Source organism: Aphis gossypii, chromosome X, assembly GCF_020184175.1.
Source record: "Aphis gossypii isolate Hap1 chromosome X, ASM2018417v2, whole genome shotgun sequence".
In the NCBI taxonomy this organism is placed as follows: Eukaryota; Metazoa; Arthropoda; class Insecta; order Hemiptera; family Aphididae; genus Aphis; species Aphis gossypii.
Window position 1 is genome coordinate 16,203,258 of NC_065533.1, and position 72,089 is coordinate 16,275,346.

Below are 72,089 nucleotides of genomic sequence, written 5' to 3' on the forward strand. Positions count from 1 at the left end.
CATTGTTCCTATGTCCGTACACATCTATACCAATCACCTCATCGCACCCTGCCGCGTAGACGAGAAAAATAACTCCTATACCCTTCTCCCACACGAAATCCACAAATGAACTGTATGCGCGCGCGTCACACTGCACACGTCCGATTTAGACCCGAGTTAATGCGAAACGCCTCTGGGGACTTGGTCTATCTAAAAACTCGAGTACTGACAGGTTTATTTTCCGCACTGTCACCCGTCGATGTCACCGCCGACGCTCCGCAAAGGGTGAGCGTACTCCCCCAACATGAGAATAAGTATATATAGAGTATGTATAACAATTCGTACACACATTTATAATGTATATACTTGCGACGAGAGCAGTAGAAATATATATATATATATACTATGGAGACTGTACTGTGGTAAAGTGTATGGGTGGTAAGCGATCGATACGAGATTCTAAATCGTCCAATTTCACGCGGTAAAATATGTTAATGACACCGTCGACCGAACATGTCAAACCAACAAGATACACATCACCCAGCCACCAACATGTGTATATAATCATAGTATATATGTGTCATCGCACCATGATGTGTAGTCGGAGTCACACGTAATCGTGTTTAAGTACCTAAATTTGTGTTCGTTTAAGACTCTACAATTTATTTTGAACATATTTACTGTCGAACTTTCAATACCAAAAAACTTTATACTAAATAAATTTTGATGTAAACAAATACTTACATAAAAATTTAAACTTATTACATTAAATACTCTAATCATGATATGAATTACAAATTACAACACTTTTAATGTATAATATTACGTTAGGACTAAATTTTATTTATGGTTTTAAAATTTGTAAAACAACGAAATATATTCTTTACCTTTTGTCTTAACGCTTTTCCGTAACGGTTTTCGAATCTGTGTGCCAAAGCAAAGACATAAAATGTCAAAATGTCAAAAGATACAATTTTTATATAAAGAATATACGGATTAATCAGAATGCATCTGGAATATCTTGAAAATTATTCATTGAAATTAAATTTGAAAACGTAAAACATCATAAAATATTCTATACCTAGATTAGGTCAAATAAACGTTTAAAATCTGCAATAATATATTCATGACAGGTACCATGTCCCCGTGATATAAATACCTATTGTTGTAGGTACCATAATCAAAATTATACGCATTTATTTTGAATAACTAGGTTTTAATACATTTTTTAAAATAATTTAACATTGTCTACAACCATCATTGTTGTTATTATACAATATTATTATTATAGGGCTAATTTCTTCTTCAAAGACTCTGGCATTTCTGGTGGTGGTGGTCTAGGTAATCTGAAGAAGACCTTAACCGCATCATAGATAAACCACTGAGCGGCTGTCAATGTTCCTACCATTACAATCCTTGGTCCTAATCCTTGCCATAATCCTAAACAGTAAAATATATCATTGATAATATTTCGAAACAAATAATATAAATAATATAATTTCATATTATAATACCATTAAAACAATACAACAAATATATGTAAGTAAGTTCCTAAAATATTAGTGGTTCACAAACTATTGGTCATTTTATAAAATTATATTTATAATATTAACTTCTTATAGTTTGAGTAAATTGTTTGTATTTTTCATGAATTGCAAGTACTTAATTAAAATTAACTACACTTACCCATAAATCCAATTTTCTTAACAATGTCTCCAGCAGAGGCACCCTTAGCCTGGTTCAATTTAGACACTAACGTGTCAGCAGGATGAGAAACAATAGCACAGAATACACCAGCAATGTAACCAGCTCCGAATGTCACAATTAATTGTTCTCCCTTAGAGCATTCTGCCCTAGGTTTAGGCACTACATATCTAAAAACAAAAATATATTGCACTATAAATACTAAATTTCTTACAACATAAATATATAATAAATTATTACGATTCATTAATATATACAAAATAATTAGCCACCTTATACATCTACTTGAAAGCCATTGTCATAACATATTAAATAATATACCTAATTAGTGTTTCATTTCATTTCAAACAAATAAAAAGTAGAAAATCAAATAATCGTATACCATTTAACTAACAAGGAGTTTTCAATGAATAAATTGAATAAAATCAGAAAAAATACTGTTATTTAATCTAGTGTCCATTTAATTAAAATTATGAAACTATTAAATAAAAAATGATTACCTAGTAAAACTAGTTCATGGCAAATTAATTTGATTTTTCTAACTTAGGTAGTTTAGTAATTTCCAAATATATTTATTTTTCTTATATATGTCCATAAATTATTATACAATTCTAAAAAAATAATTACATACTTGTACAACAATTCAATCGTCTTTTCAAAACACGCGAACTTCATCATGGTGTAAGGGATTTGTCTCATCCATAGTGGCACTAAACTTTTGTAAAATCCGTTCATTCCTTCAGATTGATGAATTTTTGGTAAAGCTTCTCTCAAAGTGTTAGCAAATCCTGGTTGAGTTTGGATACGGACCTATAGCCAAAAACATAAACAAAGAAATATTCTTCTATTAAATACACATTATAATGAGAAACATTTAGTTTGCATAATATAGTTTGTTATTATATTAAATATAAAAATGTTTTATTGCTATAAAAAAAAAAACAAGACACAATATATTTTTAATGGAAATATGCTGTTACACAAACAATGTGTGTCAAATGAACTTCATGTTTATTAAAATGTTTATTGATTGATGATCTATATTATCCAACTTTTAGTATGCCACAAACAAGAAAAACAATTTATTTTGAAATACAACCAGTATATTGACATTAATATTTACAGTCCGTTTTCATTTATATTTGTTGTGATGTAATATGTACCTACCACGAGTTAAGATTTTATAAAATGTATTATCTTAAATCGTGGTACCTACGTAAAAATATGACTATGGAGTCTCTCTGGTGTAAAAGAAATTTCAAGAGTGGGTATCTATTTATCTATTGTCTTTTCATTGAGTATAATATAATTAAATGTAATGAATATGTTTAATTCTTAGGTAGCTTAAAATTTATTTAGCTATTAGCTACACGGTTTCGTTTATTAAAACTAATTTTTGTAGAAAACATAGTAAATATTATATGAATTACTTATTATAATCATTACATCAAAAAGTTTTGCCATTAACTTATAAATGGAGCAGCAAATAATAAGTGAATCAATATGGTGACATTACTATTCCAACATGTCTTAGTATGGAGTGAAGGATTGTGGTACAAAACAGCATAACATTAATTACAAATGTCGTTGTGTATGTTGATGATAATAATCAATAAAAGTTATGGTAGAATGTTTAAAGGTTCTTCAGTTAATATTTTTAAAAATATAACATATATTAAAAAAACCGTTTGTGAAGTAAATATCCTTATTGTTGTGATTTACGTCCAATTTCGTAAAAATTTAACTTAAAACTGTTAAAAAAAATATATCTATACCTACGTTTAATTGTTCTTTTCTTTATTTATTCAAGTACCTAACATAAGAAAAATTTAAGGAATTTCATTGAAATTTGAAGCCTTATGTGTTCAAATTAAAAATTATATTAGTTTTAAAAATAATTTACAATTTATTTGATTTTGACAAATGTTGATAATATTTTAAAACAAGTATGTGATATTTTTTTATTTCTGTAAAAACTACTTGTGTTAAACTTTGTATTCAAGCTTGAACACATTGCAGGCACTTATTGATTTCTTCAAATAGCACAAACAGATCTAAAATATATTATATCTGAAATATGCTAATTTAATTAATATTTAAAATGTCTACATTTATTTAAAAATTAAATAATTTGATGATACACTGTATTAAGAAAAAAATCATATTCTTGTACAACATTAAACACGTGTTATTATAACATTGTAATATATTAATACATCATCATATTAAAACATTATATTAAAAACAATCGTGTCACGCAGATACGCAGATTTTCCACTACATCAATATTCAATACAATAACAGTTCTTTGGAGTAGAATGAGTATATGAGCATGTATATAGAAATTAGAAACTACATACATCGGTAAAACTTTAAGTAACTAATTGATGTTTCTTAGAATTTCACATGCGTTTATCGAGAATATGTAATTTGCTTGACGTTAACTATTTAGTAGACGACTCATAATTGTGTATAGGTATAAAATATGTATAATATACCTACAAAATATGTCGTCTGAGTAGAAAATTGTATTAGAGACTAAAGTTTATGAAGCACTCACGGTGTCATTGTTTGTGTTTCTGTGTTAGAAATTGTTTCGGACACATTAAAATCGTATGCTTACAAAGATACATTCATCAGTCATATATTTTAATATACGTAAAAAATGATTATTTTAACAGCGAATACCCGTCATTTTGAAAAAGTATTAAATTTCTTCACAATATTCTTTTTGGAAAAGTTTAAAATAAACCCAATTTTAAAAATGGTAATTGCTATTTATTTTTATTTTTTAACCTTTTTATTAAATTAATATTCATGTTTATAAAGGTTTGTTACACTGTGAGTTAAAAATAAATAATAAAGAATGCTTTTAAACATCTAATAAAAACAATTAAGATAGCTATAAATAACAAAATAACTTTATCAAAGCATCTAAGAACAATTTTAGAGACCCATTATTTATTTTCACGGAAGAAGAGATGTGTTTGTTTTGAAACACAAATAATGATGCTGGTAAAATTCGACACAAGCAGTGTTAGAAAAATGGTGGCAGTACGATAAGCCTACTATTGATACAACACACGTGTTATATTTTCTCATGAAGTAAAATAAACATATTTTAAAAGGGATTCTTTCGAAACATTGACACAGAGTATATAATATATCCGATATGAGTAAAATGAAAACAAGAATTGTATTTTTAAACTTTTACAATACTGTTCAGAAAAACAATAAGTAGAACTGTAGTAGGTAAACATTTGTCATCATAATGTAAAAATGTATTTAAAAAATATATATATATGTATAATGTATATTATATATAGAATTCAGTACCATGCCTACTATATGACCAACCCCTCTGCACTTTTAATCCCTTAAAAAATATAAATTGTATTATGTCATCCATTTTTATAAACATTTATAACATAATTATCACAATAAACAGACAAATGCATTAATTATGAGTAAGTAACAATACAAAAAGTATATATTTTTTTAATCTATAATGAAATTTAATTTGAATGTTTTAATTTTGAGTATGTAATCTAATATAAAATTAATATAGTAAATTAATTAATAAATTAAATAAAAAAAAAATAAATTTATATAGTAATTAACAATAGTAAAAATAACTAGGTATATCAACATAAAAAAATCAATATGTTAGCTTATACATAGCTACCATATTTTGTTATATCAATAATTGTATGATAATTTTTTGACCTGTGTTATGAGTTTATTCTATTTATACCTATGTTATTAGTTTCAATAAAAATAATAAGGAAAAATGCTGATAAATAATGAAATAGGTTTTCATTTATTTATTATTGCCATTAATCAGTACCTAGGTTAGGTAAATAAATTTCGTTTTAAAATTAAAATTTTAAAGAAATTTGCTAACATTTTGAAATTTTGCAAATATTTTTGTAGTCAAAAATTCATAAAATACTCTCATACATCACCAAAAAAAAAAAAAATTAGTGAACTATTTTATCATCCAACTATATTATTGACCTTATGTTTCTGTTTAACTACATTTTAATTTAATTAATATTACGTAGCTTACTTTGGCAGATTCCATTGGGCTGAGTGCGATATCAGCGAAAAACTCAGCAGATGCCGATGCAGCTAAGTACAATGCTGTTCTGTACACGTATGCGTTCTCTTCGCCAATCATTTCTGAATAATGCACTTTGAAAACTTCATACAAACCAAATTTGCACATACCCTAATGAGAAGCATCACCAGTTATAGTCATTTTATATAAGCACGAGAAATTATTTCGAATTTGCCTTACTTGAGCGGCATATCCTAAGAAAGTGGGGGCCCATCCTTTGGCCAACCCTTTAAAACCGTCTTCCTTCAATGTTACCTATGCACACAAAGTCATTAAAAGATTTTTTTTCGTATTTTTTCTTTGCAACATAAAATTATATAACTTTTTACTTACCTTGAAACCGTGAACAACATTCTTGTATTTGGCTTGGTCGACTTGTAAGCGACATTTCACCAAGTCCAGGGGTGTGACCATTGCGTGAGTTATTCCACACGACAAAAAACCGCCGAGCCCGCAAAGCAAAAAGTATTTTGTCGATCCAAACGCACAACTGTCTTTAAATAAATAAAATTCATTCTATTATAACAATGTCCCAAAAATAAAATGCAAAAAAAAAAAGAATTGTTCTTAATAGGTTCTCAACAGGTTTTCTAAAGACATTTTTAAAAACCCTAAAATCTAGCCATGAAATAATAACATAACTTGTAAATACTAAATTTTAAAATACTTGGATTTTGTAAAGTATTATATTTAGTGTTGCAAATGCAAAGACGGTAAACACATAAAAGCAACTGTCAAAAAATAAGTAAATGGATTCCAATCTGTATAATATTTATTGAAATTTAAAACTATATAAAACATATATATATATATATATATATATGATATATAGCATTCAAACATATTCTGAGTGTATTTTACTCACACTCATGTGTGTGAAAATTATAAGCCGACGCTTGTGTTATTGTTATGTAATATTATAATATTATATTGAAATAGGTAGTAATTTCCATATAATTTTTTTTTATTTACTTATTTGTCTTTCAATAATGAATAAAATTAGGTAAGTAAATCATTATTTCATTATTACGTTAAGGGGCCCGGTGCCAGTTTTTCAAATTGTCCGCAATTTTATAAAATTTGAAAATTAAATTTTGTATTTTAGCTACTACCTTTATTATAATACATTTCCACTAATTTACTACCCGATACTTATTTAAGGAGGGTTGATAGGGTGTATTATATCGAAAAAAATTACTCCACGGGAATAATTCTCAGGCCTTGTAGAATTGTCGGATTTTGATAAATATATTTTTGTTTGAAAGAATAAGACTTCCTACAGGTCGCATCGACTCCGATTTTTATTTTATTCAAAATAAAAGTAAAATATAATTCATAGAAAATTGCTTAGAATTGTATTATTTTAGAGGCAGATTATTAAGTTTGATATTAAATTATTGTAAAACGGAGATAGGTAGAATAATCGTAGAATATTATCCTCTATTAGTTAAAAAAAAAAAAAAATTATCAAACAGGATCCCTTTTCCCGTAGAGCGTATTTTTGTGTACCAAATCGCATTGGCACCGGGTGCCTTAAATAATTAAATGTTTAAAATTAAGAATGTAAAATTAGGTATCTATTAACAAGAAAAAAGTGAAAAAAGTGATTAATTTGTTCCATGTTTTTCCGTTGTTAATTTGTTTTTCTAATATGAACGATAAACCCCCAAACATTTAAAATATTTTTTTATCTGTACAAATAATAAATTATTGTAATTAAGAAAAATATCGTAAGTGTTATTTATACTGTTATATGTATTGTGAGTACATAATAATTGAAAGAAATTAGATACTTAAACAAAAAAATAACAATTTTAATTATTTTGTTGTAGTTCTAAATTATTAGTAGATAATTACATTTTACTTTAATATATTTTACTATATACAATGACATTTTTGAAGTAATTAGATTAATTTGAAGTTATTACCAATTATTATTATTTCTATTTACATAATTTTACGATAAGTTAGTATTCACTTAAAAGTGAATAAAAATAATAAATTATGTAAATATATAGTATAATATTCGCATTAAATAATAATTAATAAAATAAAAAATAAATTCTATAGTAATAATATAAAAATATAAGAAAATAAATTTAGCAATGTAAGCTAATCTGTCTTCACTCAAATCATTTTTTATATGCAAATATAACGTAATATAGGTATTAAAGTGACCTACCTACTCAATGAAAGTACCTACACAGGATACATTTAACCTAGCTGTACAGCGTTACCTACAGCCCAATTTTCTATATTAACTTAAATCAACGAGTTTAAAAAAATAGTTTAATTCTCAACCTTGAAAATATTAATACATATCGATTTATGATCGTAAGAAAAACAAATCATATGTAAATTGTAATTTATACTTTTAAATAAAGTTTACCAATTGACATGCCAAAATATACTTACACATAATCCTTTCATCATCTGTACACAAAGGTTAATCAATATTATTACAAACCGAAATAGTTTAATATGATTTTACCTTGATAATTTATTTTCAATGTTTTTACAGAGTTTTTACAAGGTTTGTTAAAAATATATTTTTAAAAATAAATTGATATATGCTAATAATTTAATAGGGTTCTAAGTTAAATTTAACTGTCAGTAATCTAATTTAAAAAAAACCAAAGATGATTGAACATTAAGATTTAAACAAGATATTAATAGATAACAATTGAATTTAAAATGTATTCTATCAGATTCCGATTACTCTTAACATTTTTAATTTTAACCAGCGTAGTTTTTTAAATATAATTTATACCAATCATACTTAAAATAGTTTACTCAGCTTTTTCGACAAATTTCTATCAAATATTATCGATAATTACTACTACTTATTCATAAATATATTTCTTTGACATTCTTACATAGAACTATAAATAATCATTACAATATATCATGTTAATTAGAATTAGAAACCTAATTTAAAGCATTCTATCAAATATTTTAATTAAAACTTAGTTTGAGAGAGGTTCTACATTTTAAAAATAAATTCACTCAAAAACCATACATAATCTTGAAACTACATTTTGTAAGTAATTACGAATTGCATAATAGGTACCTATACCTAATGCAAAGTACCCACCTAACTGAATAATGGTTTTGAGTTACGTGAAAGTAGGTAACATGTCATTATAACAAAAATAATTTTTAGAAGTACCATGTTGAATATAGGTATAATTTCTAAACGAGTATAATAAGAGCATTACTAAAGTATATACTGTATAATCATATATTAAGGTTAAGATTTTAGGGTTAAGATTTGGTAGGAACTTTGTAGTATTCCATGGATTAATATAATATTTTGTATATATAATAAGTTTAATTTTTAACCCAATGAAAAGAAATTTCCCTCTAACAGGATCTATTTTAATTAGTTATCTAACATCAATCACAATAATAGTTATATTTTGATTACATTTGAGTAGGTAGGTAGTTGAAAAAACATAGATTTCATTAATATATCTATCTAATAAATTTGTTCATGTTTTTATATTGAATACAATGTTAAAGTAGGTAACTAAAACGCACCTACACGGTAATCACATAAATATATTTAAATAACAATACACGTTGATTGATAAGTGATAACATTAGTATAAAATTACTTTGGTGCAATAATTGGTACTTATAGTTTTTAATAAATAAAAATATTATTCAATTTGATTAATTAATATTTCGACACAAGTAAGTACCTACTAAAATATAATTAAAAATGATTATACAGAGCTATTGATTTAGTATAACAAACATAAATATAATCGCTTAAAGCAAAAATGTATATATTTGAAAGTCACCAATAGATTCAAATATCTTGAAAAATTACTGCCACTTTTTTCAATAATTATTGTAAATAAAATCATATATAAAAATTAAACTTCTAAAATGTTTAACATGAAAATTACTTTTGTGTATTATTATTATTAATACTAGGAATATTATTATATTTGTCAACATTTTCAGAACCATGCTATTATTAACAGTTAATTGCGATTGTTAATTTTGGTATGTATTAATTTTTCCAATTTTATTAAGATCGGAAAAAAAATGATTTGTTGTAAAAAAAATAAAAAAAATATGGTTTTCTAAATTCAAAATTGTTTATGTAATATATAGTATATACCGACATGATATCTTGTAAGATAATTAATAAATAATTAATAATTAATAGTGAAAACCACATAAATTATAATTAAAAATTATAAATTAATTTCTTTTAAGCACGTTGATGCAAAGCCGGGCAAAATTATCAGCGAAACGAAATCCGGGCTTGCACGACCACTGCTATTTCTACTAAAATATCAATAGGCACCTTTACTGGGCATTATCCAAAAGTGACCGCATAGTAAATTGTCTATTAAAATAGATTAAGTGTTATTTGAGTCGTCTACATTGTGTTAAGACGAAACTTTTAAGCTTTTCTATAGGCACCTGAGAAATTGGCAGCTATGTTGAAATTAACTTACGAATAGTGATTATCACAAATTTAGGGTGTGTTCATATGGTAATATACATTAAAATACTTTTAATGAAGTATAATATTAATTTTATAATTGTATATTTATTTAAAAAAATAGTTTTTTTTTTTTTTAGGGGGAAGCACATTCAACGAAAAATGCTAACCTTGATAAAGAACCAATATGCAGTGATATAGCCACTGTAATAAGCCACGGGATCATTCCGTTTTAGGCGTTTAATTTTTTTTTGATGTACAGTTTTTGGACTGAATTTAAACGGACGTTATAAAAATATGTATCTAATATTTTTATAGAAAAAGTAGATACCCACAAAGCCTTACTAGAAATAATTAAACAGAATGTCGTAGGCGGGGGGGGGCATTAAATATTCGCTAACTGAGAAAAGAGTACCTCACCCGACGGATTCTGTTCGTGCAAATCGAATTATACGAGTACATTATGTTTGTGTATAATACCTTCGGCTACAGCAGCGGCCATGGAGCCGTTGGAACTAAAATCCGGTGACGGGAACACTTGCCGTCCCGCTTGGACGATTTCCTGTGATGACCGCATGACGGTTTGATCGGACGACGTCTTATTGGTAAAATGTAATATAATTTACTCGCAGACGGAGCGGCGGCGGCGGTTACTGTGCGGACTGCGCGACACACACACACTGGCGACGGCAACGATCGGATCGTCGATCTTGTAGAGCCGCGTGTGTCGTAATACGGCAGAAATCGCTGACCCAAATAATTCTAATGTCAATGCCAATTGTCACAACAATACAAGAAAAGAACAAAAAAAAAAAAAAAATTGCAAAGTAAAGTACAGTAATAGAAAATCACTGGCACCGGCGCTTTTCCTACTTAGCGGGCGGCGGGGGCCGTTTCGCAAAGACGCGTAACGATAGAAGTATTATTATTAGCACCGCGGAGGTCTGTCGTAACCTTCGCAGAGTCGGCCGTTCTGTACACTTGTACGCTTGCCAATATGTAAGTACGCGTGGGGCAGTCAGCGCTTAGAATTTTCGCGCACCCCCCCCCCCACCGACCCACGAACCGTTGAATCTAAAATCCGGGCACTTTTGATTTCTGGACGTGACTACCACCAACTGAGCAATATCGCCGATGAGTAGGCATAGACCGTTTCTACGTAGCCGCAAATCTAAATATCAGCTTATCGATGCCGAAGAACACTGTACCTATATAAATTATACAATATTATGAGGACTCTACTGAGTCTACTGAACAATGTCCGACACGTCAAATACCACATTTTTCGGCCAAAATGTACCCTTTCCTTTTCGGCCAACACAGTTTTCTTTAAAATTTACAATTTTAACAACTGAACATATTATTTCATTTGTTAAATTAAAAATTAATTTTTGTAGTACTCATAAAAATATGTAATTTGAAATATGACTATGTACACACTTTTGAATTATTGTTTTTAGACACACATGAAGTATCAGAATGTTTTATAAATTATTTTATGTCAGACTGTCCTGATAAAGAAAGATTAAAAAAATAATGTGATTAGGTACTTAACTGACAATTTCATAAATGAAGAAATCATATTTCTACCTCAATATTGGGCTGCTGCGTTGGCGAGTTTGGCTAGAACTATTAATGCTTGCGAGTGCGAGTGGTTCTACTCTTTTTTTTATTCCACCCATAATGAGCTGGTTAGCTGTAGCTACTTATAAATGAAATCCAAACAAATATATACATAAAAATTAAAAGTATAAACATTTAAAAACACCTAGTGATACAAAAAACGGGAACGGCAACGACGAAATAAATCTTACATTGAAGACTATAAAAATAATAAAATATGTCGTAACAAATTTGTCAAACAATTATCATATAATTATAAAAAATAAAACTTAATCTGAATTCATATTTTATAATTATTTGACTAATCTCGTATTATATTATAACATTTTATTGTACATATTACCAATTATTTTATTTTAATTTTTTTTCACAAGTATTAGGTAATAATTTTTTTTTTTAACACATTTTTGGATACAATCATAACTTATAAGTTGTTATAATTGTAAATTTTAAAGAAAACTGTGCTGACCGAATAGTTGACAAGGTATCGTCGATAACAATTTTATCAAAGTTAGACCTCAATAAGTATTACTGAATTAGTAATCAATTAGTACGTCCAGAACTAAACAAATAACAAATACTATAATTGTTAATACTACATTTTGACCATTTTGTACATTTTAATTATTGTTAATACTTTTTTAGATTCTGAACGGAGTGAAGAATGTATTGATTTTACAATGATGTATTTTTTTTTTTTGTTTTTTTTTTTTTGTGTCTGTGTACAGCATAACTAGTTGAAATAATGCTCAAATTTCAAACTATGGGGGTGGTTTCAGATGTAAAATTGAATATCCTTGATGCATTATAAAGGTAAAAAGTTAACATTTTCCAACAGTTTTCAAAAAAATCGAGAAAAACAAAAAAAAAATGATGGAAAAACGGCAATTTTTAGGCAAACCCGGTTTTCGACCAAATCGATTTTTTTTTTTTTATGGTTGTAATTCAAAAACTAATAACTGAAAATACTTGAAATTTTCACCAAATATTAATGTCAGTGGTATCTGTATATAGTTAAATTTTCAAAAAATTTTGACTTTTTTTGAGTTATTTATAGACTACTGAAATTTTCGATTTTTTTGAGAAATTTTTTTTAAAGTGTCAATAAAAAATTTTTGGATGACCAAAAAATTTTGAAAATTTAATACAAGGTTCCTTATGAGTTATTTTTATTGTAGCTAAAAAAAATTAAAAATCGTTAGTCACATTTTTTTTTTTTTATAAGCGTTTTTAGTTCAAATTTTTACGAAATCTGTCGAAAACGCGAAAATTTGCAAGTAATTTTGAAGTTGAAAAATCATAAAATTTTTTTCTTTTATAACTAAGTTTTGAAAATTTGGTACAAGGTTTTCCATAAATTTTTCTTCAAATATCTGTAAAAAAAACTCTACCGGATTCAGACAAAAAATTTTTATGAGTGTTTGAAATTTAAATTTTTACAAAACCGCGTTAAATAACGGTTTAGCCTCAAACAACGATTTTTGATATTTGTTATTCTTCAAAAACTATAAGTCGTAGATACTTGAAAATTTTACCAGTTATTTAGATTGGCATTTTCTTTACATGATTTAATTTTCAAAATATTTTGACTTTTTTTGAGCTATTTATAGACAACTGAAATTTTCAACTTTTCGTGATAGTGATAGAAGTGTCGATAAAATTTTTTTTGGCCCTATCAAAATACTTGTAAATTTTATACAAAGTTCCTCATATGTTATTCTTATAGTGATTAAAAAATTATAAGAATACATAGTCACAGTTTTTTTTTATTAGCATTTGAAGTTCAAATTTTGACAAAAATTCGTCAAAATCATGAATATTTGCAAATTATTTTGTAGTTCAAAATTCATAAAATTGTTTGTATTTATATCTAAGGTTAAAAAATTCAACACTAAGTTTTCCATAAGTTTTGCTTCAAAAAGCTATAGAGAAAATTTTAAGAGTCATTATGGAAAAATGTTTTAAGCGGCGTTTGAGTTTTAAATTTTTATGAAATCGTAATATTTGTTTAAAAATAGAATACATGACAATATTTAATTATAATATATTATAGACTGACAAATCATCTCCGTTCAGAATCGTTTTTCGTATACAATGATACTTATCATTGCATTCAAATTTAATCTACCCTAGTCCGAGGTCCACCCTACCCCCTAATGTACAGCAGAGCGGTACCCACTTGCCGACTTTTTTTTTTTTTGCTATTTGAACCGACAACCGGGAGGGGGACTGCTTTCGCATTACTTCCTCCCAATTATTGTTAATACTTACATTTATATTGTATGACGTTTGTATATTAGCAATTTATTGATCCATATTTTGTTATGAGTTGTAAAATTGGTATTTCAAGTTTTTGGAACTTCGTAATTTTTTTTAGATCTCAAGGGCTTCGCGAAAAAAGAAGTTTGGGAACTCATGCTATAGAATAATAAATAGCAAACCGGGGCAGTATGCTACCATTAATAATGTTTGTATAGTAATATTGTATTATGAATCTATAGGAAAAAAAAGCCCTGGAAAAAAACCCCTAGTAACATACATCGGAAAAAAAAGCCCCAAACCCAATAAATACATTATTCTTTTTTATTATGATTTATATAATCAATTATAATCATAATACCTATAAACATAACATTTTTTTACTCAACACACCTTAACATATCCATTTTCAATTATTTTTCATTAATTATTAAATTATTTCATTATATTATTATACATCTTATTTATTATACTAGGTAATACATTTATTTTATTAAAAGGTAACTAGGTATAAAAAAAATTACATATAGTATTATAAGACGCTAAACAATAAATAATTATATATTATTTTAAACATTCAGCCTACGATATATTTTCCATTGGGTGGTGTAAAAGGTGGTTTAAGTTCAAAATTCTAATGACCAGAATACCCTATTTAAAAATTGTGCCTATGTATTATAATAATTTTCAAATCACTATAAGAATTACTTATGAGGAACTTTGTATTAAATTTTCAAGCATTTTGACTCAGTTAATAATTTTTATCGATATTTATAATGTTAAAAATACGGCAAGTGGGTACCGCTCTGCTGTAGATTAGGGGGTGGGGTAGACCTCGCACTAGAGTAGGTTAAATTTGAATGCAATGATAGGTATCATTGTATACGAAAAATGATTCTGAACGGAGTTGATTTGTCAGTCTAGAATATTTAACGTTAGATATAAATACAAAGAATTTTATGAATTTTGAACTACAAAATAATTTGCAAATATTCATGATTTTGTCGAATTTTTGTCAAAATTTGAACTTCAAATGCTAATAAAAAAAAATTGTGACTATGTATTCTTATAATTTTTTAATCACTATAAGAATAACATATGAGGAACATTGTATAAAATTTTTAAGTATTTTGATTGGGCCAAAAAAATTTTTCAAAAAAATTGAAAATTTCAGTTGTCTATTAATAGCTCAAAAAAACTCAAAATATTTTGAAAATTAAATCATGTAAAGAAAATGCCAATCTAAATAACTGGTAAAATTTTCAAGTATCTACGACTTAAACTTTTTGAATAATAACAAATATTTAAAATCGTTTGAGGATAAATCGTTATCGTTACGCGATTTCATAAAAATTTAAAATTCAAATGCACTTAAAATTTTTCCTTTAATGATGCTTCGAGTTTTCTCTATAGATACTTGAAGAAAAACCTATGGAAAACTTAGTGTTATATTTTTAATCCTTAGTTATAAACACAAAACATTTTATGATTTTTCAACTTCAAAATTACTTGCAAATTTTCGAGTTTTCGACAGATTTCATAAAAATTTGAACTATAAACGTTTATAAAAAAAAATTGTGACTAACGATTTTTAATTTTTTTTAGCTACAATAAAAACAACTCATAAGTAACCTTGTATTAAATTTTCAAGTTTTTTTGGTTATCCAAAATTTTTTACCGACACTTAAAAAAAAATTCGCATAAAAATCGAAAATTTCAGTGGTCTATAAATAACACAAAAAGTCAAATATTTTTGAAAATTTAACTGTATATAGATAAAACTAACATAAACATTTAGTAAAAATTTCAAGTAAATACAGTGATTAGTTTTTGAATTACAACCATATAAAAAAAACGATTCGGTCGAAAACTGGTTTTGAGTAAAAATTCTCGTTTTTCCGTCATTTTTTTTTTTGTTTTTCTCATTTTTTTTTGAAACTGTTGGAAAATGTTTACTTTTTACCTCTATAATGCACCAAGGATATTCATTTTTCCATCGGAAACCACCCCCGAAGTTTGAAATTGAAGCACTATTTCGACTAGTTATGCTGTACACAGACACAAAAAAAAAAACATACCATCATTATAAAATCAATACATTCATCACTCCGTTCAGAATCTAAAACTAAACAAAAACGACTATTTTAAATGCCTATAAATAGCCTTAAAATAAGAGAAATATTTTGAAAATTAAATTATGTAAAGAAATGCAAATCTAAAAATCTAAATAACTGGTGAAATTTTCAAGTACCTATAATTTATATTTTTTGGATAATAACAAATATTGAAATCATATTAGGATAAATCGTTACATAAAAAAATTGCGAAAAAAAATTTTTTTAACTACAATAAGAACAATTTATAAGAAATTGTATATTAAATTTTCAAATTTTTTTGGGCACCCAACATTATTTTATCAACACTTAAAAAAAAAAAAAATACTTAGAAAAATCAATACATGCATCGCTCGTTTAAGATTTTTATTATGTATTTTTTTTTTGTATCATTTAGGACAATCGGAAATATGATTATACCGAAAATATTGACATCATGGAAAATAATGACAGTTATGATGGAGACAATTCTATTTCACAATTACAAGTGAGTATTCCAGCGTCTGATTTATCTAATAAAAAAAAAAAGAAGGATCAAAATAATTTAGACTTTCAAAATACTCTGGTTAAATTTATGAAAAATCCCCCCCTAAAACCCTTTGAACGACCCTTAAAAGTGGGATTTGAAAATTGAATTTCTTAATACAGTAAAACGGATTATTACAGCACCTCAACCTAATAATATTTATCAAAATTATACCGACTATTCTAACCAACAAAATTTGACAAATCATCAAATTCATCATCCTTCAAATGCCTTCTTCCACATTTCCAAACAAGCTTTACACCTTATTCGTACCCATCTACTTATTCGGCAGCTCTCAATAATCCTGGAACTTCAAATACTGAGGAGGATCGTATTTAATTTATATAGTTATGACTAGGGGCCGGAATTATATGCACTAAAAACAGTCGAAATGCATGCATTTATGCAATGGTTATCATTCAAATATGCACTCAAAATATGCGAAAATATGCAAACAAAAATGCATGTTTATTAATTTATTATTTATTAAATTTATTTAGTTTTAAAATGTATAATTCATTAAATAATTAATATTGAACAAAAAATATAGTTAAAAATATATACACTGTATTTTATATATTTTATTGAACTGTGTGGAACTTTATATGTTGTATTGAAATTGAATTGTATTTTGAACATTCACTCATCTAAACAAAAAGTCATGAACGAAAATCAATTTAAACAAATCAAGTAGATTTTTATAATATTTTTAAAGTTACCTGGAGAGTTACAGTTAACTACTACAGACTTGGATAGATTTTTAAATAAAAAAGCACGTCGATTTTCAGCAAATATGTTGTTGAATCGAGAAAAACTCCGTTCTACATCGGTTGAAGGTATTGGGGCATACTTAAAGTATACCAAGTCACTGCTTGAAAGGTCTTCTGGTATATTTTTCGTTGAAGTATTTTCTTCAGTTATAATTTTCGATATATTTGATAGCTGCCGAAATCCGTCATTTTTTTCAATAACATTTTTAAATTTATTGTATATTTCAACGCCTTTGGAACAAGATACCTCTTTGAACTTATTTTCAATATTTTCAACAATTTTAATGGAATCAGCTAACGGAAGCAGTGATGCCAGGCGTACGAACATTTCAACCAGTGTACGAACATCACATAAAACGAACATTCGTACAGTTAAATACGAACATTTTGTTTGAATTTAGTTACCTACCTAAAAAATGCACCATGCCAATTTTTTGCACTCAGCTCGTGCGCCTTATCATTATCAGTACCACAATACTATCAAGTCCTGGTCCTTGTTTTACGGTAATTTAGAGTAGTATATGGTCCAAGGACTGACAAGTTGTTACTGATATTAATTTACGGTAATTTTATCCATCGGCCATATTAGTGATAATATCTTATCATTGCTGTATATTACCGCCTTAATTTAAATTTAAGATCAATTATTTTTCATTAAATTTTACCGGATGACGGATATATTCCTCAGTGGATAATCCCACAGATAAAATATAGTCTGTTCTATTATATTTGAGTGTTATGTCAATCATATTTAACCAGATATTATATTCCTCAGAGGATAATCCCACAGATAACTACTAGTTTACAGTTCACTCTTACTACAGAATTTTTAATTTATTTAATTATTGCATTATTGTTAGTAACAATATATTGATAATAATTAATAGGTACATGACTCTTGTTTTGGATCGGATTCTGATAGACGTTGCCGTACACCAGAATATAAACGGATCAAACGAGGTGACAGTAAACCGCTGAAGCACAGGAGACAGGTGTACAGTAAGTCCTGGGAACAAAACCCAAAATTTAGTAAATGATTAAGACCCGATGAGAAATCTAATATTAGTGCTAAATGTATAATTTGTAACACAACTTTGGCTACAGAAACGGCATCTTTAAATCGCCATCTAAACAGCAAAAAACATATGACTATGTCAAAAACTGTATCGACAACTACTTCTCTAAATGATTCTTTTAAACCAAGAAATATTTCTTTACAAGAAAAAGTTAAATCAGCTGAAATAAAACTTACCGCTTTTGTGCCTGAGCATACTATTTCTTTTAATACAATGGACCACTTAACTGACTTAATTAAGAGTCTTGATCGAAGCTCTGAAATATTGCAAAATTTGAACATGCACAGAACTAAAACCACTGCAGTTATAAAACATGTGATTGGCAAGTCTCATAAAGAATATCTGGTTGATTGTCTAAAACACACAAAATTTAGCATTTTAACTGATGAGTCAACGGATATAAGCTGTGTGAAACAAGCATGTATTGTGGTTAGGTACTTTAATCGAGACATGGGCAGGATTGTAAGTCATTTTTTTGAGTTGTCGAATGTATTTGAACCCAAAGAGGCTCAAGAAGGAGCAACAGGCAAAAATGTATATGATTGTTTGTTTAAATCATTCGCTGATAATAATATACCATTTGAAAATGTCATAGGTTTTGGGTCGGATGGGTGTAATTCTATGATGGGCGCCCATAATTCTGTTGCTAGTAGAATGATTGAAAACTATCCAGGTATTAGTATCTGGACTTGTATATGCCATTCTTTGCACCTTTGTGCAAGTGAAGCTTGCAAAATCCTTCCCAAACGCTGTGAAGATTTAGCACGTAGTGTTTATTCTTTTTTTTCAATAAGTTCTAAAAGAAGTGCTCAGTTTGTGCAATTTCAGGAATTTTGTTCCACTTCAGTACATAAACTTTTACATCCAAGTCAGACTAGGTGGTTGTCTTTGCACTTAGTTGTATCAATACTAATTGAACAATGGAATCCATTGTTTTTATATTTCCAAGATAAACATTTAACTGAACGTCTCACAATAGCAGAAACAATTTATAGTGCATTAACAGATCCTCTCATAAAACTAATATTTTTATTTTTAGATTGGATCTTGCCCAAATTTACCTCTCTTAATTCATTTTTCCAAAGTTCTTCTGTGGTTATAACTCAGTTACACGATAAAATGGTTTCCACTTACAAAGATTTATTGTTAAGTTTTATGAAACAAGATTATGTTAACAAAACTCCTTTACATTTAATTGATCCTGAAAATGTTGAACAATATATACCAAATACACAAATATACCTTGGTATAAAAGTATTGAAGGAAATTTAAAAACCTAGTGTTAATAGTAATAATGCATTGTTAAAGGACTTTTATTTTATTATTGAGGGCACAACAATTCTTAAAAATAGCATGTTTACAAATTAAAAAAAAGTATGATTTTAGTAATCCCTTAATGTCAAAAATAAAGTTAATTGATCCTAAAGTTGCTATATCAAAAACAAGAGAAAATAATAGTACTATTTTTCCTCTTTTAAAACTATTACCTCGAATAACCGAATTAAATGATGAATTATTACAAAATATTGACGATGAATGGAGATTAGTGAATAACTATAATATTCCAACTGATATTCTTAATCATTTAGAAGAACCAGATGTCTTTTGGTTTAAGCTATCCAACTTGCAGATGGGTAATCAAGAGTATCCATTTTTACATTTATCCAATTTTGCTCTTGGGGCATTATCTCTCCCACACTCAAATACTGATTGTGAGCGTATCTTTAGCAAAGTAAATTTAATTAAAGTTAAAACAAGGAACCGATTAAATACTGATACAATTCAAGGATGCTTGTTGGCCTCACAACAAATAAAAATTAAAAATGATACATGTATTAATTTTAAGCCCTCAAATAAAATGATAGATTCTATGACTACAAGTAACCTGTACGACAAAAATAGTAATGACGAGTTTTGTTTTTGAAGGAGTATAAAATATGTATTTTGTATGAATTTTATTTAATTATTATATGTATATACTATTATTTATTTTACCATTTTATTACCTGTTTATATTAGTATTGTGAATTGTGATTGACTATGTATATTATCCCATGTACAATTTATTGATTTTACTATTTATATTATTATTGTGATTGACATTTATTATTTTAATGAATAAATTGAATAAATTTTTGAGATAATCTGTCTAATCTGAATATCTGATGTCACTGTTATCAGTTGTTATTAAAATTGGGAAATATATACCAGTCCGTCCCGTCATAAAATTTTCACAATACGAACATTCTAAGATAATTGTCCGAACATTCAACATGTTTGACCTGGCAACACTGAACGGAAGACATTGCTTTTCTAAGCTTTTTATAATTGTTTTTAATACTCCATAATTTGAATAGATAAATACTAAATCGGCTTCCAAAATGTTTTCTTCCAACATCATTTTTTTACTTTTCCGATGGATATTGCGTCTTCGGCACTTAACTGCTGAACTATATTTAATATTGGTTTAAAATATTCACAGTAATATATTGCTGCCTCCAACCATGTTCCCCAACGTGTGATAATTGGCGAAGGAGGTACCTAAGTGTTACTTTACTAATATTTTTAGTGTATTTGTTACTTTTCTGTTATTATTATAATAATTTATATATATTGAATTTAATTACTATCGCGAAAAAATGTATCATGGTTTGATAAAAAAAAATTAATGTTTTATTATTTATCCATAATTTTTTTAAACCAATTTTACCTTATTGTTAGAGTAAGTCTTTCCTCAGCACATATTGGACTTCGAAATGTCGTTTCTTGTTTGGTGATGTAAGGTCGAATTTTCATCATAAGCTCATCAAATGAAGCAATTGACATACGGTAATTTGTAAAAAAATTATCAGAATTCAGTCTAATTTTTTCATAAAAATCCAAAAACCTTCGTGTTTCTTCCCGTGTTTGATTAAATGGATGGATCCAGTATCTTCTATCCTTTTTTGGAGCGTTTAAGTAACCAAAATAGTTGGCAACTTGTACGACTTTCATGAATTGCATATAATGATCATAATCCATGTTTTGTGATATTTTTTAAGAACCAAACTATAAATTTCTATTTTTTAATTAATTCAAATCACTATAATAATTATATTATAGTATAAATATTAAATAACTATATTATTATAATAAAAAACTTAATTAAGTATTATTTCAAGTATAAAATTTTGAAAATTTAGTAAACACAACTCTTTTTGGTGGTTTCTAATTCATAAATGAACACAAGTTCAGCGGTTTTGCCGCACTAGTGTGGTTCGTGTACACCGCGCGGCAAAATCAAACTCGGTTTTAACCGCTCGGCGAAATCGTCGTAGTGTGACCAGGCCCTTAGGTACATTATTACAAATAAAATGTCAAAAGTCCCCATCGATACCACCGCTGCTAAAAATTTAATTCGAGGTCAAAGGTCACAAAAATAGGTTTTTCACAAATATCTCTAAAACTTTAAGTTTTTTTGTAAAAATAGCTATTACATAATTTGTAGATCAAGTAATTATCTAAAAAAAAAGTATCTTGAACTTTTTTCTTATGATTAATATTTCATGAGATATTGCAGATATTTAAGTAGTATTACTGACTAGTGGCTACTGCCATATATCAATACTGTAGTCTGTTTTTTGCTTGGTCCTGCCGAGTTTGGTGTCTAATTTACTGAAAAATATGGTTTTGTTCATGACAAATAAGACATATTATATTTGTCATGGTTTTGTTCCTATGAATAATATTTCATAACATACTGTGTTTAAAATAATAATAATATTTTATATTATCATTAATACCATTGTATATTATCGTTACAAGATTAAACCGAATACAATGCAAAAAAACACCGCACTGACACGGCGACTGGCTATCGCAAGCGCGATTATTATTTTCTATTTATATAATTTTCTATTACTTTTGTATACTATTTTTCCATTATCTCATTTATTTGTTTGAATATCGATATTTACTGTTTATTACAATCAGTGTTGTGCATTTCGTTGATGTGACTACGTGTGTATATTACGTGTTCGTAGCACAGAATAAGTGAAATCAGAATGGACACTCTCCAAAATCGATGAAATGAGCTCAAATGCCACCAGTGTAGCACAACAAAACTATTGTGAACTCTGTAACCTAAACAAATCAATAAAAAGTGAACACGAGATATCCTCGAGTCATTCGAAATTCTTTGTACCTAACAGTGGTTTGTTGTTGAATTTTTTTTTTTGTTACTTCGGTCAGTTTATGCCATGGACTTTCTAAATAAGCGCATGAGAATTGCAAAATATTGCATTATAAACTGCCCAAGCATAGAAATGGATCCAGCATTAATAAGTCATTTTTCTTCTAAATAATCTTAATCTTCTAATCCTTCTAGGTGAAAACTTATATCTTTTTTTTGTTAATAAATTCACAAGTACAATTAAATTTATAGTAAATTAATATAACATATATTTGATTATTTTTAATGTAAAGATGTGCAATTTGGGTGGACAATGTTCAATTATCACATTTAAAGGATGTTGATATGGTAACTTTGAATAAAAAGTATAAGTTATGTTCATTAAATTTTGAAAACAGCATGTTTCAAAATTAATTGAAAAACCAACTTGTTTCAAATGCCATACCAACATTATTTGAAGTTGTGACAGAGAAAAATGTTGAAGAAGAGCAAACTATTGAAAATGTAATGATTGATGATGACATTGAACTTGTAGATGTTTGCTTGCCGTCCTGTTCAACACCAAGTATGTTTTAATTGAGCCAAAAACTAATTAATTATTACAGTATATAATATTGTACTTGTATTACTTACAATTTACAAATTTTTATTTCAGATACATCTTCTGTACATTCATTTCATTCTATGTCTGATGTATTTACTTCAACTTCAATTGAAACATGTTCATCTGAACCACAAACGCCAACATCATTATCCAACCATACTCCACGGAAGAAAGTATTACGAAAAAAACTCTTTAAGGAAAAAATGCAGGATGAAACTTCAATCAGTGATTGATTCTAATAAACAATTAATTGACAATTATTCCATTGAAACAACCCTTAGAGTATGTGAGAAATACTGCTCTCCCACTTTTTATATGTTGGTCAAGTCTCAAATTGACAATATGCATCGGAAACGACAGGGATACAGGTATTCTAATGACATTAAACAACTTGCTTTAAATATTTATTTTGTGAGTCCAAAACTGTATAGGATGATGCAAAAATCTTTGTCTCTTCCGGTTAGTCGGACTTTGAGGAGAATCACCAGTAGGAAATCAATCCTGGTCTTAATGATTTTCTTTTTAATTTTCTTTCATTTAAAATTCATAACTTTAAAAGTGATTGGCTTGATTGTGTCTTGTGTGCTAAGGAAATGGCATTAAAAGCTAATCTGTATTATAGAGTTAATAGAGACAAAATAATTGGATTTCATGAATCTTCTAACCGTATAAAATATGAACCTGCTAAGTATGCTTTGATCCTTATGCTAAGAAGTATAAATTATAACTGGAAACAACCAATTGCCTCTTTTCTTGTTTCAAGTAGCTGTAGTGGTATTGATCTGAAAGACATAATTTTTTCAACAATTTGTCGTCTCCAAAATATCAAACTCAATATTAAGGCATTTATTACAGACCAAGGCACTAATTTTGTGCAATTTTCTAAAAGCCTTTATGTTTCTCCTAGTAAGCCTTATTTTGATGTTGAAGGAAAATCAATTGTCTATATTTTTGATCCCCCTCATTTGATAAAGTCAACCTATTCAAATTAACGATAATGTTATTACTAAAGACCATCTTAATTCATTTTATAATTATGACTCCAGGAGTAATCTTCGATTAGCACCTAAATTAACTTATGCTCATATATACCCAGGGCCTTTTGAAAAAATGAGTTTATTTAGCTACCGAATTTTTTCCCGCCGTTATCGTCGAAACGAACGGTTCTCCCATGACAAATATAATATTATAATAATATTGGTCATGTACTGCAGACAGCAAACTGCATTTGCGATTTTCACGTGTACAAGTAAACATTTGTAAGTAATATCATCTACATTCTACTATATTACATTATATACGTAGAATACTTTTTTGATGGCGGCCAACAATAAAAAGGTTTGTATTCATATTTATTATAACTAATAACTACGCTACAATAAATTACTTAGTTTAGAAGCCTTATTTATCTATTGGACTCATACAGGCCGATCTCAATTCGCACATGAAATAAATATCTAATTGAATTCTTCTAAGGTTCCTAAAAGAAAAGAATACAATCGTCCTTTTAAAAACACTGAAGCCCAAGTCACTCATTTGAATAAAATGGCTGATGTTTTTAAAAATTTAAAAGTTGTTCATAAATTTAAAGGTTCAGATGAAACTAAGCGTATGAACTTTATCAATGGTTGGTTAACTTCTATATCTGGTTTAAAAATGTTATGGAATTCTACAAATGCACCTAAAAAAAAGATCATGTCCTTTATACTGATAGGATTAATCAAGACTGTCTGGAAAATTTCTTCTGTACTTTTCGCCAAAGTCAAGGCAATAATTTTAATCCTACACCAATTCTATTTATATGGGCATTTAAAAAAAATGCTTTATTTAAATTACTTTCAACATTCTCCTGGTGCAAATCGTATTAATGATTTTGACCAAATATTAAGCTCTGTTGTGCCATCCACTGATAAAGCTCTAATTCTGAAAGAACCGAACCAAGAATTATTTATATTCAAAGGTATTCCTGTTGTTATAGTTGACTACAGATATTTAGAGATTCCTGAAAAGAACTCTTTTACCTATGTATGTGGGTATTTAATGAAAAAATGTCTGGAAAAACATACTTGTCAGGTTTGTGTTGACTATGCTCAGTATCAAAAACAACTGGATCAATCCTTTCTACTATCATTTATCAAAGCATATCCAACTAGTAACCATTCCACTTTTGGAAATTTGATGATGCCTGATGATGATTTTTATAATTATATCTATGAGCTAGAAAATATTTTCATCGATAACTTTCCCTGTATTGCCTATGAGGAAGGTGTTGGGGCTAAATTAAAAATTGATTTTCGTAACGTACCTTATGATCATCCATGTAAAAATTTTGAAAAATCATATTTAATAAATTTATCTACACGCTTCAGAATTTTTACAGGTATCAAATTTTTGAATAAATCTTTGGTTTCTGAGAAATAATTGAAAAATAGAAAGTTGATTGTACTAAAACATTTGTACATAGAACTATTTTGCAGTGTGCTATTGCTTTCTATTTTGTACAAGCTTGCTATATATGCAGTGCTATTTTATTTTAAAACAGTTCTTTTTAGAGCTATTAATTTAAAAACATCCACTATTTTTGTATCATTATTTATTCATATGTTTTTAAAATACAATTTATAACACCAAATAAAATTGTTCAAATAAAGATTTTTTATATACCTATACAAATTGGTTTATTTATTTGCAATTGTTTTTGTAAATAAAATTATTTGTTATTAAATCATGTTTGTTTTTTTTTAATTTTTCTAACTGATTTATTGGTTGATATCATCTACAATTACCTATTGGTCCTATTGCATGATGAAGAAAATACATTTTTACAATAGGCTGCTACATTAAATCTCAAATAAATAACCTATAATTTTATAGTAAGTTTGTTAATTACATTTATTTTTACCAATTCTTACAAATATTTATGTTTTTTAGTAAAAAGTAAAATATAGGTGAAGAACGTTTTAAGATACTAAAAACTGTAGCTACAATCCTCCGAGAAGATATTCAATCTGTTGTGTGCGATACTAAAAATTACCCTCCTCCTAGTCAAATGTTTGAAAATATCAATAGAGAAATTCCAGAATCATCGTTAACTTATTTTTTGGAGCTTTTAATTTTGAAAAATAAACGTCATAAATTGGAAAATTTAAAATTAATATGTACAACTATTGGTCACTGTATACGTGAAGACGTCGATTTATTAATAATACTAATTTCACGAACTCCTATCGATAAGATGATTTACTTTTTAAAACTAGGAAAAGGTCAAACAGAAACAAAAATTTATTCATCTCAAAGTTAAACTTCATATTCGAAATGTCAAGCTCATATCTTATTTTTACATGCAGTAACTGGGTGTGATACTACGTCAGCACTTTATCAAAGAGGTAAAACAAAAGTATTTAAATTATTTGAAAAATGTCGGGATTTGGTTGATTGCGCTGAAGTATTTAAAAAGATTGACTCTTCTCCAGACATTATTCAAATGGAATTCGTTTCCTTCTTGCAATGCACGGAGCTCCAAAAAAAATAGATTCTATTGACAAGTATAGATATTATTTAAGTTTTGTAAAAAATACACGGAGTAATAAAAGTGTTAAGTTAAACTGTCTTCCTCCAACCATGACTAAATAAACAGGCATGATCACTAGATTATTTCACGCATTCATTCTTCCCCAGACTTGGATGAAAAACTATATATCATGGAGAAAAAAGTTATTCCAACTATAATTTGTATTATATTATTTCTTTTCTAATTATATTATATTAGTTATTATTGTTATAATATTACTTATTAGTTATTAGTAATACATTTAATCTAGTAGTAATATAATAAATAATCAAAATGATAAGTTCCCATGTCATTATTGTTTTTGTATTGTTCAATATTGTGGAAATATAAATATTGTAAAAATAAATATATGCATAATAACATTATACATGACAATGTTTGTTTTTCTTTAGTTATTTATACTTTTCCTTCTCCATACAGCCATCTGCCATTGTAAGAAACAATTTATTTAATATTGGTTTACTGGTTTATTGGTTTTTCCTGAAAAAAGGGTATTGTTTTTTCCTGGCTTTTTAAGCAAATTGTTGTTACAAATTCATTTTATTTTTCTAAATAAAAATGCCCAACTGCATGGTACCTAGCTGTACAAATAGCTCTGTCATAGGGTTTGGTAAGGCTGTAAGTTATTACAGAGTTCCAAAGTCACCCACTTATCGTGCAAAGTGGTTTAACGCATGTGGTGTAGTTGACAATACAGTGAAAGATGGTAAGTCATCATGTAGTATACTGTTAAATATTTTTATTTAATGAAGGGACAATTAAACATTGCAATAATTTGTGCAATAGCACGAATTTGTTCAAAACATTTATCGCCAAATGCAATGAAGGAGAAACCGTTAATCCAAATTAAGGCAGGATATTCTCCTTGGAAAAGTAAAAAGCTTAAAGCTGATGCAGTCCTACAAAATATCTAACTCCACGGAGAGTAAGTATTTAATTTTATTTTACTAAAAAATATTGTGTTAACTAAATAATTTTTATTTCAATACAACATAACAAAAATAGTGGATACTTTATACATAGCATGATAGGTATTAATGATATAGGTACATAGTTTTAATTATAAATACAGTCTCTACACTTTAATATATATTTTACAGATAAAAAGCTCTAGAGTTAAATTAAATTCTATCCAACAAACTGCTGAAGTCTCAACATTCTCAAATTCAGAAATTTTACCGAATGCGGATTCTTTCAATAAATGTCCCTTGGTAATACATAAAACATTGTTAAAAATAGTTTATTTCTTTATCACTATTTTCTTAACTACCTATGATAACATATATATGAGCATAACATAATTTGTAATACAACTTGACATATGATGCAGGTACCAAAGGTTGAAGTTCTCGATGACTGTAAAAAACCATTCATCCCGAGGTCTCTTATTAATGAATTTGAACATGATGTGTCTTTTTTACCCATTGATAACTCTGAAATGTTTGTACAATTTTTTTCTTGTTTGTCTTGTAGTTCCAAAAAAAAAAAAAATTAAATTCATAATTTCTGTTAATATTTCTTATTTTGAATTTATAATTTATAGCGATTCTCCGAAAACAACTAGATAATTTAAATCAAAAACTTTTGGAAGTTCAAAAAGAAAATGAACAACTTCATATAAAAAATAAAGAGGATTTTAATTTAAATGTGCATAAGTTGTTTTCGTCAGTGTTCACTAAGACACAAATTAATTACTTTTTAAATGACAAAAAACAAATTAAAAAGTGGGAGAATGAGGATATTGTATCAGCGATAACACTAAGAAGTATTTCTACAGCCGCTTATTCATATCTGCTTCAAACTATTCCATTGCCAAGTATTCAATTATTTCAAAACTGATGTGAACTATTTTATAACATGTTGTCGTATTTTAGGTCTTTCTACATTAAGAAGATAGGCCAAAACATTTTCCATAGAGCCAGGTGTATTAGATAATGTTTTAAGTATCATGAAACAAAAAGGTTATTAACATTAATAATTAATTAACTAATTAACATTTGGTAGTATTATAAATTATAATATTACTAATAATAACCTATTATTTAAGGTACATCCATGTCTGATAGAGATAAAATTGGTGTTCTCTCTTTTGATGAAGTTTACATAGCACATGTATGCTATGATAAAGCAATTGATCAAGTTTTAGGATCACATCAAACTGTGCAAGTGGTCATGGTTAGAGGACTCTTCAAATCTTAGAAGCAGCCAGTCTTTTATTCTTATGATACACCAATGACTGCTTCAATATTAAACAACATAATTAGTAAATTAAATAACTGTGGATATAATGTGGCAGCAGTTACAAGTGATATGGGTCCTACTGTAACGTGCCACGTACAATCAGTTGAATGATGTCGATTTGGAAAAGGTTTTGTGAAATAATTGAACTCTCGAAATTATTCTAAGTGTTTTTTATTTAAAATTATTCTAAGTCCAATTATTTAATTTAATAAAACTTGTGAAAAATATTCTAAGTCCAGGAGACATAAAATATTAAACTGGGTGACGTGAAGGTGCTTGCGCTAACTCTGGTGGATCACGTCTGAATTGTGCCTAATCTGGGCCCCCTTATATATCGTCCAGGGACTCCCGCGGTACCTTCAGATCCCTGATGGTCATCTGCACCTGCATCCGCTTCTTCCCACGCTTTGCGTTATCTGAACGATGTCGTGCGTCAAACAATATTCCTATTATTCTATCGGATGGTAATTGTGCCTATAATATTTTATACCGGGTGACAAGCATACGTGCGATGATCCGTCTTTGACCCTGAACGATGCCGCCACATAGTATAATTTGGTACAATGTACTATTGTCGCTGCGTTCGGCATTATTACGCCGCTCCGCCGCCGTTGATGATATATTAATATGTTTAAGAAAATATGTACTTAATCTCCTGCTCACCTTTAGAATCCGATTATAGTAATATTTTACACCCCTATCATAAAATGTCTATTGCACCCCCAATGTTAGGTTATTGTTGGCTATGGTATGTAGTAATTTATATATTATATTTAATATAAGTATCAGAGCACGTTGCACCTCCCCACGAAAAAAAAGGTTTATGTCTCAAAGACAGAAATCTTTCAAAGTTCAGTACAAGATGGTTAAGTTACAAATTATTACAATGTTATAGTGTTTACAATAATCGATTACAAGTCATTGATATAAGACATACATTACAATTCTCTGTATGCTTTTACATTTAAAGTATTTTCGTTATATAATATGAATACATGATGTATATGTTGTATATATAGTTTTGATTAAATATGGATTGATTACACTTACAAATGGTTAAATAGTTTGATTAAATATTTTGATTATAATATAATTAATGATTATATGGTTAGATTAAATATTTGGTTATACATTCTATGTTTTAAATATGTTGGTTAGTTTTCTTATAATTTATAATTGTGATTACAATAAAATATAGTGTTAGTAAATAGTACAATATAGTGTTATAATTGATTTGATAATTCCAATAAAATATGTGGTTAGTATAATGTGTTGATTACAATAGTTTCTTATATGGTAAATTAATTAATACAAATAATATTTTTTTTTTACTTATTATAATATATTAGTAGTACAAAATCTATAAAGTTCCCCACAATTCAAATTTATTTCCATATCCCAATAGTAACTTATTCGTACAGTATGTTTTCTTAAATCTAAGTGTATATATATATTTTAAACTTTTAAATTTTTATCGTTTCTCTCCTTTTTTTTTTTATTTTACGTTTTTTATAGATCACTTTCTTTATTACATTTAATTCTATACGTTGCTCCTGTATTAATTCTTGTTTCTGTATTAAAATATTTTTATTTTTCATTATCGGATCAGCTATTGGTATGGATATTATCATTTCCGTTCGTGGTTTAAGATATGTAAAACATATTTTATTTTATTTAATTAGCGACGAGTGTCATCATTTATTGTTAATATATTATTCGCAACATCTATTATCGCGTTATTCTGTAACAGGAAGTGGTGACCTAGAATTCCATCTTGCGGTATTGGAAATTCTTTATCGACCACATGAAACTCTGTTTTTATTTTATTATTATTATTTAATATTAATATTATTGTAATTTTGCCTATGGTAGTTACTATTTTATCGTTAATATCTTTTAAATTTATTTTTTTCCTTTTTTTGTTTACTAATGTTTCGCCTGTTAATTTATTATTTTTATTAAATTGATTTCACTATCGGTGTCTAAAAGAAGATCTATTGTATTTGTTTTAAAATTAGGTGATTGTAATGTAACATGATTTTCACTAATTACTGATACGATTGTGAAACATCGTTGAGTGACAACTCCTCCGTTACGGCCGTTATTTGGTTGATCGAACGGACGCCGTTCCCGTTCGACACTTGACCATTTCTCGTCCGATTTACATTACGTTCATCCCGTTGCTTACTATAACAGCTAACACTACCGTGTCCTATCTTATTGCAATAATTACAAGTTATCGGCTTTACGTTACTGTTATAATAATTATTATTATATTGACTATTATTATTACGATTAAAATTATTATAATTATTCGGATTTTGTATATTCTGACCACGATTATAATTTTGCTTATAACCGAATTTCTGTCCATCTGGATTATTTCCCTGATAGTTATTTGACCAACGATTTCCGTTATTATTTTTATTTCCGTTCTGATTTACTTTAGTTTCGTTATTTTGTAATTCTTTGTTAAAACTAAATTCGATTTCTAACTGCCTAGCCATTTGCATTGCCAGTTCTAAAGTTTCTGGGTTCCTAGCTCGTAATATTGTTTGTAAATCCATTTTTAACCCGTTTATATAAATGCTAATGCCTGATCCTTTAGAGTTTGCCTTAAAATTCTCGCCTCTTCGGGCGTTTTATTTGCCAATGTTGCATTACATAAATTATATATATACTGTTCTACGCGACCCGTATAAGTTAATACATCTTCGTCATTTTTCATACGAACTGAATTTAATCCTATTTGTAATGTTTGTGGTGACAATTGCTGTTCAAAAGCCCCCCTTAATATTTTTTTAATAGTTTCCCAATCACTGGTTTCCCTATACCGACATACTTCTAAAGCCTTGCCAGTAATCCTAGTATTAATAAATTTCACTAATAAAGGTATAGTTTCTTTATCTACGGCCTCACATGCATAATCGCATGCCCGTATGAATGAACAAACGTCTTTTGCATCGGCACATATTGGTATCATAGCAGTGACCTGCTCAATTGTAGCCTTTACACTAGACATTTTTGTTCTTTGCTTCCTCTTTACTGGTCCTAATTCTGAGTGGACTAAATTTGGTGTACTACGTAACCCTATTAATCTTTGTTCTAATCCGGTATTTGAGTCTTCTCTAACAGTAGTATCTAACAAACTTTTCCCTGTTGTTTTTTCCTTATTAATTCCCTGTGTAGAGTCGCTACCCTCTTTCGTATTTATACTTATGTTTACTAATTATTTACTTCAATATTTTTATTTAACTCTACCTGAGTTCCGATTTCTTTTGTTGTATCTGTTTCCTCTTCCGAACTATTACTATCGTTTTCACTATAAACTATTTCTTCTTTTCCTTATTCATACGTTTATTTTTATATTCATTTAGTATAACTTAAATTAAATATGTTTTATTTCTTAAAATAATTTTTTTTTCTATTATTATTTTTAATTATTAATCAAACATTAATCTCTTTAAAATATTTATCAATATTATTTTATTATAAAATTCTCGTAATATTTTTATTATTCCCCCAATTATTTCTATCTATATATTTTTTTTTTATTTTTTTTTCTAGGATTTTTATCCTCTCTAAAATTCACAATATACGTCAAGTAATTCTTTTTTCAACACGATAGGACTTTCTCGCCTATAAAATTCACAATTATCTTTTAATTATAACACGGCTTATTTCTGCCTAAATAAATCTCCGATTATTAAAATCGCTAAATACGGCTCTTCCCGGCCTAAATAAATTCACAATTATTTTTTCACAAAATACGGCTCTTTTTGGCCCAATAAAATTCACAATTATTTTTCAATATACGGCTCTTCTCGGCCCAATAAAATTCACAATTATTTTTCAATATACGGCTCTACTCGGCCCAATAAAATTCACAATTATTTAATTCACAATATATATGGCTCAAATCCGCCCCAAAATAATTCCTTTCATCAACTTTTAATATATGGCACTTTTTCAGCCTAAAATAATTCAATACTTTTATTTATCAATATATGGCTCAAATCCGCCCCAAAATAATTCCTTTCATCAACTTTTTTAAAATATGGCACTTTTTCAGCCTAAAATAATTCAATACTTTTAATTATCAATATATGGCTCAAATCCGCCCCAAAATAATTCCTTTCATCAACTTTTAAAATATGGCACTTTTTCAGCCTAAATAAATTCAACACTTTTAATTCTCAATATATGGCTCAAATCCGCCCCAAAATAATTCCTTTCATCAACTTTTAAAATATGGCACTTTTTCAGCCTAAAATAATTCAATATATATAAGGACTTATTACTTGCCTTCCCAATAATTCAATAAATAAGGTCTTAACTGCCTTCAATAAAATTCTCAATTAATATTCTTTTTAATTCACAAAATAAACTCTTTCTTTTTTTCTTGCGTGTTCCTTGACGTATAATTCACTAATAATTTTTTTTCCTATAATTCTTTATTTCCGTATTCTTCACGTATAATTTTCTTTAAATAAAATATTTTCCCCTTAATTATAAATTTTTTAACAATATATTCCTTTTTTTTTTTATTATTTTTTTTTTTTTTAAAAAAAAAATAAATTTATTTATACTATTCTTACGATATTTATCTTAAATAATTTTTTCGCATAAAAAAAAATAATTTTCTTGTAAAATATTTAATTTAATAAAATAATTTAATTTTCGTAATTAAAAAAAATGTTTAAATTAATTAAAATAATTTTTCTTTCCTTTTATATTAAAAATAAAATTTATTATTACTATTTTCTTTTAAAAATTTTATTCTTCTGCTATTATATTTTATAAATAGAATAATAAAATAAAATTTTATTTTAAAACTTAAAGTATTATTTTTTTTTTTTTTCTGAAAAATTTTCTATGTCAAAATATTTTATTTATATTTAAAAAATAAAATATTTTTATTATTAATTTTTTGATTGATTTTTTTTTTAACTTATTATTTTTTCTGAAAGTTCTTTATGTTACTTTGTTGTATTTCCTTTTGGAAATAATAAAATATATTTTTTTTTAGATTCTTAATTTATTAATTTTTTCTTAAAAAAAAAATATTCTTATTTATTTATTTGTTCCTCGAAAAATTATTTATATTTGAAATATTTATATATTTTATAACTAAAATAAAGTTGTATTATTTTATTATTGAATAAAAATTTTATGCGTAAAAATAATCTAAGTGTATTATTAAAATATTAAATTTATTTAATCGTTGCGTTTTTTTTATTATTTTTATTTTTGCTTATTCTAAATTTTTCCCTTTTTAAATTATTTATTTAATTTTATCAAGATATTTTATTTAATTTTTCACGGGGAATATATATATACACCTTCACAATTAAAAGTAACTTATACGATGGAGTTTTTAATTCCAAAGGAGACGCGAACAGAGTTAGACGCTTAAAATTAGTCTACATTAAGAAAAAAAAAATTATGCTTACACAACGATGGTTTGAGTTGATGCTTCCATTCTTCTTGATTGCTGAGCCGTGGTGTTACTTGTTGATTCTTTCTCTTTCGGAGTCGCTGAAGTTGACGTTCTGCAGTTGTCTTCTTCAACCGTGATTCGTTGCCGAATGTGCCTCCGTGAATTCTTCGAAGTGGATATATTTTAAATTTTTTCGAAAAATTTTCGAAGTGGAAAAAAAAAATATTTTTTTCCGAAAATTTTCTAAGTTCGAAAAAATTAAAATTGTTCGTCCAAAGAATCCTTATTTGAAAGAATCCTACCGACTGCGCCAAATTTGTAACGTGCCACGTACAATCAGTTGAATGATGTCGATTTGGAAAAGGTTTTGTGAAATAATTGAACTCTCGAAATTATTCTAAGTGTTTTTTATTTAAAATTATTCTAAGTCCAATTATTTAATTTAATAAAACTTGTGAAAAATATTCTAAGTCCAGGAGACATAAAATATTAAACTGGGTGACGTGAAGGTGCTTGCGCTAACTCTGGTGGATCACGTCTGAATTGTGCCTAATCTGGGCCCCCTTATATATCGTCCAGGGACTCCCGCGGTACCTTCAGATCCCTGATGGTCATCTGCACCTGCATCCGCTTCTTCCCACGCTTTGCGTTATCTGAACGATGTCGTGCGTCAAACAATATTCCTATTATTCTATCGGATGGTAATTGTGTGCCTATAATATTTTATACCGGGTGACAAGCATACGTGCGATGATCCGTCTTTGACCCTGAACGATGCCGCCACATAGTATAATTTGGTACAATGTACTATTGTCGCTGCGTTCGGCATTATTACGCCGCTCCGCCGCCGTTGATGATTTATATTAATATGTTTAAGAAAAATGTACTTAATCTCCTGCTCACCTTTAGAATCCGATTATAGTAATATTTTACACCCCTATCATAAAATGTCTATTGCACCCCCAATGTTAGGTTATTGTTGGCTATGGTATGTAGTAATTTATATATTATATTTAATATAAGTATCAGAGCACGTTGCACTACTAACATTTCTTTGTGGAATTCATTGAAAATTACCCATACAAATAGTAGTTTTTTACATCCAAACACTGGAAAAAACATCCATGTCTTTGCTGATGTACCACATTTATTGAAATTGATAAGAAATAACATCATTGATCATGGATTTAATATGGTTACTGAAAATGGTAATACTATAAGTTCATATAAATTGTGACAATTTTGTTTACTTCATATTATATTCATAACAATGTATTAAAATGTCTTTATGTTGAGGTAATAAATACATAGGTAAAAGTTTGTTTGAATCTTTGTTGAAAGTACAAGGTACAAATGACTTGACTTTTACTTACAAAGTGACAGAGTTTCACTTAAATGTCAGTGGAGTTCAACGTCAAAAAGTTAAAACCGCGGCCCAACTTCTTTCCAGGACCGTTGCTAAAGCAATGCAATACTATGGAGACACGGGTGCACTAACATCTAATTGGAAAGAAGTACATTAAAATTTCCTGAGTTTGGATATTATCACATTGTATAATTACTTACTATAATAATGGTTTATATTAAATTTAGTGTTCAGAAGCAATTTTGTTGATAAATAACTGGTTCGATCTTCATAACTCTCAGCAAATGTTAGGGGACAATTCCAGTGCATATGGAATAAATTTGGATGAACAGAACCATATTTTAAATTTGATGGATAATTTTATTAGTACAATGAGAGTACACGGAAAAAAACAACTTATGACATTCCAAAAGGGAATTCTGATTTCAAATTTATCTTTAAGAAACCTGTACAAAGATCTTAAAGATTATATTGGTATAGAATATATTATTACAAGACGACATAACCAGGATGTAATTATAAGTTATTCTATCTACTTATTTATAAAAATAATTAATTATATGTACCTACATTTATTTAGGTATTAGAAAACTTTTTCAGTTTTATGAGAGGCATGGGAGGATCAAATGACCATCCAACCCCTATAGATTTCAAGTATCGGTAATACTGAATTTACATAACTCACTAAAATATTTAACCTTTATTAAAATTAATCATCTATATTTTTAAGCCTAAGATGGTACATATTAGGAAAGCATTCTTCAGCATTTTTCATAAAAAATAGTAACACTGAAGATTCTATAAATGAAAATTGTTTGCTGGAATCAAATGATAAATTTAAGGAAAAGGACACACCACTTACAGCTCAGATATTTCAGACTTCTGAAATATTAGAAGAATCTACTGTAACAGAAACTAAAACAATAGAAAATGAATGTTTAAAACTATTAAATTCTTTTGAACTAGAGGTAGGTATCAAAAATATTCAAGGCATTTAATAAATAAATTAAATAAATAGAATGTTAATATATACCATTGTGGTTTTAGACAACTGTTGAAGAATTATACACTGCAAAAGATCCATGCGAGGAAGGTAATTTGATGTACATATCTGGTTCTGTAACAAAAAAATTTAAAAATAAATATCCATTCCTTGAGGATAATAACAATGAAACAAATATTGAAAGTGGATCATGGATGTCTCATATATCAAAAGGTTATTTGTAGTTTGTATTCTGCATTCCAGTAATCTAAAAAAATGTTGTTAAAAATCAAATTTGCTGTTTATTATTTTTAGGGTATCTTACGTGTCCATCAAAAGATCTTTGGAATGTGTTAAAAGTCCTTGAAACCATTTTTATGCAAGAATTTGATAATGAAAGGGGTATCGTCAAAAAATTAATCACTATAATTAATCAGTATGTAAATGAAAAATGCATAATGATACCAAATGAAGTCATAGAATGCCTGGTCCGTACAAGAATGTACATACGTATACGAGAAATGAATAAGGCAGAAAAACAGAAGTCAAAATTGAAATATTTAACACAGAAGAATACACAACGGAAAAACTTGAAAAAATTCATAAAATAAATAAAAAACCACTGAACTATACCTATTATTTAGTCCTGCTCCTGCATTGAATCTCCAATGATGTGTCACACTAATTGTCTACTTCATTTAATATTTTAATTATTATTGTTTAATGCATAATGGTGTCATGACTAAATAAACTAAACTAAATTAAAAACTAAACTACATTAATTATTTAGTCATGAATGCCGAATGGTTATGATATGAACAATTAAATATTTTTTCTTCTTAGGTATTTTACTGTTTCTGCCAAGTCTGGGGAAAATGCGCAGTGATAGGAAAAAATGGTTTTTTTGCGATCATGACTGTTTATTTAGTCATGCCTCCAACATCTTCTACTGTTTATCAACATTCATATCGGGTCTATTATCAAGTTCAAGTATGGCTAGGTAACGAATTGAATCCTGAAGACTGGGGATGGGTATTTAAAGATAACGGTTTGGAGCCAATTCAAAACTCAACTCCCTCCTGTTTCGGAAAAACTTCTGAATACTATATTTTGTAACGGCAAAAAAGGTTGTAATTATAATTGTGGTTGTAAGAAAGTCGGTTTATTTTGTTCACTAGTATGTAATAATTGTCGAGGCCAGTCTTGCTCCAATGTTGAACCAAATACCGTAGATAATGAAGTTTATGATGAAGCTATCAATGATGAAAGCGATAAGACATAAGATTCATATTTTTTATTAAATCAACCTATGCATATAACACTACAAGAGGATGAAGAAAGTGAAGAAGAACAATAAAAAATTTCAAGAAGAAAAATTTTATTACCGAAAAATTTCAAGATTATTATTATTATTATTCATTATAACATAATTTTACAAAACAAATTTAACTTAATTTCTAATCAAGTGTTCTGACATAATAGTTAATAATGCATTGTATCATTTCTTTTCAATTCTAAAAAACCTAAATAAAAACTTATTTTATGACAAAATAATAGATTAAACCCCAGAGAAAAAAAATGTACCAAGCGCCTTAAAGATTAAATTTTGAATTTGCAATATCTCATGAAATATTAATTATAAGAAAAAAGTTCAAAATACCTTTTTTTAGATAATTACTTGATCTACAAATTATGTAATAGCTATTTTTACAAAAAAACTTAAAGTTTTAGAAATATTTGTGACCTTTGACCTCGAATTAAATTTTTAGCAGCGGTGGGATCGATAGGAACTTATGACATTTTATTTATAATAATGTACCTAAGGTGTGTACCAATTTTCAGCTCTATGCGAATTTTTCCGAAGTTGAACATTTATTTTGACTGGTTTTAATGTATACTTGAACCATGTGATATAGTCATAATAATTATGCTTTTCTATTAGTTGTTGTAGATGGAAAATTGTAGCATAAGAAATTTTACATGTGAGTAAAATTTCAATGATTTTCAAAAATTTTTTAAAAAATAACCACACATTATCATCCTTGGAAATTAAATCTCCTATCATTAAAGAAAAATATTAAGCAAATGTCATCATTTCTCTCGCTAACATTTTTAAGAGAAAGTTTTTTATATGAATAGGTTTTATAGGAGATGATATATTTCCTACTTCTATAGGGCCATAATTAAAATTCTTTTTTCTATAATTTAATGTTTTCAGAGAAAAAATCTTGACCTCCTCAGTATAATAATTAATTATATGACATAAATTATAATGACAAATACCTTCGAAGATATCATGCATAATATCAATACTATAATTAGTAGTTACATGGAAATAATTTATCTTATTCAAAACTGAATTTTTATAAATACCAATTTGCTTGAAGTCATTAATCGCAAGATCATCTACATAATTTTAAAAATTACGGAGTAATGAAGGATTTTCTTTACATAAATGTTTAATTACCGTTTTATGAACTTAACAAAAAACCTATAAAAAAAATTTGCCGAAAATGATTTACTAAATTCGGTAATAGTGTTTAATCCTAAATTATCACCAAGAAATAGTCCTAAAATAAAATGTACTTCTTGTGTACCATTTAGGGTAACTATATTGATTCCATTTACCTCAAGATCATTTATTTAAGCATAAATCATTTCCAAATTCTTTCATGTCTACAGCCTTTATTAGAGCAGCTAAATGTATGTTTATAAGTTTTGATTGATCAGATAAAGGGAAACTATAATAAATTACTGAAACAGAATGTACAGATGTGTGTGAACCTAATGGGTTATTAATTTCAAAGTCATCTATATACATAAAATATGAAATAACAATTTTATTTTTATATGGGGCAATCTTATCTTTCCATAACTGCCCTTGAATAAAGTGTTTAATTACTATCAAAGTTTCAATATAAGAAATGGGAACTTTGTTACTTAACAGGGCATACTTTTTTAAAAAAAAACTCTTGTAGCTACTAGCTAGGTAAGTGAAATAGGAATTTTGTGGTCGGACTTAGTTTTAGATTTATGGCCGTTGAAAGTTTGTTATTTTTATAGTATAAATGGAGAAAAAATTAATAGGTGTCCAGAAAAGAAACAAAATATCTATTTATGAACATAAATTAGTATCCTTTTTGGACAGCATTTAATTTAGAATTTATTTATTTAATGCAATAAATTACTATAGAAAAGTAAATTATATCAATTCAATGACGTAAAAAAGTATAAAATACAATAGAAAAAGTGTAATGTAACGTAAATCACTCGGTAAAAAAAAAAGGATTTAAAAAGTCAAAGCCATAGACAAAAATAAATGGGAAAAACTAGAGAGCCACATAATAAATATATATATATTATTATATAGGCTCTCTAGGAAAAACCATAGACGTATTAATATATCTATGGGGAAAACCTTGTACTACTGAATACCTGATAATTGGTTATAACCTGATTATTTGATACAATTTATACATCTTTCATGAAACATAATCTGTTCTTTAACTTCCATTATTTTACTATCAATATATTTTCGGTCCAACAATTTACAGAACTGTTTTCATGCAACCGGGCATAAGTATAATCTTATTTATTATATTTCAAGTCTATGATAATTAAACTAATCAAAGTATATAACTTGGTTTTTGGTCAAACATAACTTGATACAAAATTTTGGTACCTACTCAGAAAGTTAGAAATACCTTTTTAATGTACATGGATTTCTCTCTGTCAGTCTGCCCATGCATATCTAAACGGCTGGACCGTTTGCGACAAAATTTGGCACAGAGATATATTAGACCTATGGGCAGATAGATAGCAGACCTAATCTAACCTTCATGGACCTTCTAGCTGTGGAAAGAACTTGTTAAAATTATTTAATACTAGCAGGTGTTACCCGGCTTTGCCGGGGGAATTTTTTCTCTAGAAGTCAGTTTTAAATAATTAACTATTAACCTAGATAAATATAATATAATATGGGTATAATAGGATAATTAATATGATATTAGGATAGACCAATAATTAATATTCAAAAATAACAATGGGATAACAATAGAAAATTGAAAAATTATTTATTAAATATTTTTTTTTTTCAGAAGGTTTATATCATGTTAATTTACATCATCTAATAAACATCTGTTATTCTATTTTCTATTAAACCATTCTTCAAATCTGGAATAAAAATGGTTTACATTTATGTAGAAACAAAAAAATTAATTATTTATTTTAACGATCTTGTAATACATAATATTTTGCTTCTTGCGGCAGACCAGGGCGACGCTGATCGGGCTGGGAGCAGAGTTCCCTCCGGACGCACCGCAGGGACTATCGGTCCAGTAGATCGGCGACGTAGACACGGCGGAGCTACGGGCCGACCCTCGTCTGTGGGCGGCGTATGAGCGCGGGTGGCGCGAGCACGCGAGAGCTGCACCGGCACCGACGGACCGTCGGCCCATAACGGGGCCAGTCCGCCACACACAGCGGACGGTCCGGAAGGCGACCACGGCACCAACGGCGAAGCCACAACCACGGCCGGCACTCGCAGCACAGGGACCAGCGCTGGCCAGTGCCCTACCACCGGTGCACAGACGTCCCAGCCAGCAACAACGCCGGAGGCTGCCGACCGTCCAGCCGCGGCCACAGCCGGCAACTGCCCAACCACGGGTACAGCCGCCAACCGCCCGACCGCGGACACAGCCACCGCCTCCAGCCCCGATCCCGGAACGGCAGCCGGAAACTCCGGTGGACGCTATTCCCCGGGAGGGGACCCCGAGCGTAGACGAGGATGCTTGTCAGGCCCCCCCTTCAACGGTCGTGTCACACGAACCAATGGAGGTGGGCGGTGACGACATCCTTGTCGATATCGAGGCCCTATACCGGGAATAGTTTTGGCAAGTGGGAAACTGGGCGGTAATCGCCAGTTCCCCCATCGCAACTGTAGGTGCCCGGGGCACCCGATATATATTATTGTATATATATATATTCTTTGCTTACCGACGACTTTGTCTCCGTCGGGACACTGATTTGTGTGGACTGTGCCTTCGCGCACTAGTGTTATTATTTTGTTTTAACTATTCTTAATATCGTTATTATTATAGTAATCGTTCGATAATATTACATACATTTTTTTTTTCTTTTCTTCTTTCTTTTTCCTTGCTATTATTAATATCATTTGTGCTACGTGACAACATTGCAGAATGTCTTAAGCAGTGTGTCGATAACTACTGGAGTCAGTCCAATAGTTATGAAAGTGCTAAAAGAAAAATCTGAAAAATTGAAACCACTGGAAAGGTTTTTAAAATCACATTCTTTCAACATTTGTATAATAAAATAATTAAATGTACATTCATTTAGATATTGTACATTAATGTTTGACGAAGTGTGTCTAAGCAACGGTTTACATTACAACAAAACAGCAGATCAAATTGATGGATTTGTGGACAGTGCTTCCAATAGAAATCAAGAGTATGCTGATCATGCACTTATGTTTATGGTGCGTGGCATAAAAAAAAATTTAAACAACCAGTATCATATACTTTTTGTCAAGGGGCTACCAAACATGAGCAACTAGCTGTTTTATTAAAAGAAGTAAGAATAAAATTAATTATGAAATTTGGTACATAAATCTAAAAATAAATTTTTGTTTTCATATGGTAAGAGAAGTCCAAAAAACAGGCTTACAAATAGTGGCAACCATTTCTGACCAAGGCCGTTCTAATGATAGTGCCATAAAACTTCTTATAAATGAGACAAAAGGATTTTTTATCAAGCGCAATGAAAAATATACGGATGATATTTATGAGATATAAGTAGATGATGGAAAAATGATCCAAATTATTCATATTTTTGATGTCCCACATTTGATCAAATGTATAAGAAATAACCTCTTAACAAAAGATTTAGTTTTTTCAATCAATGGGGAGAAAGGTTGTGCAAAATGGTCCCACATTCAAGATCTATACAGTATCGATAGTGCAACACCCGATTGTAAAATGTTACCACGAATTACCGATCAACATGTGGTGCCTGAAAAAAATTTGAAAATGAAAGTGAAATGTGCAACTCAAATTTTTTTACAACGAGTGTCATCTTAGATGTTCTTATCATGTAAGTAATTGTAGTCTAACTATTGTCTAATTAGGACCAAACAACAATACTTTCATCGAATAACAATTTATTCAATACAATAATTTTATTTATTTTATATAGAGACAATATCAGAATATACTAATTTCTTAGTTTTATTAATTTCATTCTCTGACAAATTTTCAGAATCATCCTCGGTTGACTGAAAATAAGAAAATAATTTTATTTATTAAGTTATTTTGTGCGATAAATCTGAAGACGAAATAATTTACAGTATTTTTTATACTTTAATTAATATTTGTGTAATGAAATCAAATTTTTTAATTTTATTAAATAAGTATAAAATAGTACCCCACAGGGATCAAATGTGGCTAATCTGGCGACGCTTGTCTTTTCATAGATCCCGTCGAAAGGGAAGATGAACATATTACGAACAGTAGTTGACAATTATGACAAGTACAACAAACAGTTTTGATGTTACTGCTGTATGGTTCCCGGAAACCCCATAGCTGGGGGTTGGGAGTGGCACATCTCAAAAATCGTTATCAGCAAGCCAGAACCCAGCAATGAGAGTGCTCAGATCGGCCCCCTTTTCTGATAATACTACAGCTGAGAAAGTCGTTTCCCAAAACACGCAACGGAATACCGGATCTGTTGGGAAAAACGGAAAGTATTTGAACGCTCGGCCGGACACAAAACTCCATATAAAGCTCAGTTACCTACCTTCGCAAGTACATTGCTACCCAGGATGGTGGTTACAAGTTTCTTCTCCTGAAAGCTGTGAAGCTGGAAAAATATTCGGCAAAGGTGAGAGGCCCAGATGTCAAGACCACCATTGAAGAGGTACTGGATGTGATTAATAATAATCTATAATACTCATAATATTTTTTAAACCAGTCATTTAAGCTTCAAAAAAGGTGATTTTAGGAATTGAATCGGAAAGTTTTGATACTTTACAGAAAATTTGGTTGTGGGTTCCTGATTAACAAAAAAAAAGTCGCAATCGCTCTGAGATCCAAAAGTGTCCGTCATCTTGAATTTTATGTACAATTTTTTAGTGTTTTTAAATTATTTTTAAAAATATTCATTTTATCACAAAAATATAGCCAACAAAATTTACAAAAAATATGTATATTTATATATTTTTGTAGTTTAAATAGGGGAAATGTTAAATCCATCCACGCGTTGTGATATTTTATGTTGTGAGCATTAATAGTTTATACTTTAGATGCTGCGCTGTGCGGCGTAGCTGGTAGCTACGTGTCGGACTAAATTGTAAACTAGAAAACGTAACAACGCCAATACCAATAAAATTTATAAACAAACAAACATGGCAGTGATATAACTATTATAAGTAATAGCGGAAAATATACGACAGTTTATTTAAATCGGTCGATAATTAGATACTCAATGAAAATTGGTATTCAAATAGATGTCTAGTAAATAGAATAAATTGATTGAAAATAATGCCATCGTCGCAAGATTTAAGAATTTTCGGAAAAATAAATGTCAAAATATTTGAACCAGCTAATAAAGATGAATTTAAAAATAATATTCTAGACAGCAATTTAAATAATATTGGTGTAGAAGATTAAATTGTGTTACCTTTACATTATTTACTATAGATATTAGAAGAATTTATCAACAATCCTACTATCCTAGTGTTTGCGCCGAAGCCGCTCCTACGAAAAATGCGGTTGGCGGCAACGACTCGCGGGGTGATGGGAAAGGGAAGAATACCCAAGATATAACAAATTAATTATTTAATAATATAAATATAGGTAATTAACATAATATAGCGTATGCCGTTATAATAAAAATAGCAACAATTATGCGGTAAAGTCCGTGGAATAATAGTAATAATAATTAAAAGAATCACAACAATGGATTCCTTTTACATTAGTAAATATACACTTACAGTAATGATAAAAAATTAAACCTGGGCTGCTGCTACATCGCGGAGACGGGAAAATCCACGAACAGGATTGAACTTTTCAGGAACCAAGCTAGGTTCGGTGGTTGGCGAAAGACGGTCACAGCTTACAACACGCGTGATATATAAAGGCGCAAAGGCGGCACAACGACTTAGCAACAACGAAACGTGTTGTCCGAAATCGCGGTTTTATCTAAGTTTATGCAGATTGAATACTCAAGAACTGAGAGAGGACAACGTTGCCACGTTGGTTTATTTAGACCTATCAACTATTAAATTTTAGATGATACTCAGGATGAAGATGACATTTTATATTGTCAAAGCAATCCTTTTACCCAAACGAAAAAATTAATTTTATAACCTACCATACATGTAGAATGGTATTGTAATATTTGTAAATAAATCATATTATGTATTATTATTATTTATTACTTAAAAAAATAATTCGTTACAAAAATGTAAATAATTCATGTTAAAAAATATTTGTTAATTTTGTACTAAATAAACATTTTAACCATTATTTAAGATACATAATATACGTTGTAAAACTATACATTTTGAAAAGTTAGCCACTCATACACTATTGTGTGTACCTTTGTCAACAAACATAAAGCGTAATATTTATCAATAGTATACAATATATTAATATTAATATTAAGAAATGTTACTATATGTTAGTACATGAAAAAAAAAAAAAAATTTTGTTTTCTAGTGTACACGAGTGGGACGCCGCAGCCTGTATATGGCCTATTAAAACGTGCTACGAAATATTACAACGTGCGGGTGGATTTCACCATTTACCTATTTAAACTACAAAAATATATTATAAACATACATATTTTTTGAAAATGTTGTCAGCAATATTTTTATAGAGGTATTATTGTAATAAAATAATTTTTTTAAAGATTATTCAAAAATACTGAAAAAATTCACATAAAATCCAAGATGTCGGACACTTCCGGACCTCCGAGCGATAGTGACTTTTTTTTTGGTTAATAAGGAACCCACTTTCCGATTTAATACCAGTAAAAATCGTTAAATGACTGGACTATTTAGTATTTATGATGTGTCCGCGAATAGTGTAACCAAATGGGGTAACCTTATAGTTTAAAAAAATGGATCAATAAATTAACTCAAAATACATTTCTCTGTATTGTAGTCTAACTATTATCTAATTAGGCCAAACAACAATACTTTCATCGAATAACAATTTATTCAATACAATAATTTTATTTATTTTATATAGAAACAATGTCAGAATATACTAATTTCTTAGTTTTATTAATTTCATTCTCTGACGAATTTTTCAGAATCATTCTCGGTTGACTAAAAGTAAGAAAATTATTTTATTTATTAAATAAAATACTTCAGAACATTTTTATGCGGTAGATTTAAAAAACAAAATAATTTACAATATCTTTTATACTTTTACTTAGTATTTGTGTAATAAAATCTATTATTTAATTTATTAAATAAGTATAAGATTGGATTTACCACAGAATTACACTGTAATCTCGTGGTAAATCAAAGGTACTCATGTTCAAGAATTCATAAAAAATCAAGTTTTGGTCATTTAAAATAACCTTTTTTCCAGTTTTACTGGACACCGTATTTTTTAATACTTAACTCTAATACGCCGCGACGAGTATACAAAGCTATCGATGTGGTTTTTTATAATGATAGACAAGAACAGAAATTGCGTTTTCGGTGATATTTTAAAGCCGACATAAGTTTTAGTCTTTTATAAAGTGTTATGAGTGCACACTAATTATAACATTTTTTTTTTTAGAAATGTATCCAACGGATACAATCAACAAAAATTGACCAAAGTCAAACTAAAATGCTTAAAAAAGTCAAGTGTTTAATTTATTTATGTTCATTTTTTGAAAAATAAAAATACACTATTAAGTGTTTTATAAGCATTCAAATGATTATTTCGGTGGGTGTTGTAGAAAACTTACTTGAGAGTTAAAACAAGGTACTGTGTACATGAATAAGTTATAATAAGATACAATTATAAATAGTAAAACAGTAACAATAGTTTAGGACATATAAATCAATTCTCATCAATTGCGATCGATAGATTATTTATTAGGTACACAATGTCTTTAACAAGACTTCTGAATTTCTAGTTTTTGGAACGTCTAGTGGTCATCGTTGTACCAACGTTTTCGGCGATCGAAAAAATATATTTTTCAAATAAATGGTAAACTTAGTTATAATAATCAGCGTTATTTATCATACATTCGTTTGCCATTTTGTGCAGACCAATGTTTGTAAAAAAAAAACCCCATTCAAAACAGTACCTAATTCTTAAAAGTCGTGATCATATTTTCACCTAGGTATGCTGCATTTGTAAAATGTCGTTTAGTTTTTGTATTCCAAATTAACAAATGTTGTTGAATAATGGTTTTCGCGTCAATAACAATAGTCATTACATATAAAGCAATTTGTTATGATTGCCTCATGAAATATTATGCGTTCATGGGCAAATAGAATATCATTTGACTAAATAATTGCTCAATGCATTTTTTGATAACGCGAACATTTATTAATAAATAAAATATAGACGTGCTACTTTATGAAGAACATCAACGGCTGACCGGCTGACGACTGCAGACAAACTAGTGCATAGACATTAGACAAGTATACTGATAGATAGGCATCTACCGTGTTATTTTTCGGAACATTGTGAAAAGCGCTCCCGGTGAGCGATGTAAAGAACTACGGTGGAGGCGACGGCGCTCGTCGCGTCCTGGTCCAAAAAATATTCCCGTTATTTTTAAATTATTATTTAATAACATCATTTTTTTCTCAATTTATTACCCATTATTTTCTGTATGTTACTTCAAAATAAATACTGAAATACCTTATAAAAATATGAATAAGATATTATTTGCTAATCAAACGAAAACACCATTTATTAATTAATGGAAAAAACAACAACAAAAGTTAATATATATTTTTTAAGGAAACATCCTTAGTGATAGACGTTGCAGTGTAATAATAAATATTAAGTATGTACATATTATCTAAAAACTGCTAAATAAACATTCATTATTATTATTATTATTATTTAGGTTTTGTTTTTTATTATAAGAAATATTTCTACAATATTTAATACAATTCAAACATTTTATAATTACAGAACAAAATATACATTTATTATATTTCATAACAATAAAAACATAATTATAGATAGGTAAATAATAACAGATATGAATACAGTTTACAATAAATGAACTTGGAATTTGGGATAGCAATGTTGATAAGGTTTTACGTGCCAGTAATATAAAAAGTTTCGAAAGTAATTGGTAGGACTTTGTACTTTGCTTATACAGTGACAAACAAAGTAGCTTCTCTTCAAGAGTAAACCTACGGCCTTTGGGACTATTCTTCGTTTCACGAAGTTGAAGTTTGGTGAATATAGCTGCCGCGGGTGTCATACATCCAATGATTTTAGAATCCAAATATTTATCTGAGAATTTTTCAGCTGCTTTAAGACATCTAATGTAACAATTTGTAGTCTATTTTATTCATTTTAAATTTAAATAAAAAAAAAAAAAAGTGGACAAGTGGGTACCGTTCTGCTGTACATTAGGGGGTGAAATTGACCTCGGACTAGGGTAGGTTAAATTTGAATGCAATGATAGGTATCATTATTGTATACGAAAAACGATTCTGAACGAAGATGATTTGTCAGCCTAGGATATAATTTCCAGTGGTTGGTGAAAAAGGTGGTTTATGTTTTAATGGCCTGAATACACCAAAATTTAAGATATTTTATAATTATTGTAAGCTAAACTTATGAAAAATCTTGTATTAAATTTTCAACTCTTAGCTACCTATACAAACATTTTTATGAATTATACCTACAAAATAATTTGCAAATATTCATAATTTTGACGAATTTTCAAAAAAATGTGAAAATAAGAAAATAAGTGACTATTATGCATGGTGTGCCAAATATGGCACTTACAAAAGTATTGATAAGTGACTATTATGCATGATGTGCCATATTTGGAACACAATAAACTTTACCTTATAACTTCCAAACTTTGAACTTGAAATTTTTTTTATTATTTTTCCCATAATCAGGGAAAAATTTTAATGAAGTAGATTTTTTTCCAGTCAAAAATAAAAAATCATGCAGAAAGGGGTTAAAATCAAATGGACTAAAATTAAATGATAAAAAAAAAAATGCGCAGAAACAGTAACTCAAGAAATTACAAAACTCGTAGTTGTATGTATAATAATTTAAAAATTTATAAATAATATATTATTTATAATGATAATTTATTTATTATTAGGAAAAAACGATATCGAAGTATGTAAAGCCGCCGTGTGAGGACGAACTAAAAATTTTTTTAGAATGCGCGAAAGCGAATTCAAACGATTTAAATAAATGCCGAATTCCTTTGGAAAAATTAGCCTAGTGTTATGATCAAAAACGATAAATTAATAGTTACGGTCACATGGTGGTTTTATGTATTTTAAGTTCCGACGAGTGTATCGTGATTAGATAATAGGAATCGTTCCAATCAGTGGCGTATTTAGAAAAAAACCTATACATATCTCTGCAGTATAGTAAAGTAATAAGTATAGAAATTGGTATTCTGTGTATTCTAACGACAGTTTCCAAGTCATGGCTAAATATAATGTGTGATAAAGGCAATAGGTACATAGTTTTCATAGTTTATATAAATTATTTAATTATGCATAAACTGTGGACCCCCCCCCCCCCAGAAAATGTTGAAAATACGCCACTGGTTCCAATCATCAGCGACTTGATTTATTGGGGTATTTTAGAGTATATTACATGCGTGCGACAACTCGACCGTTATTTATTTTATTAAATAAAAATAACGAATTTACAATAATTATATGTAAAATCGAGCATATCAATACAGTAATACGAGTTCATATTTTGCATATTTGACCATTTTATAATTATAATTGCATATTTGAGCATTTTTAATATGAAAATTAGGGAATGAAGTCCCTAGCCCTACTAATAACTAATGACTTATAAATATAAAAGTCGTTCATTCAAGGTCCGTGTCCCTTGTGTTTGCCTTACAATTTATTTAAACCACATAATCACCATACATAAATAATATATAATATTATAAATAAACAATATATTTTCTATTTCTATTATTTTAAATAATAATATATTTGATATATTCATAATATTATTAATATATTATATTTATAATTATTCTCTTTATTTTATTTTTATTTTTGCGTTATTAGTGTCGTCAGTGGTAAGACATCGTCGGATACCGTTCCGTTCACACATATCTTATTTTAAGTACTTGTCTTAAGAAAATCGCAGTAAATTAAATTTTAGTCTTCTAAAGTGATATAAGTGCACATTAATTTTAATACTATTTGTTAAAAATGCATCCTACTGATACAATCAACAAAAAATGACTATTACTTTAACTAATACAACGTTTAAGTTTATGTGAAATAAAGTGCTTAAAAAAGTCCAGCGTTTAACTTATTAATGTTCACTTTTTGAAAATAAAAATAGGTACACTATTAAGTATTTTATAAGCTTTGAAACGGTTATTTCGATGGGTGGCGTAAAAAACTTAATTGTGAGTTAAAAGTAAGCACTATTAATATGAATAATAGATAACATTTTTAATAGTTTAAGACAAATAATGAATTCTCGTCTAATAGCGATCGATGGATTATTTTTGGCACAATGTTTTTAATAAGACTTCTGAATTTCTTGTTTTTGGAACGTCTAGCGATCACATCGTTACACAGTTTTCTGCGATCGATAAAATTATATTTTTCAAATAAATAGTAAACTTGGTAATAATAATGAGTGTTATTTATCATACATTCGTTAGCGAATTTGTACAGACCAATGTCAGTAAAAAGAGAAAACCATTCAAAACAGTATTTCTTAAAAATTCGTGTTACGGTTTGTTTTAAATTTCGTGTAAGCAATTGCAATTGAGTGCAGTTCATATTTTCACCTAGGTACGCTGCATTTGCAAAATATCTATTAGTTTTTGTATTCCAAATTCAAGGATGTTATTGAATAATTGTTTTACACGTCAATAATATTACGTATTATATATAAATTTGTTATGATTGCCTCATGAAATATTATGCGTTCATGGGCAAATAGAATAATATTATTTGATTAAATAAATGTTTCACACATTGGTGTCACGAATAACATTAAATGTTGTTAAATTATATTAAATAATCATGACACTTTACGAACAACGTCAATGCCTAACGGCAGCGGACAAACTAGTCTCCAACTGCCGGCGCGCGCCCAGCGGCTGGCACGTTTGATTCTCCTAAAGATGTAGTTACAAAACAATCCACCAGGAGCGTGGCATTACATGAAGCAGATTCGGTTTTTATTCGAATACAATTATTTAGGAATGTTGTAAGGAAAAAGTATACAAAATAAAGGAACAAATCTAGCTTAGTACCCACTCGAAATGTTGGTTATTTATTATTTTGAAAACATATGTACCTACTTTAACGTTTTAAAAATGATGGTGCAAAAAGCTTTTTCCGAAATCATTAGTTTTAAAGTTACAGACTATAATAAGTTTACGATTTTCAGTGTTTAGCCGATGCTAGTGGCGATATAATACTATAAAACACAGATTAGATAATTATATATGTAATACGTAATGATACGTGTCGTAGCACTCGTACTTACACATATTATCTGTTTTAATAAAAATATATTCAACTGGGAATTTATTTTAGGTTTTAATTTTTATAAACAATAGTATAAAATAAATTGTAACCATAATTTTGTTTTTTTTTTTTTTGAAACCAGTGTATTTTAACGTTTTAAAAATTATGGTGTCAAATTTTTTCCGAAATCATAAGTTTTTGAGAAGTCCAAAAACAAAAATATATACCTATGCTTATTTTAATACGTTTTCATTTTTTAAAGGGAATTAGGGGCCAACATTGCCACTCGCTCGCTGCTCGCTCAGACACCAAAAATCGTGAGTTTATTACTCTACAACTTTATAACTAATGATTTCCGAAAAAACTTTGCACCATCATTTTTAAACGTTAAAATACATAGGTTTCCAAAATAAAAAACCGAAATTTTGAAGAGGTGCTGAACTAGATTTATACAAACATAAATAACATTCCAGCTAATTCCCCCAATTGAATGCCTTGCACGATACTGATGGTGATTTAATAGGTAGGTATATGACTTTACAAATTTACTGACCATTAATTTAGGTACCAGCTTACACTTTATTATATCTAATTTATTATATATATATAACCAGCGTTATTTATCATACATTCGTTTGACAATTTGTGCAGACCAAAGTCTGTAAAGAAAAAGAAAACCATTCAAAACAGTTTTTCTTAAAATTCGTGTTACGCTTTGTTTTAAATTTCGTGTAGGCAATTACAATTGAGTGCAGTTCATATTTTCACTAGGTATGCTCCATTTGCAAAATGTCGATTAGTTTTTGTATTCCAAATTAATGGGTGTTGTTGAATAATTGTTTTCATGTCAATAACATTAGTCATTACATATAAATCAATTTGTTATGATTGCCTCATAAAATATTATGCGTTCATGGGCAAATAGAATAATATTATTTGACTAAATAATTGCTTAACGCGTTTGATAACGCGTACAACATTAATAATTAATAAATAAAATATAGTCGTGCTACTTTACGAAGAACATTAACGGCTGACGACTGCAGACAAACTAGTGCATAGAGAAGTATACCGATAGATATTAGATAGGCATCTACCGTGTTATTTTTCGGAACATTGTGAAAAGCGCTCCCGGTGAGCGATGTAAAGAACTACGGTGGAGGCGACGGCGCTCGTCGCGTCCTGGTCCAAAAAATATTCCCGTGATTTTTAAATTATTATTTAATAACATCATTTTTTTCTCAATTTATTACCCATTATTTTCTGTATGTTACTTCAAAATAAATACTGAAATACCTTATAAAAATATGAATAAGATATTATTTGCTAATCAAACGAAAACACCATTTATTAATTAATGGAAAAAACAACAACAAAAGTTAATATATATTTTTTAAGGAAACATCCTTAGTGATAGACGTTGCAGTGTAATAATAAATATTAAGTATGTACATATTATCTAAAAACTGCTAAATAAACATTCATTATTATTATTATTATTTAGGTTTTGTTTTTTATTATAAGAAATATTTCGACAATACTTAATACAATTCAAACATTATATAATTACAGAACAAAATATACCTTTATTATATTTCATAACAATAAAAACATAATTATAGATACATAATAACAGATATGAATACAGTTTACAATGAATGAACTTGGTAATATATTACAAAATTAATATTAGATAATAAAAAGTAGATATAATAATAATAATAATAATAATACAGCTAAGTGATAAATTTGTCAACTTAAGTACTTATACCATATCTTTACTTACATTAATAAATATAGAGATGAAATATGTGAATTAATTTGTAATGTTAAGAAAAAGTGTAATTGTAATGAAATAATTATATATTTTAAAATTAACATCTTATTAAATAATAAGAATAATAAAAAAAATTTAATCAAATCAAACATATATAAATAAATACTGTACTCTAGATGAAGAATAGAATGATTAAAAAATACAAATAATAATAATAATAATGAGCTGTTACAATTTAAGTCAATATTTTCATTTTCTATACTTAGGTTTTTTAGAAAATGTTTTATACCTCGAAAAAGCACTAATTTTTACCTATATGATCATTTTCATTTTTTGAAAGATTAATGATTCCAGCTAGTAAACGGTTTACTTGGGTACACCAATTATTTACCATAACTTTAACAGTGAAATTTGTTAATTTTTTTCCAAAAGTAACTGATGATCTGAACACTCGACTACATTTGTTTTAAAATTTTGATTGATAGCGTTTATAATTTCTGTTTTCAAATTTAGATGATGGCATATCGAAGGCGATATTTTAGCAATCATATTAATGATGTCCTGAATTAATTTACAAAATATTGTATTTGGATATTTTAAATTATATTTACCACCAAGACAGTAGTCTTTACTTAATGCAAGTTGATGATCATCATTATTTATAGGTTCAGTACAAATTTGAGGCAAAAAAATAGGACAATTTTTAAGAAAAGTCGTGTTAAGCTTTTTTATGATGTAACCAGCGATATAACTTTTAGCTTGGTTTTCCAATAGGATTGTTTCAATATTAGAATTACATTTTACCTTCAATGGTCCATCAGACACACGTTTTTCTAAATTACCTACCTTCTTCTTCGTCTTGATTATGTTGGTTGTCAGTAAATATTTTAAATAGTGTCTGATACTATGCTAAAGAAGTAGTTCCCAAATTTTCTTCACAGTTGCTTCTTGGTAAATGACTTGACATTAGGTTATTTAATAATAATGTGTTGTATGCTGAAGCAAACATCATACATATGTACCTACATATTTATGTACATATTTTCCAACGAATCTTGGTTGAAATTCCGTAATAGAAGAGACCGAACACCACAATTTCGAATAGTGGAACAAATCGTCTGAAATCCTGTTGAATTCAAATAGGTTAGTGTCAATGTAAAATGATATTACATAATGGATTAGGACAGTCTTAAATAAAAGTATTCAAATACTTTGGAAGTCCTAAAATAAATATTTATATTCATAATTAAATGCCATTTTTATTAAATATTCAAATTTCAAGGTATGTAATAAATATGTATAAATTATTTTCAAAATAATTATCTGTACCTGACAAGTACTTCAATTATTTAAATTTATTTTTTACAAGACTAAATTAAAAATAGATTATAGAACAATAATAATATTATAATATATAATTTTAAAATATAAAAAATTATTACCTTTAATAGTTTTTACCCAGTTCTTTAGAGTGGATGGTTGGGGTTTTGAACGTTCCTTGGACACAGGATATACAAAATACATTGTATCGAGCACTTTTAAAGATTCTCTCCAAAGCTGATGATGAGGAGAATTTGGTTTGACAGCTGTACGAAATATTTTACCATCCACCACCTTATCAAAAAATAAACATAATATAGCTGTATCTTCAGCTTTTTGATTCATTATATTCTTTGCTAAAATTAAAATTAAAAACTAAATTAATATATGATCATAAACATTCATTTTTTAAACATCTTTTTTCTATTTTACCTAATAAAATGTATGTTCTATTATTATTACTTACATGATAAAAAAGATAAAATTGATGAAACTCGCTGACTAAAAACTTGAGAGGCATTCTTAACTTTCATCTTTTTTACTTCACCAGGAATGACATGTTCTCTTGTTAATCGTGGTAACATTTTGATATCTTGAGTGACACTATCCAATTCATATAAATCAACGATGTCCTTCCAACATGCTTCTCTTTGATGGCCATTGATGGTAAACATAAGATTTTTACTTAAAAGGTTGTTACGAATACCTTTTAAGAGATGTGGAGAATCATACAAGTGAACAACCTTAATTCGTTCTATACCACAATCGATTTCATAAAATGTATCATTATATTTTTGATTTTGGCGCAAATAGAATGCTTTTGTGTCATTTATTAATATATTAATAGCAGCTGTGTTTGTAGTACCTTGATCACATATAGTACCAACAGCTTTTAGGCCACTCAAATGTACTGCTCTTAGTACATTTGTAATTTGATTTGCCAAGTCATATCGTTTTGTTGAGCTTTCACAAAACGTATATGATATAGGCTGTTTAAAATTGTTTGTAATACCTTTTATCATAAACACTAAACTATGATCAGCAAAACGTTGGGTACCTACGATCTAATCCATTATCCTCAAATCCAACAATGCAGCCAACGTTGTCATCATACTGTAACTGTGATTCTAGACTCACTTTATCAAATAGAACCACACAATACTTTTCCTTTTCTTTTAAAGTTTTGCATTCTCTTTTAAAACTTTTAAAAGACTTTTGTCTAATCCGGTGCTGATTGAAATTTGGGATAGCAATGTTGATAAGGTTTTACGTGCCAGTAATATAAAAAGTTTCGAAAATAATTGGTAGGACTTTGTACTTTGCTTATACAGTGACAAACAAAGTAGCTTCTCTTCAAGAGTAAACCTACGGCCTTTGGGACTATTCTTCGTTTCACGAAGTTGAAGTTTGGTGAATATAGCTGCCGCGGGTGTCATACATCCAATGATTTTAGAATCCAAATATTTATCTGAGAATTTTTCAGCTGCTTTAAGACATTCCTTGAATTTTGGCATTTTTTCTTTTCAGTCCGTAATAATTTTTGCATCATTACACCAGTGCCATAAAGAGATTTACATTTTGGTGTTAATAATTTGGAATGACGAATGCCAATTTTATTCAACATACCTGAATTTAACAATGTAAAATTAATTATGCCATGTAAATAGTATTTTAAATGAAATAGTAAAACAATAAATTTAAGTTGAATAAATGAATTATTATAAAAAGTTTTACGCCAGCTGAGGAGAGAGCCACCGGATTGTTATTGTGGTCACTTTCAAGGAATAATTGTTTTTTTATATCTGATATATATATAAGTCGGATACTATGGAGTGACACGTCCGGGAATCTCTCCCGCGGTGGATTTCACCGACGGGCAAGGTTTGGGATGGGCGTTGCAAAGGCGAGTGTCTACCTCCATCGGGTAATATACTATAATATATTATATTAGGGTGTACGCCTTGGCAGGCATTATGTATATATATTTTATTTATACTTGTTTTATAATTATTTAATGGTGCACCGTACCATTCTGGTGTTGGTAATTGTCGGATCGGATCCACAGGACCGACGGCCCCTCTGTGAGGTTCCTGATATGTATATATTTTATAATTTTTTTCTATATGTATTGTAATATCACTATATTGGTTAGTCCATTATGGGGCGACGTTAGCTCTCGTCGCATTCCTCTATATATTCTATGTTATGTTAATAAATTATTCTGATGGAGTTTTACGCCAGGTCGAGCTTTCTCCACACCCAATAATAAACATTATCTATCCATTTACTTAATCTTATTTTTTTATTATTATTATTATTTAATTCCCGAACCTGGTTTTATAAAGAAAATCCTATGGCCTCCTTCACTAGTACGGTGTTTTACGGGTCATAGGTTGGCGATCTAATTACGTCAGTAACAATAATGTTACAAACTCTTTTAAACTCATAATGTATATTATAGTCCTATCAGACACGGAAAAGAAAAAAGCTACCCTAGAAGTTAAAGACTAAACAGCTCTACAGTCTACATCATAAATGAACTGTGTGATTATATACAATCAGGCAAAGCAAAGGGACCTGGCGTTATAATACAAACTAATGAAATATGTGATGCATTAAATCAAGCAGATATTAGCTAGAAATAACAATGAAGAGATCGAATTAATTACTCAAGATCATGTTGATTCGGCAATCGAATATCAAAGAAAACAAGCTCATCAGAAGTTGCAAGCAGATAATGATGCATCCATGACAAAGCAGCTTTTGAATCATAAAGACATTCTCTAATTGTTTCTTAGCTATAATTGGCTGAGAATAAGTACGTTAGTCATAATAATTAATAATATTCAAAACAACAATTTGGATAATCACTGTAAACTGTACAATAAATAATCAACTTTCAAGATCAAATTTTGAAAATAGAATGCATGAAAAAAGACACGTATTACCTTATTATTAAAACACTCGTTTAGCATATTAAGAAGTAATGATACCGTTTAAAATTTATTTGTATTTTTCCAGAATCTATAAAAGTATATAAGATACTCCAAACCTCTGAACAAAAAAAATGATGAATTACAAAATAAAACTGAATACTCAGAAAAATGCGCACGAAAACATTGAAACGCAAATATAAAGAAGGTAATAATAAGTGTAAAAAATACAATAATCTGAAGTAGACAAACTGAAATGTTCTATTGAAAGGGTGAAGTCATTTTCATATGATAACATAATGAGTGATTATAAATTACTAATTACCTTGGTTCCTTGGTACTTAACACAATTTTAGTATCAAACAATATTTTCTTATTGAAAAGAACTTTTTTCCAATAAATTATGTAAATAATAATACTTTAATTAACTTATTATTGGAGAATGTTATTCTTTAGTTCAAAAAAAAAAAGAAAAGTATAAAATACAAGAAGACTTGAACATAAAAACAATGAACTAATAATTTCAATTAGTCAATTTCGGACAGAAAGTGAATATAAACATAAAATTTAATGTCAATATATAAACGAAGGAAAAATTAAAAATCAAAAACTGTTATATGTTAATAAGATGATACTATATAAAAAGTTAATGTAATAATTATACTTTATTATTGCTAATAATAAGTATGTTTTTAATATTTTTGAACAGCTATAAATAAGTATCTACTATATGAATATTGAATATCCATCTTTAGATATGAAAATAAATGTCTTTCAAAGTTGAAGGGCGATAATGAACTCTTAAAATCCAAAGTGATGACTGAAGAACGGAGATTATCATACTCTCAAAAAAAAAAAAAATATAATAAATTGTTCAATGAAAAAGAAAGAAAGAGACCAAGTAACAGTACCTGAAGTATTAAAAAAAAAAAAAAAAAAAAATGGTAGGTAATTACAATATAATATTTAATGTGTGTTTTAGTCTTACAGATTGTGGTTCCAGACCTAAAAAAACAGGCGTATACAGGATACGTTAATTAGAAAATTAATAAAAAAAAAAGCAGTCAACGTGTAACAAAAATATTGAATTTAATTTAGTGTTGATGCAACCTTTAGTTAGTTACTCCATGTAAGGCTAACAATAAAATGTGAGTAATTGGGTACCTACCGCTTTGATGTACATTAGGTGCCGTGTGGATCACTATTATATATTATAGGAGTGTTAAATTTATACGAAAAACGATTCTGAACGAAGATGATTTGTCAGCCTAGTATATAATTTCCAGTCCAAAAAGACCACAGTTCTTTACGAATTTTAGAATTCGGTGATGATTGTGAGTACTATATCGACAACAACGGACGTGGCAAATGTCACCGTAAGGATGCTCTAAGTTACGAAAATGTCATAAGTCAGCGCGTAAGTGTCAAATTTACACGCGAGAGAGGGTAGCGTGAAGATAAAACCTTAGTTTTGTTTTTCAGTTACTGAAATACTGTCCATTCTGTCCGTACAAGATAGAAAATAACAAGTTAACATGACACATTGTAATTCAACACAAACTATATTTGAGACGACTGGTGAACCGAAGCCTGACCAAAATTGGAAACATTTTTAGAGTAGAGTCGATGCGATCCATATTCCTGACGCCAATGGTGGCAATGAAAAAGAAAATTGATCTCTATTGAGATAACCTTAGTTACAGAAAACTCGCATTCCAGCAAATATAATTACATGTTTATTTGAAATACATATAATTATCGAAGACTGTAATTGACGATTGTTCAAAAATTTAGGCTTTATGTCATGAGGTGCATCATAGTGTACGTGGCCACAAGGGATCTCCCCGAGGCCCCATTTATTCTAAACCCTTTTCCCAAATGCATCGGAATAGACGAGACAGCAATATCAAAGACACAAAAATGGGTGAAACCATCGGACGATCCGGTCTAGCTCCGGCTCCGAAAACAGTTCAGAAAAGAACTCACAGAAATTGGACTTCATGAGCAACTTCTGGCTACCACCCCCATACTCCATAGGCGCAGCTTGGAATACAACCATGAAAAGTTATCGCCTGCCATTAAAAACTATATGGCTAACGTGTTACGAACTCTCTATTCGTCTCAGCTTGGCTACAAGACCGCAATACACCAATTTGGTACTGGCACTACCTATTGTGTTGCATGGTCGATCCAAGAACAAAATCTCAAAAACATTGTATTTCTATTTTTTTTTTTGTCCCGAAAACTCGAAAAATTAGGACAGACAATCGCAACATCAATCAATTATATGAAAAACCTTGAAACCCTGTTTGACTTCGCTATAACCAACTATTGCATCGAGGATTCCTGTTTTCCCAAAATCGTTTGATTTAACGTCTTGTCAAGTCAAACTAAATCAAATTAAACTCCTTAAACAGAAACTTAACCTTCTATATAAGAGAAAATCAAGAAAGAAACAACCGCAGGAGTTATTCGAGTGAAACACCGAAGAGCCGACAACGCTGACGTCAAAAAGGTTATGGACCAAGTTGAGTTAGATATACCACTATTTCTAACTACTCGACTTGAAGACAACTTCAGTCACTGGGCACTTTTATCACACAACTAATAATAACACAATGATATCCAACAATATTAAGTTGTACCAGGTTGAGTAAAAAAAGTGTCGGGAAAACATATCAGACCTATCTATCATATCACACCTGAATAATATCGTCTATCTTTGACTTGATTTTTGAATCTATATTTTACTAAGATCAAATCTACCAAATCTACCTAATATCCTGTAACATCTAGTAGATTCCATGGGTATCTTCTGCGTAGATGAAGAAAAAAGCATGTGTTTGTGATTATTGGTTTTTTGCACAAAATTCCACCAACCAATACCTCAACCAGACTGTTCAGACTCGTATAATCTAACTATATTAAATATTTTTAACAATACGAATGATTAACTAGAAACTGTAAATAAACAAGCAACTTGATCTACCAGAATTTCAATAAATAAATTACCTACACCTTTAAAATATATCAAACAAAACAAAATACTAAACAGAGCTAAAAAAAGCACATCAAAAATGCTTATTGGAAAATACTGAAATGCAACGGAAAGAAAAAATAATCGAAGAAAATAACTAAACAAATTCAAAAATTATTAATTAATTAAAATATATAAGCAAGCAATCTGTGGTAAAAAAAAAAATTATATTCGAAGGATTCATCAACTAAAAAGATCCTTGTTATAGTAATTTAAAGAGAGGCATTTATAAATTCAAAAATGAATTTAATCTTGTGTAATAAGTTCGGTGAAACCGAATTATGGCTTATACAAAAAGTGGGATCATAAAGAGTGCACAAAATATGAGACGGCCCCCCTATATGACCAAATCTTACCGTTTACATTTCGGACAGCACAGTTTTCTTTAAAATTTACAATTATAACAACTTATGACCTATGGTTGTATCCAAAACTATGTTTTTTAAAATAATATTATTACCTAATATTTTGTGAAAAAATAATAAAATAAAATAATTGGTATTACAATAAAATGTTATGATATAATACATTAGTCGAATAAAAACATAATAATAATAAATTATGCATTCAAATTAAGTTTTATTTTTTATAATTATATGATATTTGTTTGACAAATTTATAACGAAATATTTTATTATTTTTATAGTCTTCAATATAATATTTATTTTGTCGTTGCCGTTCCATACTTAAAAGCGTGTCTAATTCATTGTTCTATTTTAGATCACATATTTTTATGAGGACTACAAAAATAGTAAAATTTTTCAAACAAAAATTAATTTTTAATTTAACAAATATAGTAATATGTTAAATAATATGTTCAGTTGTTAACATTTTAAATTTTAAATAAAATTATGCTAGCCGAAAAGTAAACGGTAAGTTTTGGCTGAAAAGGGACCTGTAAGTGTTGACTGAAAAGTGACAACGGCCGAAAAGGAAAGAGTACATTTTGGCCGAAAACGGTGACGCCCAAAATATGAAGACTATAAAACTTACATTCGTGATTTTTATAACATTTTTTATTTATATTTTTATTTAAATTAAAATTTATTATACGGTTTGTATATTAGGCATATAGTAAAAAAGTTCTCAACTTATTTTATTTTATGTTAAATTTAAATTTTAAGACTGAATGTTCTTTTATATTCATTACTAGGGCTCGTAAATTTGTAATCAATCTTACTAAGTCATATTTAATACTAGATGACATAAAAATCCATTTTAAGGTACCACGGTTAAGAATGTAAAGTTTCATTTTGCATATTTAGAGATTCTTTACGTATTTGGCATACTTTTGCTTTTTTTTATTTAATTGTTCATTATCATAATATTTTTGATCAAAATAAAAGAACCATTGACAAAATATATGTGAGATAATTATAGTTTTTTAGAGTTTAAGGGCGATAAACACCAACACTTCTTCAATGACTGCAAATTATTTTTATGCACAGGCAAACATTTAATTAAGTATTTCAAAACAAAATAACACACAGGATAAAATTTTTAAAGAGGTTTCAATTTTGGGAGGGCTAAGCACTTAAAGCTTATCATATTGATGTGTTTACGTTCACCTATATTTTTATATAAATAATAACTAATATGTATTGAAAAAATAATAATTATTACATTTGTTGTTTTTATTATCGTTATTGTGATAGATAGGAAATAGTTCATATTTAATCGATTACAAATTGTCACATTTTGTATATAGTGTAAAGTAAATTAATGTAAAAAAAAAAATAAGTATAGTTTACAATGCATGTTTTGTAGAGATGATATAATATTAATATAGATAGCGACCATAATGTATATTGAGTGAGCAATGAGCATTGAATAAAACCGCATCGTTTTTTATAATATTTGTATTTTCGAACTTGACACACTGACAGCTTGCAAAAGTGTATTTATTAGGAAATCGATTTCTCCGTCTGTTGTTTTGATACTATTGAGAAGTCTGATGCTGGGCGTAGGTATCTTGTATTCACGATTACTTAAATATGCAGCTGTAGTAATCGCTACACCTTTTGATATACACTAAAACAAAATTTAAAATATTATAAATTAGTATAAACTGAAAAGTATTTCAATGGTTACCATAGACTGTATTAAATATGATTGGTTAGTATCTAGTAGTTTTTTAATTCCCAGTGGAGAGATGAATATATTGATTTTGAAATAATGTGTGTTTTTTCTATTTGTCATCACATTTTGGAATAGTGAAATTACTTTGATTTTAACTTCCAGGGAAGTTTATGATAGAAAATTAGATCTATTTGATACTTTAAGGAGAGAGGGCTAAAAGTAAGGATTTACACACACACATTACCACAATTTCACATTATCCACTTTGTATACCTGGTCATACCTAACCATTACCTACCATGATAAATATAGCTTTCTTATTGTTAACAAAATTGGTCAATCGATTACATGTTGGAGGGAAAGGTGGTGATAAAAAATAAATGATGAGAACCTCTGAAATAATGTCTAGGATTTACGACTTACGTAATCAACAATCTTGTTCAATATTTGCTGTTGTTCTGTGAGTGATAGGGACTTATCTATTAGGTACAAATGTTTTAATGGACTTGTTGCATCAGACTCTAGTATAAAATGTTTGGTCAGTTGGCTATTGCAAATACTTCTATGTAGACTTATGCTCCTTTCTCGCAATGTTACCAACATTTCTGGATGTTTTTCAATTTGGTCCAAAGCTTTGATAGCGGCCGCTGATAGTAGTGGCGGTAGCGATGCAGAAAAACAGTAGCCTGAAAAATAAATACGTAAAGTATAATTGTCTACTTTAAACGACCTTAAAATAAATGTAAAAATAACTTATCAAATAATATAGACTAGTATGAAAGTACATACTTAATGTATATTTTCAGGCAAATCATAAATAGATAAAAATAACTAAAACTACAGAATCCGAAAACTATATGATTGAAATAACTAAAATTTTCATAATATCCTCAAATATTATTACTCAAAAGTTAAAAAAATATTACTTTGGTGTGTTTTAGTTTTAACATTTTTATGTTGTTGGGCTGGATAAAACATTTTTTCTGACTGATTTCATGATGTTATTTAATTTTGTTACCTTTATTATTTAGATTATTCCTACTGTAACTATTATTATTTTTTGATTGGAATAATTGTAAGATATCCCTAGCAAATAACGATTATGTTAACAACCAATGATCTAATATTTTTGTGTATAGTACCTACAGAAAATATCAAGTTTTTTTTAATATCTAAATGGTGAAATTCACAGATTATTCAATAATATGTACATTAGTTATTTTAGTTTCATATATTATGAAAATTAGATTTATTTATCACTTATTTAATCAGAATCAATTGTTTATCAAATTTACCAAGACGACGGTGATAAAAATAAAAAATAAATATAAATATTTACTTTTTGAATAATAAAAAAAAAAAAAAAAAAAAAAAAAAATAAGGCTACAAAAAAATTAATAACAATTATAATGATTTTTAATTTTTTTAAAGGGAAAATTGTATTGTTACACATCTTTGACGTTGTTAAATTATATTGAATTTTATTTATATCGCTAATTATAAATGGGTTCTTAATATTTATATTATCAAAATAAACTTATTATAAATAATAGCATAAACTGTATTACCAAGACCAGATAGCCTCTGATGTTCGACAACAAATGTTGAACCTACGCAAAAACCACCAACTGATGACAAGGATGTCTCTAAACTTCCAATGATTAGGTCGACTTCGTCTTTCTGTAAAAAATTGAAATAATAATAGTATATTTAATCATTAGTTTAACTATATATAATACAGGGGTGGCCAAACTTTTTTTGGTCACGATCTACTAAAAATATACTTCACCTTTGAGGATCAACTTCCATACATTTTTTTTTATTATTGAATAACTATAATTATTAAGAAACATATAGAGCGCGTGGCCCTAAAAATTAATTCTAACTCGATCGACTTTGAAATTGTCCAAGATCGACCGGTGGATCGCGATCGACTGTTTGGCCACCCCTGATATAATACAATTATTACGTTATAAAAGCGCATAGATTTTTTTGTTTTTCTATCTAAATTTAAGAATAAATAAAATTGTTACTTGCTATTTGCTAATAAGTAATAATATTATAGATGCAATTGTGTTGTTGAAAAAAAAAATCTATTTCCTTTTGAATTAAAAAATCATTTTATTATCCTTACCGGTATATTAAAGTGTTCTGTAATTCCACGACCTTTATCACCAAGAACGCCGAATGATACAGTTTCGTCAATGAATATACGAATCTTATGTTTTATTCGAATGTCAATAAATTTTGGCAAGTTGCAAATATTTCCAGTATTCATATAAATTCCTTCGACGATCAGGAACGCTCTTCTGTTTCTTGTTCTCTTCTGTAAATAATATCGAGCATATGAAGTTTATGTTTTAAAGAAAACAATAAGAGTGGCCAAGTGATTAACTCTCAACTGTAAAATAGGTCACTATCATTTATGTGTTAAATTTGAATTCAATGGTAGGTATCATTGTATACGAAAAACGATTCTGAACAGAGATGATTTATCATTTGGGATATAATTTTCAGTGGTCGGTGAAAAACGCGGCTTATGTTTTAATGGCCTGAATCACAAACATTTACATTCTTTTATAATTATTGTTAATCAAACTTATGGAAAATGTTGTATAAGTTTTCAACTTAGCTACTTATTCTAAATTTTTTATCAATTATACCTACAAAATAATTTTCCAATATTCATCATTTTGATGAAAATTTTGTCAATATTTGAACTTCAAATATTAATAAAAAAAAATTGTGCGTATGTATTCTTATAATTTTTGAATCACTATACGACTAACTTATGAGGTACTTTGTATTAAATTTGTATTAAATATGTTGACTCGGCCAAAGAAATTTTACCGATATTTATATAAAAAAAAAAATAAACAAAAACAAATACTTCAAATGCCTATAAATAGGTTTAAAATAAACGAAATATTTTGAAAATTAAATTATGTAAGAAAAATGCCAATCTAAATAAATGATGAAATTTTCAAGTATCTACGACTTATACTTTTTGAATAATAACAAATATTTAAAATCGTTTGAGGATAAATCGTTAGCGTTACGCAATTTCGTAAAAATTTAAAATTCAAATGCACTTAAAATTTTGCCTGTAGTGATGCTTCGAATTTTCTCTGTAGCTACTAGGAAAACTTATGAAAAACTTAGTATTGAATCCGTGATTTTGTAAAAATTTGAACTATAAATGCTTATAAAATGAAATTATGATTAATAACGATTTTTTTTAACTACTATGAGAACAACTCATAAGGAACTTTGTATTAAATTTTTAAATTTTTTGGTCATCCAAAATTGTTTTATCGACACTTCAAAACATTTCTCAGAAAAATTTAAAATTTCAGTTGTCTATAAATAGCTTAAAACTTTTTTTTTTCTGAAAACTGTTGAAAAAAAAAACTTTTGACCTCTATAATGCACCAAGAATATTCACTCTGCCATCGGAAACCACCCCCGATGTTTGAAATTGAAGCATTATATGACAAGTTATGCTGTACAGTATACACCGACACAGCAAAAATAAAAATCACATATCATCGTTAAATCAATACTTTCATCACTTCTTTCAAAATCTAAAAATGTTTTAAAATAAATCGAAAATGTGAAACGTCTAATAAATAACGAAAAAAAAACATAATATTTAGAAAATTATATTATGTGTAGGAAATACTTATATAATGATGTACCTAAGTTCCAAGTACTAATTAAATTCAATTGCAGGTCAAAAACGACCATTAAAGTTTAAAATCAAAGAATTTTTCTACCATAGATAGTGTTGACATATACACAAAAAATTAAAAAAGTATATTGTTGTAAAAACAATAGATTCATCGCTCAGCTTAGAATCTAAAATGTTTATAGTTTTTAAAACATGTATTAAAATGGTTACAAATTAGATTATTATTTATACACAGTAGGTACTTATACACAATTTTAACTTAGTATATAATTGTATAACAGCAATTTTTTTTTTTTTGTAAATTGAAGTACGATTTTTATCAAGATATATTTTTAAAATTCATTTTTAGAATTATTTAATTAGGTTTCATATACAAAAATTACGAAGGAACATATAATTTTCCACGATCCGTTTTGCCAAATTACTTACTGTTGAATTTTTCTCTAAGATCAACCGTTCCAAATCTTCTGGACAGTTGTGTTTGAAGTACACTAGTTCTGCCTTAGAAGCTTGTAAGCCCTTTTGTATTGCAAAATTCACTTCTTCATCCCTAAAATGTTTCAATTTTATTAACAAAACAAAAGCAATTGTTATAGGTTGAGTATAGTATTGGATTGCTATTTACTACTCACACATATACAATATCTTTAGACTTAACGTATGCTTGGATGGCGCTAGTAACAGTAGAGAATCCATACGAGTATATAACGGCTTCTTCCATTTCCATGAATTTAGCAATCTTCTCCTCTAGTTCAATGTGTATATCTAAAAACAATAAACAAGAAGTTTCTAATTATTGTTTAAATTCATCACATTTTAATACAATACATATATAAATTACAGGAATTACAAGTTCCTGTTCCTTAACTCAAAAACTAACATCAACATTTCAAATTATAGAAACCATTTTGTCAGTTAATTAAAATCATCAATCATAATGTACCTTTTTTATAGTTAAATTTGTTGAACAATATTATTTAGCGCCATTACCTATAGAAGAAGATTCAACCATATAAACTACATTTTTTTATATACATATATATAAATATGTAATAATTACATACAAACGATAAGAAAACCATCAAATGATTTGCTAGACTAGTAAAGAACTAAAATAAATTTAAATTTAAATTAACTTAAATTTGCTTATTTTTCAACCATTTTTAAATTTATATATTAATAAAGTACACTATATACCTACTTCAGGCCCGTAGCCAAACCAAATTTTCAGGTGGGGCAAAGAAAACTTTTTTTTTGGGGGGGGGTTATTATATATAAAAACAATGTCTTTCTTATATTTTAATATTTTTAGAGGGGCAACAACTGGGTTTAGGGGGGGCAACGCCCCCCCCCCCCGTAGCTACGGGCCTGACCTACTTACTTATTCTAAACTCATTAATCCTAAGAAACGAAAACATTTACTTATTAGAAGCTACCTAATAACTGCATTGTAGACCTGCAAATTGCAAATTACGTATATGCATAATATAGTATAAAAATTATAATTTGTTTTATTATTTTCATTACATACTAGTATTTTATATTTAAACAAAAATACGATTGTTCAAGTTTTTTTTTACAATTCTATTTTAAAAATTACCTAGAAGCTTAACAATTTATTATTTTGACTAAAACAATAAAAAAAAAGAAATCACTATTCGTTTAAATAAATAAAAAATCATAAAGATTGAAAATGCTTCAAAAGGTTATGATGAACATAAACATTAAAAAAGCACATATTTAATTGTGTATTTTATAAATTCATTGATCTACACAAGAATCTAAAATATTAATAATTTAAAACTATTTTTATTTTTTAAATCATTTTAAATGTAGCTAATTTAATGTAAATCAAATAATAGGTACCTTATTACTAAAATACGACTAGGTAGTGAGTACTTAATATTTTTTGGAATTTAATCTATAATATATTTACATATTCAAATGTAAAAAAATACATTGTTCTATTGTTTCTCTTCTATTTGATTCTCGAAGATTATAATAAATATATGATTGTGTGTACAATGAAAACGATTTGCATGCATTTATGAAAATATATTTTTGTGTGCTTGTTTCTCATTAGCTATAAATGTAAATTAATGTCATTAACGGTTCACTCTTTGTCGATTCTTATATTTAAATACAAATCAATATGAGAGGGAGCCAATGGTTATTATATGTAACGATATAACAATCGAAAATGTAGTGCACATATTAACAAATTTAAAACTATTATGTGACGTAAGGATTTTACTTACCAAATGTGCCGTAAAATGCCCTAGGTCCGCAAGAACCAATACCATATTTATTCACCGCATCTATTACATTATTTTCAATTGATTTGTCGCTGATGAAATTAAAATAGTTGTGAGTTGCAAAATTTATACACGATTGGCCATTAATTGTGATATAATGTGCAGTCTAGCGACAACAATGAAAAACAAACAAAAACAAAATCTAGTTAACATTATACACATAAAAAATATTAAATATAATGCAATACATAATAATGATTATAATTTTGGACTATACACTAGCGTGTGCGTCTAACAAACGTATACAAAAATGGCAAATTTGATTTCAGAAAATGTAAATTTATCTACTTACACTTTGAAATGTTACAAATTGAATTATCATAAAAACTAACTTACAAACACATATAGGTACCCAGAGGCATAGCCAGGATTTTTTTATGGGGAGGGCTAAACACTTTTAACTTGAGTTATTGAAAATCAAAAACAAAAAAAAAAATAATAAACACTTTTAATAATACTTTTTTAATTCAAATTTTCTATTATACAAGTATACAACTACTAATAAGAAATATATTAGTAAAATTTTTAAGAAAATGTCCATATTTAAATTTAAATATTTCAAAACAATATAAAAAATACGGCCTATGGGGGAGGCTATAGCCCCTTTAGCCCCCCCTTGGCTACGCCACTGTAGGTACCTAAGTTTTTATATTGTTTTGGTTTTAATAGGTACTCGCTCTATACAAAATATTAGCTAAAAATAACACAATATTTTTCATGACGTACGAATGTTAGACAGTGATAAAACATGCGAGTGTAGTATCTTATTAAATTTATTTACCTTGCCATCAATAACATAGTTTTCCATTGGTAACGCAGACAAGGAAATTGTATTTACTATAGGTTTTGGAGTCCACGATTTAATCTTTTGCTCTACGTCCGACTTGAAAAAAAAAGTAATCAGGTTTCACATAATTAGAATTACCTTAAACACCATGAAATAATGATAAATAATATAAATTCCTAGAATTAAGTAAATAGAGGTAGGATTATCATATTTTATTTTACTTTAATCACGATAAACATTTTTTTTTTACATTTATATAAGGAAAATGTATCACTCTTCCACAACAACCACCCGTCTTAACATAAAAAAACGGTACCTAACTAGAAACAAGATTTTTTCCCACCATTATTTTTGTTAGGAAATACTATAGATAAACATAAAATTTATTATTTTAATTTAATTAATAAATTAAATACTAATCTAATGATACAAATAAAAATAAGTAACCGAAAATATTATCGATTAAGTTATAACAACAATTTGACATGAATAATGGTCACTAAATTAAAAAAAATAATTTAAAAATAGATTTTCTTTATTTTATAATATTTACTAATAAAATTTAAAACAAAATTGTTTTGACCATTTTGAGATATGTTGTAATTCATTATGAAAAAAAAAAATAAAATATTTGGATATGTATAGATGATATCCTGAATAACTCACATTTTCTGATAATTCGATCCTTTTTACATTTGAGGAACTTATGGCTTTTTTAAACAATATCCACAAAAGTACAAGGAGTATACTTCCCTCTACGTAAATATGATTGAATTGAACCTAAAACATTCCATGAACAAACTTTTAAATTATTATTACATTTATACAAATTAGTGTCTTCAAATTAATACAAATAAATATTCAGCTATCAGATATTTTTATCAATGATATTGTGATGACTGATAAACAAAATGGAAACGTTAATTTTAACAATTATATAAATGAGTTAAGACTAATTATCAAACATGTAAATTGAGTACCTAATAATATTTGAAAATCCTGCAGTGTCATAAGCTTTTAAATACAAAAATTTAAAAATTCAAAGTACTGAAAAAATATATTTTTAATTTTTTTTATTTAAAACATTCTAAGTTAACTAATGCTAAATTAATTATTTGAATATCTACATTCTAAAATATATCTGAAACCGACATCCCGGTATCCAATATAATAAGTTTTTAGGTCGGTGCATTTTTTTAGGAAAATTAATTTACATTTTAAATCGAATTCATTTCGGGCAATTTTATCAAAGGAATAGCTTAAAGTTGATTGTATAAACAACGATAGAGCTTAATTGTATGTATTCGAAACAATTAATTATTATTTAAAAAAAAAAAAAAAACCCCCAAAAAAAAAAAATTAAACTAGATAATTTAAATTCAGCTTTTACTTTTACAACAATAAATAGTACAAACCGATTCAATTGTATACAATAAAAAAATTTAAAGATTTATAATTAACTTGTATCATACAAAAATCCATCATTTATATACAATCATAAAATAATACTAATAATTATTAAAAAGTTTAAGTGAAGCGAGAAAAATTTTCTTATCATACGATTTTGCCGTTCTTACTTACCTATATAGATAAATGATAATATTTTATAAGAGTAGACAGTTTATACCCACATATTTGAATTACAAAATATTTTCTATAAACAAAGATATACAAATATAGAGAAATAAATATAAAAATAAAAATATTATATAACAACAAAACAAATAGTTTACAAATAAAAAAGCTGAAAAAATGCTGACATGTGAAATTTAGTGATTAAATAAGAAAATGGGTCCACATTAACTTTATAAGTTTTATAAGTTCATATAATATCTTTGTAGGTATATGTTTTATCCAAATTTTAATCTAATATGTATAATATAAATATTATAAATAGGTATATATTTTCAATTTATTGGTACCATTACGAATTTTTATGAGAAATCTTGTAAATCTTGAAGCGTTTTCTATAAAACAGCTTTTTATAAATTTTTAACTATACAAAACGTCGTTTCGTAATTTTGACAAATTTGTTAAAATTTAAATATCAATGCGTATAAAAAAATCATGCAAAGTAAAAAGTATTTTTAATATTTTTAAATAATTACCTATAATAACAACTTATGAGGAACCTTGTGTTAAACATTTAAACTTTTTAACCTGATAAAAAGTATTTTAAAAATTTTACCATTTATAAAAAATTCTATTATTAACATTTTTGAAAATTGTAAGTACCTATTTATGAGCATTCGATTTTGAATTACAATAAAATAGGAAAATCGATGTTGTCGAATATTAGAATTGAATAAAAATTCCGATTTTCTCCCAATTTTTATTGTATTATTTTAAAACTATTTGACCTCCCAAACAACCTAAATTATCAAATAGATAAATAGATTCACTTTCTTATTAGAAAAGCTAATAATTTGAAAATAAAA

At 28.0% G+C, this 72,089-nt stretch overlaps 3 protein-coding genes, 1 long non-coding RNA gene and 2 pseudogenes across 5 annotated transcripts in view; 2 read left to right on the plus strand and 4 right to left on the minus strand.

Moving 5' to 3' along the window:
- Window positions 1-1,174: 1,174 nt before the first annotated feature.
- On the minus strand, window positions 1,175-10,965 carry LOC114120325 (phosphate carrier protein, mitochondrial-like). Its single transcript, XM_027982198.2, has 7 exons — window positions 10,746-10,965; window positions 6,137-6,297; window positions 5,984-6,058; window positions 5,753-5,914; window positions 2,315-2,493; window positions 1,666-1,853; window positions 1,175-1,419 (listed from the first exon to the last, which is right to left on the minus strand). The coding sequence occupies exons 1-7, from the start codon at window positions 10,840-10,842 to the stop codon at window positions 1,265-1,267; spliced, it is 1,017 nt and encodes a 338-aa protein (XP_027837999.2). The 5' UTR covers window positions 10,843-10,965; the 3' UTR covers window positions 1,175-1,264.
- Window positions 10,966-19,701: 8,736 nt separating this feature from the next.
- On the plus strand, window positions 19,702-20,557 carry LOC126551640 (uncharacterized; annotated as a pseudogene).
- Window positions 20,558-34,292: 13,735 nt separating this feature from the next.
- On the minus strand, window positions 34,293-37,738 carry LOC114120327 (uncharacterized). The gene is made up of 4 exons (XR_003592108.2): window positions 37,060-37,738; window positions 36,227-36,472; window positions 36,034-36,160; window positions 34,293-35,859 (listed from the first exon to the last, which is right to left on the minus strand). It is a non-coding gene; the product is annotated as an uncharacterized LOC114120327 (long non-coding RNA).
- Window positions 37,739-41,156: 3,418 nt separating this feature from the next.
- Window positions 41,157-43,124, plus strand: LOC126551893 (uncharacterized; annotated as a pseudogene).
- Window positions 43,125-46,315: 3,191 nt separating this feature from the next.
- On the minus strand, window positions 46,316-56,398 carry LOC114120332 (uncharacterized). The gene is made up of 5 exons (XM_050207093.1): window positions 55,276-56,398; window positions 54,932-55,165; window positions 54,701-54,710; window positions 48,262-48,535; window positions 46,316-46,354 (listed from the first exon to the last, which is right to left on the minus strand). The coding sequence occupies exons 1-5, from the start codon at window positions 55,829-55,831 to the stop codon at window positions 46,316-46,318; spliced, it is 1,113 nt and encodes a 370-aa protein (XP_050063050.1). The 5' UTR covers window positions 55,832-56,398.
- A 5,982-nt stretch (window positions 56,399-62,380) lies between these two features.
- The window catches only part of LOC114120323 (serine palmitoyltransferase 1), a 21,661-nt gene continuing 11,952 nt past the window's right edge, over window positions 62,381-72,089 (minus strand). Inside the window, exons 2-10 of one of the 2 annotated variants that reach the window (XM_027982195.2) lie at window positions 70,318-70,431; window positions 69,646-69,747; window positions 68,808-68,970; window positions 67,182-67,314; window positions 66,979-67,099; window positions 64,993-65,184; window positions 64,427-64,538; window positions 63,282-63,544; window positions 62,381-62,810 (exon numbers count right to left, since the gene is read on the minus strand). In XM_027982195.2, the coding sequence (XP_027837996.1) occupies window positions 62,628-62,810; window positions 63,282-63,544; window positions 64,427-64,538; window positions 64,993-65,184; window positions 66,979-67,099; window positions 67,182-67,314; window positions 68,808-68,970; window positions 69,646-69,747; window positions 70,318-70,431 (1,383 nt within the window). In that variant the 3' untranslated portion in view covers window positions 62,381-62,627. Of the gene's footprint in view, window positions 62,811-63,281; window positions 63,545-64,426; window positions 64,539-64,992; window positions 65,185-66,978; window positions 67,100-67,181; window positions 67,315-68,807; window positions 68,971-69,645; window positions 69,790-70,317; window positions 70,432-72,089 lie in introns of those variants that run through there. The other variant, XM_027982196.2, reaches the window with a different exon arrangement.

Bases quoted from the DNA above. Each gene is read 5' to 3' on its own strand.
- LOC114120332 (XM_050207093.1), bottom strand. From the start codon at position 55,831: ATGATAAAAGGTATTACAAACAATTTTAAACAGCCTATATCATATACG. The intron at 55,166-55,275 runs GTAAGTAATAAT...TTTTAATTTTAG, and splicing joins AATTTTATCTTTTTTATCAT to CAAAGAATATAATGAATCAA. The intron at 46,355-48,261 runs GTAAACTGTATT...TCTTACTTTTAG, and splicing joins AAATTCCAAGTTCATTTATT to TCAACCGAGAATGATTCTGA.
- LOC114120325 (XM_027982198.2), bottom strand. From the start codon at position 10,842: ATGCGGTCATCACAGGAAATCGTCCAAGCGGGACGGCAAGTGTTCCCG. The intron at 6,298-10,745 runs GTATTATACACA...ATTTATTTAAAG, and splicing joins GGCCGCTGCTGTAGCCGAAG to ACAGTTGTGCGTTTGGATCG. The intron at 5,915-5,983 runs GTAAGGCAAATT...GCTTCTCATTAG, and splicing joins TCTTAGGATATGCCGCTCAA to GGTATGTGCAAATTTGGTTT.